General features: G+C 62.2%; 3 protein-coding genes across 6 annotated transcripts in view; 1 reads left to right on the top strand and 2 right to left on the bottom strand.

The window, feature by feature from the left end:
* Positions 1-5407: 5407 nt before the first annotated feature.
* Positions 5408-18863, bottom strand: FBL (fibrillarin). The gene is made up of 9 exons (XM_062598732.1): positions 18810-18863; positions 16602-16673; positions 15331-15492; positions 13748-13842; positions 11528-11698; positions 10699-10831; positions 9548-9660; positions 7304-7449; positions 5408-5584 (listed from the first exon to the last, which is right to left on the bottom strand). Exons 1-9 carry the CDS (start codon positions 18853-18855, stop codon positions 5563-5565), a joined length of 960 nt encoding a protein of 319 aa, XP_062454716.1. The 5' UTR covers positions 18856-18863; the 3' UTR covers positions 5408-5562.
* A 1205-nt stretch (positions 18864-20068) lies between these two features.
* On the top strand, positions 20069-26446 carry LOC134152971 (cytochrome c oxidase subunit 6B1). 2 transcript variants are annotated; one of them, XM_062598742.1, is made up of 4 exons: positions 20069-20179; positions 21396-21507; positions 22542-22642; positions 26230-26446. In XM_062598742.1, the coding sequence occupies exons 2-4, from the start codon at positions 21402-21404 to the stop codon at positions 26281-26283; spliced, it is 261 nt and encodes an 86-aa protein (XP_062454726.1). In that variant the 5' UTR covers positions 20069-20179; positions 21396-21401; the 3' UTR covers positions 26284-26446. The 2 variants fall into 2 exon arrangements, with proteins under 2 accessions (XP_062454726.1, XP_062454727.1); XM_062598743.1 differs by having other exon boundaries at positions 20092-20179; positions 21378-21507.
* A 39776-nt stretch (positions 26447-66222) lies between these two features.
* LOC134152978 (IgGFc-binding protein-like) overlaps positions 66223-69595 on the bottom strand; it is a 16209-nt gene continuing 12836 nt past the window's right edge. Inside the window, exons 11-13 of one of the 3 annotated variants that reach the window (XM_062598757.1) lie at positions 69254-69595; positions 68009-68295; positions 66223-66382 (exon numbers count right to left, since the gene is read on the bottom strand). The exon at positions 69254-69595 is cut by the window's right edge and continues 39 nt beyond it. In XM_062598757.1, coding sequence (XP_062454741.1) covers positions 66325-66382; positions 68009-68295; positions 69254-69595 — 687 coding nt within the window. In that variant the 3' untranslated portion in view covers positions 66223-66324. Of the gene's footprint in view, positions 66383-67766; positions 67924-68008; positions 68296-69253 lie in introns of those variants that run through there. The other 2 variants (XM_062598758.1, XM_062598759.1) reach the window with 2 other exon arrangements.

The following is a 69595-nucleotide window of genomic DNA, read 5'->3' on the forward strand; positions in this document are numbered from 1 at the left end:
TGGGAGCACTGGGATGGGAGCCTCAGAGGCACTGGGAACACTGGGATGGGGAAGCCCCATGGATACTGGGAGCACTGGGACCGGGGAGGTGGGGAGCCCAGCAGTACTGGGAGCACTGGGACTGGGGAGACCAAGTGGCACTGGGAACACTGGGACGGAGGGAGCCCCACGGATACTGGGAGCACTGGGACGGGGGGAGCCCCAGAGGCACTGGGACGGGGGGAGCCCCATGGTTACTGGGAGTGCTGGGACAGGGGGAGCCTCAGGGATACTGGGAGCACTGGGACGGGGGGAGATCCACAGATACTGGGAGCACTGGGAAAGGAAGCCCTCTGGATACTGGGAGCACTGGAATGGGGAAGGCCCCTGGATACTGGGAGTATGGGGATAGGGTAGGTCCCCGGATACTGGGATTGCTGGGATGGGGGGACCGCACAGGCACTGGGAGCACTGGGACAGGGGGAGGCCCAGGGATACTGGGAGCACTGGGAATGGCAGCCCCCCGGATACTGGGAGCACTGGGGCGGGGGGAGCCCCCCACATACTGGGAGCACTGGGACGGGAGCCTCACGGGCACTGGGAGCACTGGGATGGGGGGAGCCCCCTGTGTACTGGGAGCACTGGGACAGAAGCCTCATGGCCACTGGGAGCACTGGGATGGGGGGAGCCCAACAGGCACTGGGAGCACTGGGACAGGCCAGCCGCTCTGCGTACTGGGAGCACTGGGATGGAGGTAGCCTCAGTGATACTGGGAGCACTGGGACGGGGGCAGACCCCGTGTACTGGGAGCACTGGGAATGGGAGCCGCCAGATACTGGGAGCACGGGGACGCGGGGAGCCCCACAGGCACTGGGAGCACTGGGATGGGGGCAACCCCCCGCATACTGGGAGCACTGGGAATGGGAGCCTCATGGGCACTGGGAGCACTGGGACGGGGGCAGCCCCCCACATACTGGGAGCACTGGAAATGGGAGCCCCCCCAGATACTGGGAGCACGGGGACGAAAGCCCCATGGGCACTGGGGCAGGGGGAGCCCCCCGCGTACTGGGAGCACTGGGACGCAGACAGCCCCCCGCGTACTGGGAGCACTGGGAATGGGAGCGTCATGAGCACTGGGAGCGCGCGGACAGAGGCAGCCCCCCGCATACTGGGAGCACTGGGAATGGGAGTCCCCCGGATACTAGGAGCATGGGGACAGGGGCAGCCCCCCACATACTGGGTGCACTGGGAACAGGAGTCCCCTGGATACTGGGAGCACAGGGATGAGGGCAGCCCCCCGCGTACTGGGCGCACTGGAAATGGGATTCTCCCGGATACTGGGAACATGGGGACGGGGGCAACTCCCCGTGTACTGGGAGCACTGGGAATGGGAATCCCCTGGATACTGGGAGCACAGGGATGGTGGCACCCCCCCCCCCCCCCCCGGATACTGGGTGCACTGGGAATGGGAGTCCCTCGGATATTGGGAGCACTGGGAATGGGGCAGCCCCCCGTGTACTGGGCGCATTGGGAATAGGAGCTCCCCCGAATACTGGGAGCACTGGGATGGGGGCAGCCCCCCGTGTACCGGGAGCACTGGGAATGGGAATCCCCCGGATACTGGGCGCACTGGGACGGGGGCAGCCCCCCCGCATACTGGGAGCACTGGGAATGGGAGCCTCACGGGCACTGGGAGCACTGGGAATGGGAGTCCCCCGGATACTGGGTGCACTGGGAATGGGAATCCCCCAGATACTGGGAGCACTGGGACGGGGGCAGCCCCCCACGTACTGGGCGCAATGGGAATGGGAGTCCCCCCAATACTGGCAGCACTAGGAATGGGGCAGCCCCCCGCGTACTGGGAGCACTGGGAGTGGGAACCTCACAGGCACTGGGGCAGGGGCAGCCCCCTGGACACTGGGAGCACTGGGATGGGGGGAATCCCCTGCATACTGGGAGCACTGGGAATGGGAGTCCCCTGGATACTAGGCACACTGGGACAGGGGCAGCCTCCTGGATACTGGGCGCACTGGGAATGGGAGCCTCTCGGATACTGGGCGCACTGGGAATGGGAGTCCCCCGGATACTGGGTGCACTGGAAATGGGGGCAACCCCCCGTGTACTGGGAGCACTGGGAATGGGAGCCTCACAGATACTGGGCGCACTGGGAACGGGAGTCCCTTGGATACTGGGAGCATGGGGATGGTGGCAGCCCCCCCCATACTGGGCACACTACAAATGCGAGTCCCCCAGATACTGGGCGCACTGGAACGGCGGCAGCCCACCGCGTACTGGGCGCACTGGGAATGGGAGTCCCCTGGATACTGGGCGCACTGGGATGGCAACTGCCCCCACATACTGGGTGCACTGGGACGGCAGCAGCCCCCTGCGTACTGGGCGCACTGGGAATGGAAGTCCCTGGGATACTGGGCTAACTGGGATGGCGGCAGCGCCCCACGTACTGGTCGCACTGGGAACGGAACCCCCCTCCTGCATACTGGGCACACTGGGAATGGGACCCCCCCCCACGTACTGGGCACACCGGGAACGGGACACCCCCCCCCCGCCCCCGCATACTGGGCGCACTGGGAACGGGACACCCCCCCCCCCCCCCCCCCCCCCGCGTACTGGGCGCACTGGGAATGGGAGTCCCCGGGATACTAAGCGCACTGGGACGGCGGTAGCCCCCCCCCTCCCCAGTTACTGGGCGCACTGGGAACACGACCCCTCCCCGGTTACTGGGCGTACTGGGAACGGGACCTCCCCCCTCCCCGCATACTGGGCGCACTGGGAACACGACCCCTCCCTGGTTACTGGGCGCACTGGGAACGGAACCTCCCCCCTCCCCGCGTACTGGGCGCACTGGAAACGGGACCCCCCCCCTCCCCCCGCGTACTGGGCGCACTGGGAACGTGACCCCCTCCCCCCGGTTACTGGGCACACTGGGAACGTGACCCCCCCCCCCCCCAGTTACTGGGCGCACTTCGAACACGACCCCCCCCCGGTTACTGGGCGCACTGGGAACGGGACCTCCCCCTCCCCGGTTACTGGGAGCACTGGGAACACGACCCCTCCCCGGTTACTGGGCGCACTGGGAACGGAACCTCCCCCCTCCCCGCGTACTGGGCGCACTGGGAACGGGACCCCCCCCCCTCCCGCGTACTGGGTGCACTGGGAACACGACCCCTCCCCGCGTACTGGACGCACTGGGAACGGGACCCCTACCCCGCGTACTGGGCGCACTGGGAACGGGACCCCCCCCGGTTACTGAGCGCACTGGGAACGTGACCCCCTCCCCCCGGTTACTGGGCACACTGGGAACGTGACCCCCCCCCCTCCCCCAGTTACTGGGCGCACTGGGAACGTGACCCCCTCCCCCCGGTTACTGGGCACACTGGGAACGTGACCCCCTCCCCCAGTTACTGGGCGCACTGGGAACACGACCCCCCCCCCGGTTACTGGGCGCACTGGGAACGGGACCTCCCCCTCCCCGGTTACTGGGAGCACTGGGAACACGACCCCTCCCCGGTTACTGGGCGCACTGGGAACGGAACCTCCCCCCTCCCCGCGTACTGGGCGCACTGGGAACGGGACCCCCCCCCCCTCCCGCGTACTGGGTGCACTGGGAACACGACCCCTCCCCGCGTACTGGACGCACTGGGAACGGGACCCCTACCCCGCGTACTGGGCGCACTGGGAACGGGACCCCCCCCGGTTACTGAGCGCACTGGGAACGTGACCCCCTCCCCCCGGTTACTGGGCACACTGGGAACGTGACCCCCCCCCTCCCCCAGTTACTGGGCGCACTGGGAACGTGACCCCCTCCCCCCGGTTACTGGGCACACTGGGAACGTGACCCCCTCCCCCAGTTACTGGGCGCACTGGGAACACGACCCCCCCCCCGGTTACTGGGCGCACTGGGAACGGGACCTCCCCCTCCCCGGTTACTGGGCGCACTGGGAACACGACCCCCCCCCCCGCCCGGTTACTGGGCGCACTGGGGCGGCGCGACGCGGCCTCGGAGCCGCTGTGAGGGGAGCGGGGAAGGGGGGCGGGGGGGGGGGATGGGCAGAGGCCGCGGCCGGTGCCGGGGCCCGGGCAGGCCCCGCCCCGGGGAGGGTCTCACCTGCGGCGGCGGCGGCGGCGCTGCGCGGGGCGGCGGCGGCAGGAGGAAGAGGAAGAAGAAGGGAGGAAGGCGGCGGGCCGCGACCCGGGGCCGGGACCCGGGGCCGAAGCCGGGGCCGGCGGCGGCGGCGGCGGCGCCCCGGGGATTTCCCAGTAATGCCACGCAAAATGGCGGCCACAACAAACCGCCGCCGCCGCCGCGCCTGCGCCTGCGCCCGCCCCGCCCAATCGGCGCCCGCCGCTCGCCGCGCCCCGCCCAATCGGCGCCCGCCCCGCCCAATCGGCGCCCGGCCCGAAGCGCGGGGGGGGGGGGGGGGGGTGTGTGTGTGGGGGGGGGGTGGCGCGAGCCCCGCCCCCTTCCTCTAGCGCGCAGGCGCGCTCCGCTCCCCTCCACCGACTCCTCCCCCACAAGCACACGCCCCTCCCCTGCGCTGACGTCACCAGCGCGCGCCGCTGATGGGAAAGGAGGAAGAAAGGGCGGTGGTTGGGGGGGGGGGGGGGGAATGGGCACGTGACGCCCCGCCCGGCGGCAGCGCGCATGCGCGGGTGGACGCGCAGGCTCCGCCCCCCCCGCCGGGGTGGTGCTTAAGGAGGACACGCCCCCTCCCATTGATGCTGGTGGCGGAGGGGGCGTGGCCACGCGTAGCCCCCGCCCCCCTCCCTCCCGAGCGGAACGCCCCCCCCCCCCCCCCGCCGGAGGAGGAGGGGGGCAATTAACCCCCCCCAGGCCCCAAATCTGCCCCCCCGGGGGGCAATTAACCCCCCAGGCCCCAAATCTGCCCCCCCCGGGGGGGGGGGGGGAATTAACCCCCCCAGCCCTAAATTTGCCCCCTGGGGGGGGGGCAATAAACACGCCCAGGCCCCAAATCTGCCCCCTGGGAGGGGGGGGCAATAACCCCCTGCACCTACCCTGGGGGTAAATACTCCCCAAATCTGCCCCCTCCCCGGGGGTAATAACCCCTCCCCCAAAATTATACATGGGGTAACTAATCCACCCCCCCAGCCCCCAATTTCCCCCCCCCCCCCGTCAGAGGGCAATAACCCCCCCCAACCTACCCTGGAGGGCAAACAACTGCCCCCCCAACCTCCAAATCTGCCCCAGAGGGGGTAATAACCCCCCCCCAATTATACATGGGGGTAATTAACTCACCCCCCCAACCTCCAAATCTGCCCCCCAGGGGGTAATAACCCCCCCCCCAATTATACATGGGGGTAATTAACTCACCCCCCCCCCAACCTCCAAATCTGCCCCCCAGGGGGTAATAATCCCCCCCCTCCCCGAGCCACGAGCCCCCCCCCCAGGTGCTTTTTTCTCTCTGTTTTTAATAAAAACCCGGCGCGGCACAAAAAAAAAGAAAAAAACCACCCAAAACGGCGAGATTTCGCCCCAAACCGAAGGGTCCAAAGCGCCGTCAGGGAGGGGGGAGGAGGAGGAGGAGGAAGGGGACGAAGATGGTGTCACTTCTGCTTCGGCGCCGGCCTGGGGATGGGGGGGGGGGACACGTGTCACCTCCGGTGGCCTTGGGGTGTCCCCATCCCTCCGTCACCCCCCCCACGTGTCACCTCTGGTGACACCAGAGGTGTCACCACATGTCCCCACCCCTCCATCACCCCCCCCCGTGTCACCTCCGGTGGCCTTGGGGTGTCCCCACCCCTCCGTCACCCCCCCCACGTGTCACCTCTGGTGACACCAGAGGTGTCACCGCATGTCCCCACCCCTCCATCACCCCCCCCGTGTCACCTCCGGTGGCCTTGGGGTGTCCCCACCCCTCCATCACCCCCCCGTGTCACCTCCGGTGGCCTTGGGGTGTCCCCTCCCCTCCATGCTTGTCCCTGTTGTGTCCCCTCACCCAAACGTCATCCGTCTGTGTCCCCAAGACAGACCAAGGTGTCCCCAAGACAGACCAAGGTGTCCCCACATCCCCCACACCGTCCCCGTTGTGTCTCCTCACCCTCATCGTGTCCCCAAGACAGACCAAGGTGTCCCCATGTCCCCTACGTCCATCCCTGTTGTGTCTCCTCACCCTCATCGTGTCCCTGAGGTCCCTCTTGTGTCCCCAAGACCAAGGTGTCCCCACGTCCCCCACACCGTCCCCGTTGTATCTCCTCACCCTCATCGTGTCCCTGAGGTCCCTCTTGTGTCCCCAAGACCAAGGTGTCCCCATGTCCCTCCCTGTTGTGTCTCCTCACCCTGATCGTGTCCCTGAGGTCCCTCTTGTGTCCCCCAAGACCAAGGTGTCCCCGTGTCCCCCACACCGTCCCCGTTGCGTCTCCTCACCCTCATCGTGTCCCCACGTCCCCCACACCGTCCCCGTTGTGTCTCCTCACCCTCATCGTGTCCCCAAGACAGACCAAGGTGTCCCCACGTCCCCTACGTCCATCCCTGTTGTGTCTCCTCACCCTGACCGTGTTCCTGAGGTCCCTCTTGTGTCCCCAAGACCAAAGTGTCCCCACGTCCCCCACACCGTCCCCGTTGTGTCTCCTCACCCTGATCATGTCCCCAAGACAGACCAAGGTGTCCCCATGTCCCCTACGTCCATCCCTGTTGTGTCTCCTCACCCTGACCGTGTCCCTGAGGTCCCTCTTGTGTCCCCAAGACCAAGGTGTCCCCATGTCCCCTACGTCCATCCCTGTTGTGTCTCCTCACCCTCATCGTGTCCCTGAGGTCCCTCTTGTGTCCCCAAGAGGGACCAAGGTGTCCCCACGTCCCCCACACCGTCCCCGTTGTGTCTCCTCACCCTCATCGTGTCCCCAAGACCAAGGTGTCCCCACGTCCCCCACACCGTCCCCGTTGTGTCTCCTCACCCTGATCGTGTCCCTGAGGTCCCTCTTGTGTCCCCCAAGACCAAGGTGTCCCCACGTCCCCCACACTGTCCCCGTTGTGTCTCCTCACCCTGATCGTGTCCCTGAGGTCCCTCTTGTGTCCCCCAAGACCAAGGTGTCCCCGTGTCCCCCACACCGTCCCCGTTGTATCTCCTCACCCTCATCGTGTCCCCAAGACAGACCAAGGTGTCCCCACGTCCCCAAGACCGTCCCCGTCCCCTCTCCTCACCTCCGATGCTTCCCCAACGTCCCCCAGGCGCCCCGTGGCCACCAGCACCAACGCCCGTCCCCTCCCGGAGGTCTCCAGCGCCACTCCCAAGGCCCGCTCCAGCCCTCCCTCTAGCTCCCAGTAGCTCCCAGTAGCTCCCAGTGGCACCTGTAGACGCCCACCACCACGGCGTGGTCGCGCTCGTAGGGCTCCAGCGTGAGCTGCTCCTGGGGCTTCATGTTCTCCTGCTGCATCTTCTTCACCTCGGAGGCGAAAACGGCCTCGGGCGCCGCCGTCGAGTCGATGCAGTTGGCCTGGGGGGGCGGAAAAAAAGGGGGCAAAACGGGGTAAAATCCCCCAAAATGAGGCAAACGAGGATTGGGGTGGCAAAATTCCCCCCGAACTGGGGAGTCCTGGGGTGAAAATAACCAAAAATGGGGAGTTTTGGGGGTAGGAATGGGGATTGGGGGGGGGTGTAAAATCCCACCTCCCAAACTGGGGAGTTCTGGGGTGAAAATAACCAAAAATGGGGAGTTCTGGGGTAGGAATGGGGATTGGGGTGGCAAAATTCCCCCCAAACTGGGAAGTCCTGGGGTGAAAATAACCAAAAATGGGGAGTTTTGGGGGTAGGAATGGGGATTGGGGGGGGGGGGGGGGCAAAATCCCCCCAAACTGGGGAGTCCTGGGGTGAAAATAACCAAAAATGGGGAGTTTTGGGGGTAGGAATGGGGATGGGGGGGGTGTAAAATCCCCCCCAAACTGGGGAGTTCTGGGGTGAAAATAACCAAAAATGGGGAGTTTTGGGGTAGGAATGGGGATTGGGGGGGGGGGTGTAAAATCCCACCTCCCAAACTGGGGAGTCCTGGGGTGAAAATAACCAAAAATGGGGAGTTCTGGGGTAGGAATGGGGATTGGGGGGTGTAAAATCCCCCCCAAAATGGGGAGTTCTGGGGTGAAAATAACCAAAAATGGGGAGTTTTGGGGGTAGGAATGGGGATTGGGGGGTGTAAAATCCCCCCCAAACTGGGGAGTCCTGGGGTGAAAATAACCAAAAATGGGGAGTTTTGGGGGTAGGAATGGGGATTGGGGGGTGTAAAATCCCCCCAAAATGGGGAGTTCTGGGGTGAAAATAACCAAAAATGGGGAGTTTTGGGGGTAGGAATGGGGATTGGGGGGTGTAAAATCCCCCCCAAAATGGGGAGTTCTGGGGTGAAAATAACCAAAAATGGGGAGTTTTGGGGGTAGGAATGGGGATGAGGGGGTGTAAAATCCCCCCCCAAATGGGGAGTTCTGGGGTGAAAATAACCAAAAATGGGGAGTTTTGGGGTAGGAATGGGGATTGGGGAGGGAGGGGGTAAAATCCCCTGAAAATGGGGAGTCCTGGGGTGAAAATAACCAAAAATGGGGAGTTTTGGGGTAGGAATGGGGATGGGGGGGGTAAAATGCCCCCCAAAATGGGGAGTCCTGGGGTGAAAATAACCAAAAATGGGGATTTTTGGGGTGAAACCCCCCAAAACAAGGAGTCACAGGGCAGGAATAGGGGCTGGGGGGGGGGAATCCCCCCCCCGCCCCCAGGCTGTACTCTGGCACTACTGGTTCTTACTGGGCCTTTACTGGTTGCTACTGGGGAGCCCTGTGCTGTTATTCGTCACTACTGGGAGCCCCTACATTGTTACTGGTTGCTACTGGGCTGCCCTTAGGGTGTTACTGGTCATTACTGGGAGACTCTGGGAACCCCTGGGCTGTCACTGGTTGTCACTGGTCATTACTGGACTCTCTCCAGGCTGTTACTGGTTATTACTGGGGGCCCTGGGCTTTTCCTGTGAGCCCTTAGGCTCTTACTGGTCACTACTGGACTGTCTGTATGGTGTTACTGGTCATTACTGGGAGGCCCTGAGCTGTTACTGGTTGTTACCAGCTATTCCTGGCCTGTCACTGGCCATCACTGTCCTGTTACTGGTCCTTACTGGTTGCCACTTCCTTTTTGCTTGGGCTGTTACTGGTTGTCACCGGCACTTACTGGTCTCTAGTGGTTATCACTGCTGTCTTACTGGTTTGCTATTAGATGCCACTGGTCTGTTACTGGTGCTAACCAGTGCTGCCACCTCATCAGCAGTCGCTACCAGTTGTCATCGTCCTGTTACTGGTTGTTACTGTTCTGTTACTGGTTCTCACTGGTCCATTACTGCCTGATCAGTGGTTGTCCCTGACCCATTACTGGTCATTGCTGGTTGTCACCGGACCATTGCTGGTTGTCACTGGTCCATTGCTGGTTGTCACTGGTTGTCATTGGCCCATTTTTGGTTATTGTTGGTCAATAACTGGTCATTACTGGTGGTCGCCAGCCAATAACTGGTCATTACTGGTGGTCACCGGCCCATCAGTGGTCGGCGACCAGCCCTTGCTCGTTACCTTGATGGAGATAACGAAGTGGCCGCCGTTGCGCAGGAAGTTGTGGGCGTTGAGGGCCACGATGCGCGACTGGTCAGGCTGCGCCACGTCCGCGAAGATCACGTCCACCATGCCTGGGCACCACGGGACGGGTGACGGTGGTGGTGGCTGGAGGGGCACCTGGGACCTCCCCAAAACCCACCACCACCACACTCAAACCCCCCCGAGATGTCTCCAAACCCTTTCCTGGACCCTCCTCCCACCCCAAAAGAACCTCTCTGTGGTCTCCAAAACACCCTCTGATGCCCAAACCACCAGCAGAAACTTCTCAAGACACCGAGAAGCATCTAAGTCGCTCCTGGAACCTTCTCCAAAGCTGCCTTAAGACTCCAAATCTTCATCCTAAACCCTCCTGTAGCCCCTCAAAACCCCAAACACCCAACTGGACCTCCATAAACTTCTCCAACGTGCACTGAGACGCCTCCCAAACCCACCACCTGCATCTTCAAGATGTCCCCAGGACCTCCTAAATCCTCTCCTAGTGGCATTGGGACCCCAGGACACCTCTCCAGGACCCCCCAAACTTAACACTAAACCCACCTTAGGTCTTCCTCCGCTCCCTGAAACCCCACCAGAAACCTCTCCCAGATGCACCGAGAGACCCCCCCAGATCCACCACTTGCATCTCCACGGTGCCCTCAGAACCCCCAAAACCTCTCCTAGACCCCCAACCCCTTCCCTAAATCCCCCTCTAGATCCCCCCAAACTCCAGAACAACTCTTAGGATCCCCCCCCAGAACCTCTCCAGTTGCCACAAGATGCCCCCAGACCTCCCACCTGCACTTCCAGGATGCCCCCAGGACCTCCAAAATCCTCTCCTAGACAAACTGGGACCCCCAAGACACCTCTCTAGGAACTTCAAAACCACCCCAAACTCACCTCCGGTTCCCCCAGCCCCGAAGCCACCACCAGAAACCACTCCCAGGTGCACCGAGATGCCTCCAAACCCACCACCTGCACCTCTAAGATGCCCCCAGGACCTCCAAAATCCTCTCCTGGAGGCACTAAGACCCCCCCAAATATCTCTGTAGGACCTCCTCCCCTCCACCCCCAAACCCCTGAAGACCCCCCCGCCCCCCCCCCAAACGTGGACCCCCCACGGCCAGGCTCACCGATGAGCATGCGGTACTTGTGGGGGTGCCGGGCGTCCTCGATGACGGGGATGACGTTGGTGCGTTTCTTGGCCACGTTGATGAGGTCGCGGCCGGAGCGATGGGAGAACTCGACGGCGTAAACCAGTCCCTCCTTGGGGTGGGGTGGGGACAGGGGACGGGAAGGTCAGCCCCACCTTGCGGGGACATCCCTCAGGGGTCCCCGAGCTCGAGCGTCACCCCCTTGGGGACACGGTGGCCGTGCCCAGTGGGGACAGCGTGAAGAGGGGGAACGTGGATTTGCTCCCTGTGGGCGACAACGTTGGGGCAAAACCATCTCTGGGGACACCAACCTGCCACCCGCCAGGACAACCTCAGGATCTCCAAGTTCCTCCTGTCCCCAGATGCTACCGGGATGGCCCCAAGGTGGTCACGACCCTCTCGCCACGTCCTCTCACCCCAAAGCGACGTCCCCAAGGGACGCACAATCCCGCCCCGGCGTCCTCTCACCTCCAGCAGGCCACGGTGATGTCCTCCAAAGGCATCACGCCGTGCAGATGTCCCCAAGGGGATCATCACACCCCGTCCCCAAGTGTCCTCAACCTTGGGACACCACTAAGACGTCCCCACGGCAGGGGGATCACAACCCGTCCCCTCGCTCGGGTCTCCGCAGCGACGTCCCCCAAGGAGACCCCATGCTTGCGTCCCCTTGCCCCGGGATGTCACGAAGATGTCCCCAAGGAGATCGCAACTCCGTCCCCACGTTGCCTTGCCCCGGGGACACCACGCCGACGTCCCCAAGGAGATCGCAATCCTGTCCCCCCCCCCAAGTCCGGCGAGGGGTCCTTACCGGTCCCACGATGTCGGACACGTGGGACACGGTCGTCCCCGAGGCGGCACCCAGATAGAGGACCTTCGTCCCCGGGCGGATGTGGATCTGGTCGATGCCCCCCAAGATGGCGGCTGCCAGTTTGGAGCGGAAGGGGTTCCAGGCGCGGTACTCCACCTTGGTGTCACCGTCCTGGGGACAGGGGACAACCCCGAGACTCGTCACCCTCACCGGTGACGGCCCCGGGATCTGTCACCCCTAGCGGTGACGCTCCCGAGACCTTCCAGCGCCCCCAGTTTGGAGTCTGAGAAGGTCCACGTGTTGCTACTCCACCTTGGCGTCACCGCCCTGGGGACAAGTGACACCCAAGGACCTGTCATCCCCGGTGATGACACCTTCAGAAGGTGTCACTGCTGGTGGTGCCACCCCTAGGACCTTCGCACCACCCAGTGTCCCCAGTTTGGAGACACCAAGAAGTCCAGGTGTCAATCAACCTCGGTGTCACCAGCCTGGGGACACCTCAAGGACCCGTCACCCGTGGTGGTGGCACCTTCAGAAGTTGTCCCCCCCCCCCGCTGGTGACACCCCCAGGACCTTCACACCGCCCAGTGCCACCTCTCAGTGCCCCCAGTTTGGGGACCGAGAAGGTCCAGGTGTCAATCAACCTCGGTGTCACCAGCCTGGGGACACCCCAAGGACTCGTCGTCCCTGGTATCTCCCAGAGCTTCCAGTTTCCCCCAGTGCCACCTCCTTGTTTCTCCCAGTGTCCCCCCAGTCACGACCAGTTGCCCCCCAGTGTCCTCCAAGTTCTCCCCACTTTTTTCCAGATGCCTTCCAGTCCCTCTTGGCTCCTCCCAGTTGTCCCCAAGTCCCTCCCAGTTCCTCCCCAAGTCCTCCCCCAGTGCCTCCCAGTAGGCCCAGTTCCCCTCAGTGCCTCCTACACTTACACAAATACTTCCCAGTTGCCCCCAGTGCCCTCCCAGTTGCCTCCAATCCCTCCCAGCTGCCCCTACTGCCCTCCAGGTGCCTCTCAGCACCCTCCCAGTAACCCCCAGTCCCTCCCCAGTGCCTAACCAGTTGCCTCCACTCCTCTCCCGATGCCTTCCAGTAGCCTCCAGTGCCTTCCCAAGTCTCTCCTACACTTCCCAGGTGCCCCCCAATGGCCTCCCAGTGCCTCTCAGCACCCTCCCAGTAACCCCCAGTCCCTCCCCAGTGCCTAACCAGTTGCTTCCACTCCTCCACCAATGCCTTCCAGTAGCCTCCAGTGCCCTCCCAAGTCTCTCCTACGCTTCCCAGGTGCCCCCAACGGCCTCCCAGTGCCTCCCAGCACCCTCCCAGTAACCCCCAGTCCCTCCCCAGTGTCTAACCAGTTGCCTCCACTCCTCTCCCGATGCCTTCCAGTAGCCTCCAGTGCCCTCCCAAGTCTCTCCTACGCTTCCCAGGTGCCCCCAACGGCCTCCCAGTGCCTCCCAGCACCCTCCCAGTAACCCCCAGTCCCTCCCCAGTGCCTAACCAGTTGCCTCCACTCCTCCACCAATGTCTTCCAGTAGCCTCCAGTGCCCTCCCAAGTCTCTCCTACGCTTCCCAGGTGCCCCCAGTGGCCTCCCAGTGCCTCTCAGCACCCTCCCAGTAACCCCCAGTCCCTCCCCAGTGTCTAACCAGTTGCCTCCACTCCTCCACCAATGCCTTCCAGTAGCCTCCAGTGCCCTCCCAAGTCTCTCCTATGCTTCCCAGGTGCCCCCAGTGGCCTCCCAGTGCCTCCCAGCATCCTCCCAGTTGCCTCCAATCCCTCCCAGCTGCCCCTACTGCCCTCCAGGTGCCTCCCAGCACCCTCCCAGTAACCCCCAGTCCCTCACCAGTTGCCTCCACTCCTCCCCCGATGCCTTCCAGTAGCCTCCAGTGCCCTCCCAAGTCTCTCCTACGCTTCCCAGGTGCCCCCAGTGGCCTCCCAGTGCCTCCCAGCACCCTCCCAGTTGTCCCCAGTGCCTCCCAGTTGCCCCCAATCCCTCCCGACTGCCCCTACTGCCCTCCAGGTGCCTCCCAGAACCCTCCCAGTAACCCCCAGTCCCTCACCAGTTGCCTCCAGTCCTCCCCCGATGCCTTCCAGTAGCCTCCAGTGCCCTCCCAAGTCTCTCCTACGCTTCCCAGGTGCCCCCAACGGCCTCCCAGTGCCTCCCAGCACCCTCCCAGTTGTCCCCAGTGCCTCCCAGTTGCTCCCAGTGCCTCCCAGTTGCCCCCCACCTCCACGGAGATCCTCTTCTCGCCGTAGACGGACTCGCCGGGCACCATGTTGCGGGTGACCAGAGCGTCCTCCTTCCCCCGGCAGATGAAGACCCCTGGGAGGAGACGGGGTCGGGGGGACGCAGCTGCCCCACGGCGCCCCACAACTGCCCCACGGAGCCCCCCCAGCTGCCCCACGGAGCCCCACAACTGCCCCCAGACCTCTCTAACCGACCCACGGCGCCCCACAACTGCCCCCAGACCTCTCTAGCTGACCCACGGCGCCCCACAACTGCCCCCAGACCTCTCTAGCTGACCCACGGCGCCCCACAACTGCCCCCAGACCTCTCTAACTGACCCACGGCGCCCCACAACTGACCCCAGACCTCTCTAGCTGACCCACGGCGCTCCACAACTGACCCCAGACCTCTCTAGCTGCCCCACGGTGCCCCACAACTGACCCCAGACCTCTCTAATTGACCCACGGCGCTCCACAACTGACCCCAGACCTCTCCAACTGCCCCACGGCACCTCCCCAACTGACCCCAGACCTCTCTAACTGATCCACGGCGCCCCACAACTGACCCCAGACCTCTCTAGCTGACCCACGGTGCCCCACAACTGCCCCACGGCACCTCCCCAACTGCACCCAGACCTCTCTAACTGCCCCACGGTACCCCCCAACTGCATTCAGACCTCTCTAACTGTCCCACGGTGCCCCACAACTGCCCCACGGTACCCCACAACTGCACCCAGATCTCTCTAACTGCCCCATGGTGCCCCCCAACTGCCCCCAGACCTCTCTAACTGACCCACGGTGCCCCACAACTGCCCCCAGACCTCTCTAACTGACCCACGGCGCCCCCCAACTGCCCCCAGACCTTTCTAACTGACCCACGGAGCCCCACAACTGCCCCCAGACCTCTCTAACTGACCCACGGCGCCCCACAAATGACCCCAGACCTCTCTAACTGACCCACGGCACCCCACAACTGACCCCAGACCTCTCTAACTGACCCACGGAGCCCCACAACTGCCCCCAGTCCTCTCTAATTGACCCACGGCACCCCACAACTGACCCCAGATCTCTCTAACTGACCCACAGTGCCCCATAACTGACCCCAGACCTCTCCAACTGACCCACAGTGCCCCCCCAACTGTCCCCAGACCTCCCCAGCTGACCCACGGCACCCCACAACTGACCCCAGACCTCTCTAACTGACCCACAGTGCCCCATAACTGACCCCAGACCTCTCCAACTGACCCACAGTGCCCCCCCAACTGTCCCCAGACCTCCCCAGCTGACCCACGGTGCCCCACAACTGACCCCAGACCTCCCCAGCTAACGCATGGCGCCCCACAACTGACCCCAGACCTCTCCAACTGACCCACGGCGCCCCACAACTGACCCCAGACCTCTCCAACTGACCCACGGCGCCCCACAACTGACCCCAGACCTCTCTAACTGCCCCACGCCCCCCCCCAGCTGCTCCTGATCCCCCCAACTGCCTCCAGGCCACCCCAAAATGCCCCATTTACCCCCCACACGTGCTGCCAGCCCTTCCCACCCCCCACCCCGTCCCGGACGCCTGGGCCCCCGGTACCTTCATGCCGATGAGGCTCCACCGTCACCTTCTTGCCGCCCTTGAAGCCGCCGCGGCCGCCTCCGCCGCGACCCCCCCGGCCCCCCCGGCCGGGGCCTCCTCTTCCTCGGCCGCCACCGAAACCGCCACGGCCGCCCCCGCCGGGGGACTTGAAACCGCCACCTGCGGGGGCCGGGCAGCGGCGTTAACGAGGCCCCGCCTGGCGGTGGGGACTGGGAGGACTGGGAAGGAGCAGGGGAGCCACTGGGCGGACTGGGAAAGGGACTGGGCAGACTAGAAAGGGACCCAGAGCCCTACTGGGCAGATTGAGAGACATACTGGGCAGACTGGGAGGAGACTGGGTGGACATTGGGAGTGACTAGGCAGACTAGAAGGGCACCCAGAGCCTCACTGGGCAGACTGGGAGAGCTACTGGGCAGTCTGGGCGCAGACTGAGGGGAACCAGGCAGACTGGGAGGGGGAACCCAGACTCCCACTGTGCAGACTGGGAGAGCTACTGGGCAGACTGGGAGGGGATTGAGATGGAGTGGGCAGATTGGGAAGACATCCAGAGCCTCAATGGGTAGACTGGGTGGGGGGACTGGGAGAGACTGGGCAGACTGGCAGGGGATGGGAGAGCTACTGGGCAGAACGGGAACAGACAACGAAGCAATAGGAGCGCCCAGGGAAGCAACTGGGTAAACTGGGAGGGGACGGAAAGCAACTGGGAGGAGGCGGGGGAAGTACTGAGCAGACTGGGAAGGGATGGGAGAGCTACTGGCGCACTGGGAAGAGACTGGGGAGCCACTGGGCAGACCGGGAGGGGACTGGGACACAATGGGAATGCACAGGGAAGCAACTGGATGTGCTGGGAGGGGTTGGGAGAGCTACTGGGCAGACTGGGAAGGACTAAAGAACAAGCTGGACAGACTGGAAAGTGCCCACAGAGCAATGGGAGCGCACAGGGAAGCAACTGGACGGACTGGGAGGGGGCAGAGGAGCAGCTGGGTACACTGGGATGAATGCGGAGAGGAACTGGGTAGACTGGGGAGCTACTGCGTGCACTGAGACAGCACTGGGAAGCAATGGGAAGGGATGGGCGAGCTACTGGGCAGACTGGGAAGGGGCGCAGAGTCCCATTGGGTGGACTGGAACAGGCCCCAGCGCCCCACTGGGCATACTGGGCACACTGGGCCAGGGTGGGAGCTTCCTCCCTGGCCCTGGCATCCCCAGAGCTGCTAAGATTGGTCATACTGGGAGCACTGGTCATACTGGGAGGGGGCGGCACTCACCTCGGCCCCCTCGGAAGCCGCCGCGTCCCCTCCGGTCCCCGAAGCCTCCGCGGCCCCCCCGGGGGCTAAAACCTGCCAGAGGCGGGCGCTCAAACTGGGGCAACTGGGAGCACTGGGCTGGTGCCCCAGTCCTCTCCCAGTCCACCTAGTCCCCTCCCAGTTGCTCTAATTTCCCTCCCAGTCTCCTCCTGCCTCCCAGTATCCCCTCCCATCCCAAACCACCTCCAGTTCGCTCCCAGTCTGCCCAGTTCCCTCCCAGTTGCTCTAGTTCCTTTACTGCCTCCCAGTATTACTCCCAATATTCCCAATCGCTCCCAGTTTGTTCCCAGTATGCCTAGTAGTTCCCAGTCCTTCCCAGTATTTCAAGTGCCCCAGTGTCTCCCAGTTCCCCCTAGTCCATTCCTACCTCTCCCAGTTTCCCCCTTAGCCCTCTCCTGCAGCGCCCAGTGTCTCCAGTCCTCTCCCAGTGCCCCCCAGCCCCCTCCCAGTGTTCCCAGTTTCCTCCTAGTGTCTCCCAGCTCCCTCCCAGTGCCCCCAGTTCCCTCACAGTATCTCCCAGCTCCCTCCCAGTGCCCCCAGTTCCCTCACAGTATCTCCCAGCTCCCTCCCAGTGCCCCCAGTTCTCTCACAGTATCTCCCAGCTCCCTCCCAGTGCCCCCAGTTCCCTCACAGTATCTCCCAGCTCCCTCCCAGTGCCCCCAGTTCCCTCACAGTATCTCCCAGCTCTCTCCCAGTGCCCCCAGTTCCCTCACAGTATCTCCCAGCTCCCTCCCAGTGCCCCCAGTTCTCTCACAGTATCTCCCAGCTCCCTCCCAGTGCCCCCAGTTCTCTCACAGTACCTCCCAGCTCCCTCCCAGTGCCCCCAGTTCTCTCCCAGTATCTCCCAGCTCCCTCCCAGTGCCCCCAGTTCCCTCACAGTATCTCCCAGCTCCCTCCCAGTGCCCCCAGTTCTCTCACAGTACCTCCCAGCTCCCTCCCAGTGCCCCCAGTTCTCTCACAGTATCTCCCAGCTCCCTCCCAGCACCCCATAGCCCCTCACAGTGCACCCAGTTCCCTCCCAGCTCCCTCCAGTCCCTCCTAGCATCTCCCAATGCACCCTAGTTGCTTCCCAGTATTTCCCAGTTCCCTCCCACTGCTCCCTAATCCTGGTCTAGGTTCTCCAAATACCTCCGGTGCTTCCCAGTTCTCTCCCAGTACCCCCTCGTTCCCTCCCAGTACCTCCCATTTCCCTCCCAGTGCCCCCTCGTTCCCTCCTAGTGCCTCCCAGTTCCCTCCCAGTGCCCCTCCCGTTCCCTCCTAGTGCCTCCCAGTTCCCTCCCAGTGCCCCTCCCGTTCCCTCCCAGGGCTCCTCAGCATCTGCAAACACCTCCAGGTCCTTCCAGTCTCTCCCAGTTCCCCCCAGTAACCTCCCAGTCTCTCTCAGTCCCCCGAGCTCCCTCCTAGTCCCTGCTGGCTCCCTCCCAGTTGCCCCTATTTCCCCCTAATCGTCTCCCAGTCCCCCCCCCCGCTCCCTCCCAGTTGCCCCCAGGAGCCTCCCAGTTCCTCCCCAGAGCCCTCCAGTTCATTCCCAGTTGCCCCCAGCTCCCTCCCAGCTGCTTCCAGTCCCCCCAGCTCCCTCCCAAGTGCCCTCAGTCGCCTCCCAGTGCTCTCCAGTTCACTCCCAGTTGCCCCCAGCTCCCTCCCAGGTGCCTCCAGTCCCCCCAGCTCCCTCTCAGGTGCCCTCAGTAGCCTCCCAGTGCCCTCCAGTTCACTCCCAGTTGCCCCCAGCTCCCTCCCAGGTGCCTCCAGTCCCCCCAGCTCCCTCCCAGGTGCCCCCAGGAGCCTCCCAGTGCCCTCCAGTTCATTCTCGGTTGCCCCCAGCTCCCTCCCAGCTGCTTCCAGTCCCCCCAGCTCCCTCCCAGCTGCCTCCAGTAGCCTCCCACTGCTCTCCAGTTCACTCCCAGTTGCCCCAAGGTGCCTCCAGTCCCCCCAGCTCCCTCCCAGTTGCTCTCAGTAGCCTCCCAGTGCCCTCCAGTTCACTTCCAGTTGCCCCCAGATGCCTCCAGTGCCCTCCAGTTTAATCCCAGTTGTCCCCAGCTCCCTCCCAGTTGCCCTCAGTAGCCTCCCAGTTCCTTCCCAGTGCCCTCCAGTTCACTCCCAGCCCCATCCCTGCATTCCCAATTCCCCCAGTCGCTCCCAGTCCCTCCCAGTTGCCCCCACACCACCCACCGGGCCGCATCCCGCCGCCGCTGCTCCACGCGAGCGGTTCGCGCATGCGCCGGAACCGGAAAAGCCCGCGCGGCGCTGACGTCACCGCGCAGCTCCTCCGGGGAGGGATTCGCGCATGCGCCGAGACGCTCGCGACGCCGCGGCGGGGCCGGGCGGAAGTGCCCACACCGGGGGGGGGAGGGGAGGGGAAGGCCCCAAACCACCCCGAAAAGGCCCCAAATCGCCCCCAGCACCCCCCACACTGGGCGAATTGGAATCAGGGGGCGTTTGGGGGGCGGGAGTGGGGGTCCTGGGAGGGGGTGGGGCAGGAACGGGGGATTTGGGGGCGCTGGGGGGTGTTTTGGGGCAGGAATGGGGGATTTGGGGGTTTAGGAGGTGTTTTGGGGGCAGGAATGGGGGATTTGGGGTGCTGGGAGGTGTTTGGGGACAGGAATGGGGGATTTGGGGTCGCTGGGAGGTGTTTTGGGGCAGGAATGGGGGATTTGGGGTGCTGGGAGGTGTTTGGGGACAGGAATGGGGGATTTGGGGGCGCTGGGGGGTGTTTTAGGGCAGGATTGGGGGATTTGGGGGCGCTGGGAGGTATTTTGGGGCAGGAATGGGGGATTTGGGGTGCTGGGAGGTGTTTTGGGGGCAGGAATGGGGGATTTGGGGGCGCTGGGGGGTGTTTTGGGGGCAGGATTGGGGGATTTGGGGGCGCTGGGAGGTGTTTTGGGGTCAGGAATGGGGGATTTGGGGGTGCTGGGAGGTGTTTTGGGGGCAGGAACGGGGGATTTGGGGGCGCTGGGGGGTGTTTTAGGGCAGGATTGGGGGATTTGGGGGTGCTGGGAGGTGTTTTTGGGGCAGGAATAGGGGATTTGGGGGTGCTGGGAGGTGTTTTGGGTTCAGGAATGGGGGATTTGGGGGCGCTGGGAGGTGTTTTGGGGCAGGAATAGGGGATTTGGGGGCGCTGGGAGGTGTTTTGGGGCAGGATTGGGGGATTTTGGAATCTGAGTAAGTCCTTTGGGTAGTTTTGGGGTAGAGATGGGGGATCTGGCGGGTACTGGAAGGAATTTTGGGGGTAGAAATGCGGGATTTTTTGGGGGGTAGAAATGCGGGATTTGGGGGTTCTCCCGGTGGGACACGTGCAGCTTCTTCGCCGCCATTTTCTCCCTGGCGCCACTCCGTCCTCCCGCCTCCTCTCTATGGCCGCCGCAATCCTCCCCGCCGCTGAGGCCGCTCTAGCCGCCTCGTCTCAGTGGCTCCGCCCGCCCATTGCAGCTGCGTACCGCGTCACTTCCTGCGCCGCTCTGCGCTGTCTCTGCAGGCGTCTCGCTGGTTCCGGTGTGAGGGCGGCGGCGGTGAAAGTCACTTTGAGGAAGCGGCGCGACTCGGTGAGGGGGGAGGGGGGAACTGGGAGCACTGGGAGGGAACTGGGAGCACTGGGAGGGCTTTGGGGGGGACTGGGAGCACTGGAAGACGGGGTTACTGGGAGCACTGGGAAATGGCGGGACTGAGAGGCGGGGGGGTGCTGGGAAATGGGGGAACTGGGGTTACTGGGAGCACTGGGGGGCACTGGGAGAGGGGGATCCAGGGTTACTGGGAGCACTGGGATGGGGGTCGAGGAGCCAGGGTTACTGGGAACACTGGGAGAGGGGGATCCCGGATTACTGGGAGCACTGTAGTGGGGGGGAGGAGCCAGGGTTACTGGGAGACCTGGGAGGGGGGGAGGAGCCAGGGTTACTGGGAGCACTGGGAGAAGTGTGTGGGGGGAGCCGGGGTTACTGGGGGCACTGGGAGAAGGGGGGGGAGCCAGGGTTACTGGGAGCACTGGGAGAAGCGGGGGGGGGGAGCCGGGGTTACTGGGGGCACTGGGAGAAGGCGGGGCACCAGGGTTACTGGGAGCACTGGGAGAGGAGTAGCGAGCATTACTGGGAGGGGAGCCAGGCTTACTGGGAGCACTGGGGTAGGGGGAGGCAGGGTTACTGGGAGGATACTGGGAGCACTGGGAGAAACGAGGGGGGGTAGTCGGGGTTACTGGGAGGATACTGGGAGCACTGGGAGCTCCCCTCGGCCTGCTCCAGCCTTGCCAGGCACCTTCGTTAGCCCTGGCCATTAACGAGCCCCCATAAACGAGCCCCCATTAACGAGCCCCCACTAGTTACCGTCGTTAGTGAACCGTGTTAACGACGTCCCCCACTAATGAGCCGCTTGCTAATGAATCCTCTTAACGAGCCTCTAGGCTAATTAACCCTGCTAATGAGCCCTGCACTAATGAACTCTGTTAACGAGGCCTTGCTAACGTCCCCTACTAATGAACCTCATTAACGGTCCCTATTACTGAACCCCCTTAATTAACTTGCTTTAATGAACCCCACTCTAATGCCCCCTGCTAACAACCCCCATTAACGAGCTCTCTTGCTAACGAATACTGCTAATTACCTGCCATTGTTAACGAGCTGTGTGCTAACGAACCTCCTCATTAAGGAGCCCTACTAACCCCCAACCCCCCCCCCCCCCCCCATTAACGAACCCCTGGCTAATGAGCGCCCCCCCACCACCACCCCCTTCGGACTGCTAATTAACCCCAAGCGCTAACGAGCTCCGCAGCTAACGATGGCCGACGACATCGAGGCGAAGCTGCGGCGTTACCGCACGGCGCCGTTCGACAGCCGCTTCCCCAACCAGAACCAGACCAAGAACTGCTGGCAGAACTACCTGGGTAGGGACGCCTGGGCCCCTCGGACGCCTGGGCCCCTCGCCCGGACGCCTGGGCCCCTTCCCGTGGCCATGGGGCGGAGGGGTTTCGGGGGAGGTCCCGGACGCCTGGGCCCGCTGGGGGGGGGGTTGATCCTTGGGTGCCGCTTGCTCGGCCGGAGGGAGCGCGACAGCGGTAGGGACGCCTGGGCCCCCTCGCCCGGACGCCTGGGCCCCTCGGACGCCTGGGCCCCTCGCCCGGACGCCTGGGCCCCTTCCCGTGGCCATGGGGCGGAGGGGTTTGGGGGAGGTCCCGGACGCCTGGGCCCGCTGGGGGAGGGTTGATCCTTGGGTGCCGCTCGCTCGGCCGGAGGGAGCGCGACGGCGGTAGGGACGCCTGGGCCCCCTCGCCCGGATGCCTGGGCCCCTCGGACGCCTGGGCCCCTCGCCCGGACGCCTGGGCCCCTTCCCGTGGCCATGGGGCGGAGGGGTTTCGGGGGAGGTCCCGGACGCCTGGGCCCGCTGGGGGAGGGTTGATCCTTGGGTGCCGCTTGCTCGGCCGGAGGGAGCGCGACGGCGGTAGGGACGCCTGGGCCCCTCGGACGCCTGGGCCCCCTCGCCCGGACGCCTGGGCCCCTTCCCGTGCCATGGGGTGGAGGGGTTTGGGGGAGGTCCCGGACGCCTGGGCCCGCTGGGGGGGGGGTTGATCCTTGGGTGCCGCTCGCTCGGCCGGAGGGAGCGCGACGGCGGTAGGGACGCCTGGGCCCCCTCGCCCGGACGCCTGGGCCCCTCGGACGCCTGGGCCCCCTCGCCCGGACGCCTGGGCCCCTTCCCGTGGCCATGGGGCGGAGGGGTTTCGGGGGAGGTCCCGGACGCCTGGGCCCGCTGGGGGGGGGGTTGATCCTTGGGTGCCGCTCGCTCGGCCGGAGGGAGCGCGACGGTGGTAGGGACGCCTGGGCCCCCTCGCCCGGACGCCTGGGCCCCTCGGACGCCTGGGCCCCCTCGCCCGGACGCCTGGGCCCCTCAAGATGCCCCTCTGTCCCGTCCCGTCCCCCCCAGATTTCCACCGCTGCCAGAAGGCGATGGCGGCCAAGGGGGCGGACGCCGGCCCCTGCCAGTGGTACTACCGCGTCTACAAGTCCCTGTGTCCCACCTCCTGGGTGAGTGTCCGGCGCCGGCGTCCTCGGCGTCCCCTGGGGTGGCACCGGGGCGTCCTCGGGTCCCCTGTGGTGGTAGCTATGGGTCCCCTGTGGTGGCACCAGGGTGTCCTTGGTGCCTTCAGGTCCCATGTGGTGGCATCTATGGGTCCCCTGTGGTGGCAACGGGGTGTCCTCAGTGCCCTTGGGTCTCCTGTGGTGGCATCTATGGGTCCCGTGTGGTGGCACCGTGGTGTTCTCGGTGCCCTCGGTGTCCCCTGGGGTGGCACCGGGGCGTCCTCGGGTCTCCTGTGGTGGCAGCTATGGGTCCCCTGTGGTGGCACCGGGGTGTCCTCAGTGCCCTCGGGTGCCTTGTGGTGACATCTATGGGTCCCCTGTGGTGGCACCAGGGTGTCCTCAGTGCCTTCAGGCCCCCTGTGGTGGCATCTATGGGTCCCCTGTGGTGGCACCGTGGTGTCCTCAGCACCCTTGGGTCCCCTGGGGTGGCATCTATGGGTCCCCTGTGGTGGCACCAGGGTGTCCTCAGTGCCTTCAGGCCCCCTGTGGTGGCATCTATGGGTCCCCTGTGGTGGCACCGTGGTGTCCTCAGCACCCTTGGGTCCCCTGGGGTGGCAACTATGGGTCTCCTGTGGTGGCAACAGGGTGTCCTCGGTGCCCTTGTGTCCCCTGTGGTGGCACCGGGGTGTCCTCGGCACCCTTGGGTCCCCTGGGGTGGCAGCGGGGCGCCCTTGTGTCCCTTGTGGTGGCAACTATGGGTCTCCTGTGGTGGCACCAGGGTGTCCTCGGTGCCCTTGTGTCCCCTGTGGTGGCAACTATGGGTCCCCTGTGGTGGCACCAGGGTGTCCTCGGCACCCTTGGGTCCCCTGTGGTGGCAACTATGGGTCTCCTGTGGTGGCACCAGGGTGTCCTCAGTGCCTTCAGGCCCCCTGTGGTGGCATCTATGGGTCCCCTGTGGTGGCACCGGGGTGTCCTCGGCACCCTTGGGTCCCCTGTGGTGGCAACTATGGGTCTCCTGTGGGGGCACCAGGGTGTCCTCGGTGCCCTTGTGTCCCCTGTGGTGGCACCGGGGTGTCCTCGGTGCCCTCAGGTCCCTTGTGGTGACATCTATGGGTCCCCTGTGGTGGCACCGTGGTGTCCTCGGCGCCCTTGGGTCCCCTGGGGTGGCAGCGGGGCGCCCTTGTGTCCCCTGTGGTGGCAACTATGGGTCTCCTGTGGTGGCACCAGGGTGTCCTCGGTGCCCTTGTGTCCCCTGTGGTGGCATCTATGGGTCCCCTGTGGTGGCACCGGGGTGTCCTCGGCGTCCTCAGGTCCCCTGTGGTGGCACCAGGGTGTCCTCGGTGCCCTTGTGTCCCTTGTGGTGACATCTATGGGTCCCCTGTGGTGGCACCAGGGTGTCCTTGGTGCCTTCAGGTCCCTTGTGGTGGCATCTATGGTCCCCTGTGGTGGCAACGGGGTGTCCTCAGTGCCCTCGGGTCCCTTGTGGTGGCATCTATGGGTCCCGTGTGGTGGCACCGTGGTGTTCTCGGTGCCCTCGGTGTCCCCTGGGGTGGCACCGGGGCGTCCTTGGGTCTCCTGTGGTGGCAGCTATGGGTCCCCTGTGGTGGCACCGGGGTGTCCTCAGTGCCCTCGGGTGCCTTGTGGTGACATCTATGGGTCCCGTGTGGTTGCACCGTGGTGTCCTCGGCACCCTCGGGTCTCCTGTGGTGGCATCTATGGGTCCCCTGTGGTGGCACCAGGGTGTCCTCGGTGCCCTCGGGTCCCCTATGGTGGCATCTATGGGTCCCCTGTGGTGGCACCAGGGTGTCCTCGGTGCCTTCAGGCCCCCTATGGTGGCATCTATGGGTCCCCTGTGGTGGCACCGGGGTGTCCTCAGTGCCCTTGGGTCCCTTGTGGTGGCATCTATGGGTCCCCTGTGGTGGTACTAGGGTGTCCTCGGTGCCCTTGGGTCCCCTGTGGTGGCATCTATGGGTCCCCTGTGCTGGCACCGGGGTGTCCTCGGTGCCCTCGGGTCCCCTGTGGTGGCACCTATGGGTCCCTGCGGCGTCATTGGGGTCCTTCCCCATGGAAGGGTCGTCATAGCATCCCCAGTGCCCCCCGTGGTGTCACAGTGGTGTCCCCAGGGCCCTCAGGTCCCCCATGGTGTCACCATGGCGTCTCCACTGCCACCGCGGCGTGGCTGTAGTGTCCCCACTGTCCCCAAGTCCCCCGTGATGCCACCGCAGCCCTCAGCGTCCCCACAGAGTCCCCAGTGTCCTTGGGTCCCCCACAGCGTCCCCATGGTGCCCCTACGTCCCTCGTGGTGTCACCGTGGTGTCCCCACAGCATGTCCCCCGTGGCATCACTGTGGTCCCCGTGACCCACGTGACGTCACTGCGTCTCTCACGACGTCACCGCGTTCTCCGCGGTGTCACCACGAGACCCGTGAGCTCTTCGCAGTCTCCACATCCTCCGTGGTGTCACCGTGGCCCCCCCCCCATGACATCACCGTAGTCCTTGGGCCCCTCTTGGTGTCCCCCGTGGTGTCACCACGTCCCTCCTGATGTCACCGAGCTCTTTGTGCTCCCCATGATGTCACTGCGTCCCCTGGGGCATCGTGGTTGTCCTTGTCGTCACCATGTGCCCCACGATCTCACCACAATCCTTGTCTCCTCGTGGTGTCACCACAGTCCTTGTGACCCTCTTGGTGTCCACTGCGGAGTCATTGTGTCCCTCATGATGTCACCACGGTCCTTGTGACCCTCTTGGTGTCCCCCATGGTGTCATTGTGTCCCTCACGATGTCACTGTGGCCCTTGTGACCCTCTTGGTGTCCCCCATGGTGTCATTGTGTCCCTCATGATGTCACCACGGTACCTGTGACCCTCTTGGTGCCCCCCATGGTGTCATTGTGTCCCTCACGATGTCACTACGGTCCTTGTGACCCTCTTGGTGTCCCCGCTGATGTCACTGCATCCCTTATGATGTCACCATGGTACCTGTGACCCTCTTGGTGTCCCCCATGGTGTTATTGTGTCGCTCATGACATCACTGTGGCCCTTGTGACCCTCTTGGTGTCCCCCATGGTGTCATTGTGTCCCTCACGATGTCACTATGGTCCTTGTGACCCTCTTGGTGTCCCCCATGGTGTCATTGTGTCCCTCACGATGTCACTACGGTCCTTGTGACCCTCTTGGTGTCCCCGCTGATGTCACTGCATCCCTCATGATGTCACCACGGTGCCTGTGAGCCTCTTGGTGTCCCCCATGGTGTCATTGTGTCGCTCACGATGTCACTGTGGCCCTTGTGATCCTCTTGGTGTCCCCCATGGTGTCATTGTGTCACTCACGATGTCACCACGGTCCTTGTGACCCTCTTGGTGTCCCCCATGGTGTCATTGTGTCACTCATGACATCAGTGTGGCCCTTGTGACCCTCTTGGTGTCCCCCATGGTGTCATTGTGTCCCTCACGATGTCACCACGGTCCTTGTGACCCTCTTGGTGTCCCCCATAGTGTCACCATGCCCCCATGAGGTCACCGCGGTCCTCGTGACCCTCACGGTGCCGCCCGGGCCGTCGCCACGGCCCCCGTGACGTCACCGTGTCACCCCGCAGGTGACAACGTGGGACGAGTACCGCGAGGAGGGGACCTTCCCCGGCAAGATCTGAGCGGCCCCGGCCCCGGGGTGTCGCGGCGAGTGACAGAGGCGTCACCGGGAGGTGACGTGGGCGTCACCGGGCCCCAGAGCGGGGTGACACGGGTGTCACTGGGTGGGGAGGGGACGCAGCCGTCACCGGGGGTGGTGACGCCGCTAATAAAGGGTTAAACTGGTCCCGGTCTCCGTTTAGGACCTGCCCCCTGGATGCCTGGGTCTCCTTGTGGGGGGGGGGGGGCGGAGCCATGACAGACTCTTGTGGGTGGAGCCAGAAGCTTTATTAAAACAGTCCTTGGGGGAAAGCGGGGGCAGCTCCCTCTGCCCGGACGCCTGGGCCCTTGGGGTGCTCTGTGGGGCTGGTCCTGGACACTTGGCCCCTTGGGGTGCTCCATGGGACCTGTCCCACCACCCACATGGACACCTGGGTCCTTGGGGTGCTCCATGGGACCTGTCCCACCATCCATGTGGACACCTGGGCCCTTGGGGTGCTCTGTGGGTCTGGTCCTGGACACTTGGCCCCTTGGGGTGCTCCATGGGACCTGTCCCACCACCCACCTGGACACGTGGCCCCTTGGGGTGCTCCATGGGACCTGTTCCACCACCTGCATGGACACCTGGGTCCTTGGGGTGCTCCATGGGACCTGTCCCACCATCCATGTGGACACCTGGGTCCTTGGGGTGCTCCATGGGACCTGTCCCACCACCCACGCGGACATCTGTGCTCTTGGGGTGCTCTATGGGGCTGGTCCTGGACACTTGCCCCCTTGGGGTGCTCCATGGGACCTGTCCCACCACCCATGTGGACACCTGGGTCCTCGGGGTGCCCTATGGGGCTGGTCCTGGACACTTGCCCCCTTGGGGTGCTCCATGGGACCTGTCCCACCATCCATGTGGACACCTGGGTCCTCGGGGTGCTCTATGGGGCTGGTCCTGGACACTTGGCCCCTTGGGGTGCTCCATGGGACCTGTCCCACCATCCATGTGGACACCTGGGTCCTCGGGGTGCTCTATGGGGCTGGTCCTGGACACTTGGCCCCTTGGGGTGCTCCATGGGACCTGTCCCACCATCCATGTGGACACCTGGGTCCTCGGGGTGCTCTATGGGGCTGGTCCTGGACACTTGGCCCCTTGGGGTGCTCCATGGGACCTGTCCCACCATCCATGTGGACACCTGGGTCCTCGGGGTGCTCTATGGGGCTGGTCCTGGACACTTGGCCCCTTGGGGTGCTCCATGGGACCTGTCCCACCACCCATGTGGACACCTGGGTCCTCAGGGTGCTCTATGGGGCTGGTCCTGGACACTTGGCCCCTTGGGGTGCTCCATGGGACCTGTCCCACCACCCACGTGGACATCTGGGTCCCCCTGGAGCACCCTATGGGGCCCACGTTTCCCCTTCCCTCCCCACCACCCGGACACCTGGGTCCTCCCGCCCCAGAGCACCCTATGGGGCCCACGTTCCCCCTCGCTCCCCACCACCCGGACGCCTGGGTCCTCCTGCCCCACCCGGAGCACCCTATGGGGCCCACGTCCCCCCACCCTCCCCCCCGACCGGCTCCGTTTCCGCCCGCCCCGCGCTCCGTCTAGGTGGCCGAGGGGCAGCGCCGGGGGGCGACTTTGGCGAGGGGGGCGGCGACGCAGCGCCGGCGCCCGGCCCGCGCCCCACACGTCGTCCCCGGGGGGCAGGCGGCCGCCTCGCACCTCGGCCCGGCCGGCGGCTCGCAGCGGCAACGCTCCCGGCAGCCCGGCTCCAGCGCCCAGGTGCCCGGCTGTGGGGTCAAGGAGGGGGACACGGAGGGGGGGGGGGGGGAGGGGGGTCAGGGCGGCTTCCGTCTTTCCGTCCGTCCGTCCGTCCTCTTCTCCAGCCCTTCCCCTCCCCCACCCATCCATCTTTCACTCCGGGGGCTTTCGTCCGTCTGTCCCGAACGGTTTCTCCATCCGTCGCTCTGTCTGCCCAAACACGCGTCCGTCCAGCCCTGTCTCCATCCATCCATCCATCCATCCATCCATCTCCATCCAGCCAGCCCTGTCTCCATCCATCCATCCATCCATCCATCCATCCCTGTCTCCATCCATCCCTGTCTCCATCCATCCCTGTCTCCATCCATCCATCTCCATCCATCCATCCCTGTCTGCATCCATCCATGTCTCCGTCCATCCATCCCTCCCTGTTTCCATGTATCCATCTCCATCCATCCACGTCTCCATCTCCATTCATCCATCTGTCTCCATCCATCCATGTCTCCATCCATCTCTGTCTCCATCCATCTATCCATGTCTCCATCCATCCACCCCATCCATCCATGCCCATCCATCCATGTCTCCATCCATGTCTCTATCCATCCATCCCTGTCTCCATCTATCCCTGTCTCCATCCATCCACATCTCCATCCATCCACGTCTCCATCCATCCGTCCATCCATGTCTCCATCCGTCCATCTCCATCCATCCGTCCATCCATGTCTCCACCCATCTATCCATGTCACCAAACATCCATCCATGTCTCCATCCATCCGTCTGTCTCCATCCATCCATCCATGGCTCCTTCCATCCATCCCTGGCTCCGTCTGTCCATTCATCTCTCCATCCGTCTGTCCATCCATCTCTGCATCCACCCATCCATCTTTGCGTACGTTCATCCCTCCATCCATCTACCTCTCTCTCCATCCGTCCGCCTCTCCATCCATCCATCCTTCAATGATTTCTCCATCCATCTGTACATCCCTCCATCCATCCATCCGTCCTTCTTTCATGGTTTCTCCGCCCCTCTTGTGGTTTCTCCACCTGTCTGTCCATCCCTCCATCTAGCCAGCCTTCTTCTATGGTTTCTCCATCCATCTCTCCATCCCTCCTCCTCTTACGCTTTCTCCACCCGCCACGTTCCTGTCCCCGTTCCTCGTCCCCCTGGGGTCTCCTCACCTGGAGGTACCTCCCGTGGTGGAAGCAGCCGCAGTTCTCCACGGGGACGCAGGCGTCGCCGGCGTGGAAGAAGCCCGGGCGGCAGCGGCAGCCCTCGCGGCACCCGGCGGGGCAGGCGCCGGGGCCGCCCGTCCTGGCGCAGCCCGAGGGACAGGACTCGACGCACAGCGCGTAGCGGCTGTGGGGGGGACACCGCAACGCTGCGGGTGGGGAGAAGGGACACGGAGAGGGGGGTCAGCGACGGGCGGCGGATGTCGCGGAGGGGACGCGTGGGCGGGGTAGCGGTGGGATGAGGAGGTGGCAGTGGGACACGGAGGTGGAAGACGTGGAGGGACGCGTAGGTCCCTCCTTGGGCGGACACGTAGGATGGACACACAGGGACATCAAGGATGAAGAGACGTGTAGAAGACATCACAGAGGGACACGTGGGGATGCCACAGGTGTCCGGTTGTTGCAGGGGACGGATGCGTAGGGGACCTCAGGGATGGACGTGTAGAGTTGTCACGGGTGGACAGACGTGTAGGAGACACCGCGGATGGACATGTGGGGTTCTCATGGATGGACAGACACATAGGAGACAGCATGGATGGACAGACATGTAAGGGACACCATGGATGGACAGACGTGTAGGAGACACCACAGATAGACAGACATGTATAGAACACCATGGACAGACAGACATGTAGGGGACACCATGGATGGACACGTAGGGTTGTCATGGATGGACAGACAGGAGACACCATGAAAGGACAGACATGTAGGGGACACCATGGATGGACAGATGTGTAGGAGACACCATGGATGGACATGTAGGGGACACCACAGATGGACAGACATGTATAGAACACCATGGATGGACAGATGTGTAGGAGACATCATGGATGGACACGTAGGGTTGTCATGGAAGGACAGACATGTAGGGGACACCATGGGTGGACAGATGTGTAGGAGACACCATGGATGGACATGTAGGGGACACCACGGATGGACATGTAGAGGACACCACAGATGGACAGACATGTATAGAACACCATGGATGGACAGACGTGTAGGAGACACCATGGATGGACACGTAGGGTTGTCATGGAAGGACAGACATGTAGGGGACACCATGGGTGGACAGATGTGTAGGAGACACCATGGATGGACATGTAGGGGACACCACGGATGGACATGTAGGGGACACCACAGATGGACAGACATGTATAGAACACCATGGATGGACAGACGTGTAGGAGACACCATGGATGGACACGTAGGGTTGTCATGGAAGGACAGACATGTAGGGGACACCATGGGTGGACAGATGTGTAGGAGACACCATGGATGGACATGTAGGGGACACCACGGATGGACAGACATGTACAGAACACCATGGATGGACAGACATGTAGGAGACACCATGGATGGACACGTAGGGTTATCATGGATGGACAGACGTGTAGGAGACACCACGGACGGACATGGTGTCCACGGCGCCCGCCACCCCCACCCCACCCCGGACTCACGGCAGAAGCTCTCGCTGCGCCAGGGTCGGAGGCGGGCGCCGGCGTCCTGGCAGGCGGCCGCGTAGGCGCCCAAGGTCTCGCAGAGGATCTCGCCGTCGCCGGGCACCTCGCAGAGCTCGCGGAGGCAGCTGTCGAAGAAGGCGCCGGGGTCCACCACGCCGTGACAGTCCTTGAAGGGACCTTCGGGCGCCCGCAGGAGGCCGCAGAGCTCGGCGTGGACGAAGGCCCTCTTGGGCGGCTGGCGGCAAGGGGGACAAGCGGGACCGGGACAGTCGCGACGGCAAGAGGTGGCCGAGGAGCTCTGGGAGGTCTCCAGGAGGTGCCGGACTGGGTGGCCGCGCCCGTCGAAGTTGCCGCAAAGGCCGCAGGTGAGGTTGCGGTAGGCCGGGGACACGGAGACGGCCAGGCGGGTGCCCGGGCCGGTGGCCACGCGGAGACCGAAGTCGGCCAGGAGCACGGTCTCGACGCCGTGTTGGACCAGGCACACGGCGCCGCCCGGCAGGCAGAAGGGCAGCGTCACCTCCGCGCCGTCCACCTGCGGCAGAGGGCGGCTCAGGCGGTGGCACCGTGGGGTGAGGTGACCACGTACCGGGTGCCCGGTCGTCTGCCCACCTGGTCCTCCATCCATCCAACCTCCTCCATCCATCCATCCAACCTTCTCCATCCATCCAACCTTCTCCATCCATCCATCCAACCTTCTCCATCCATCCATCCATCCAACTTCTCCATCCATCCATTTATCCATCCAATCTTCTCCATCCATCCATCCATCCAACCTTCTTCATCCATCCATCCATCCATCCAACCTTCTCTATCCATTCATTCATCCATCCAACCTTCTCCATCCATTCATTCTCCATCCAACCTTCTCCATCCATCCATCCAACCTTCTCCATCCATTCATTCATCCATCCAATCTTCTCCATCCATCCGTCCATCCCTTCTCCTCCATCCATTCCCACTTCCCCACCTATCCATCTGTCCAACCATCCCTTCTCCAAGCATTTGCCCACCTCCCTGTCCATCCATCCGCCCACTCACCCATCCAACCATCCTTTCTCCTCCATTCGTTCATCAAGTTGTCCACCATCTATGATCTTCTCTACCCATCTGTCCTTCCAACCTTGCTCTTCTCCATCCATCCACCCCTCTGGGCTCTTTTCCATCCCTCCACCCTTGCTCTTCTTGATCCCTCCACCTATGCTCTTCATCCATCCACCCCTCCAACCTTGGTCTTGCTGATGCCTCCATCTATACTCTCCATCCATCCATCCATCCATTTCTTGATCCCTCCATGTTCTCCATCCATCCATCCCTCCACCCTTCCTCTTCTCCATCCTTCCATCCACATTCTTCTGCACCCATCCCTCCACCCTTCCTCTTCTCCATCCTTCCATCCACGTTCTTCTGCACCCATCCCTCCACCCTTCCTCTTCTCCATCCTTCCATCCACATTCTTCTGCACCCATCCCTCCACCCTTCCTCTTCTCCATCCTTCCATCCACGTTCTTCTGCACCCATCCCTCCACCCTTCCTCTTCTCCATCCTTCCAGCCATGTTCTTCTGCACCCATCCCTCCACCCTTCCTCTTCTCCATCCCTCTATCCATGTTCTTCTGCACCCATCCCTCCACCCTTCCTCTTCTCCATCCTTCCATCCACGTTCTTCTGCACCCATCCCTCCACCCTTCCTCTTCTCCATCCTTCCATCCACGTTCTTCTGCACCCATCCCTCCACCCTTCCTCTTCTCCATCCCTCCATCACGTTCTTCTGCACCCATCCCTCCACCCTTCCTCTTCTCCATCCCTCCATCCACGTTCTTCTGCACCCATCCCTCCAACCTTCCTCTTCTCCATCCCTCCATCCACGTTCTTCTGCACCCATCCTTCCACCCTTCCTCTTCTCCATCCCTCCACCCTTCCTCTTCTCCATCCCTCCACCACCCCATGCTCGCTGCTGTCCACTCATGCCACTGTCACCCCCCCAGATTCCCCCGCCCCACCGCCCGCTGCACCTCCATGACGCCGGGCCGCCCGCTCTGCAGGACGAAGCGGTGCTTGTAGGCAGTGACGGTGACCGTCCGGCTGCCGGCCCGGGTGCCGGAGCTGTCCTGGGGTCGATCTTCTACGGCGACGGCGAAGGCGGCGAGCGGGGTGCCGGGAGGCCCGCAGCTCCGCGCCGCCACGTAGGAGCAGTTCTCCCGCACGGCGAAGGCGACGCCGTCGAAGCTGCTGTAGTGCCAGGTCCCCGTGGACCGGCACGTCCCCGCGGCGCCCGGCGTGACCTTCGGCGCCCGCGCCGGCGGCGGGACGCAACGCGGGGCGACGCCGGGCGACGCGCAGCCTTCGCGGCAGCCCGGCGCGCAGCTTGGCGCGCAGACGGAGTAGCGGGCGTCCGGGGGACAACGGGGCGCTGCGGGCGAACGGGACGCGACGTTATCTTGGGTGCTCCGATCCCTCCCGGACGTCCGGATCCCCGGGGTGCTCACGCCGGATGGGTGGGATGATACTTACGGCAGAAGGCCTTGGAGCGCCACTCCAAGACCTTCCTCCCGGCCTCCTGGCAGGCGGCGACGTAGGCGGCGAGGACCCGGCAGACGGCGCCCGTCTCGCCCTTGCGCCGGCAACGATCGGTGACGCAGTCCCGGAAGTAGGTTTCAGGGTGAACGGCGCCGTGGCACGGTCGGAAAGGCCCGTCCTTTTTGAGCAACAACCCGCACTCCCCGCCGTGCTCCAGCTCCTTCCGTCCCGGCCGTCCCACGTCCCCGCAACCCGCCGGTTCGGTTTCGCCGCACCCGGGCACCTCGCGCGCCCGCCAGCCCCGCGCCGGAGCCGGAGCGTCGTTGCGGGGGTCGCCGTCGAAGTCTCCGCAGAGCCCGCAGAGGAGGTCGCGGTAGGCGGCCGGCACCCGGACGCTCACCCGGCCGTGACGCCCGTCGAAGGTCACCAGCAGGCCCCGGGGCGTCCGCACCTCCACGGTCCAGCCCCGCGGCTCCAGGGTCACCTCCGAGCTCCCCGCCACGTGGGGCAGGTGGATCGTCTTGCCGTTCACCTGGAGGGAAAGGGAAGGGGGGGTGGGATTCATCTCCGGACCTCCTGGAGCCCACTCGCTCGCTGCTCAGCGTTTACTCGCTCACCACTCACCACTGGGCCTCCTTGACCTCTTGAGGTGAGGACCAGACACAACCAAACCTGATGGACCAAGGTTTGCTCACTCCTCATGCTTTACTCACTGCTGGACCTCTTGAGGTGAGGACCAGACACAACCAAGACTGATGGACCAAGATTTATTCACTCCTCATGCTTTACTCACTGCTGGGCCTCTTGAGGTGAGGACCAGACACGACCAAGACTGATGGACCAATGTTTACTCCTCATGCTTTACTCACCACTGGACCTCCTGAGGTGAGAACCAGACATCACCAAGCCTGACTGACCAAGGTTTACTCCCTGCTCATGCTTTACTCTCTGCTGGGCCTCCTGGACCTCTTGAGGTGAGGACCAGACACAACAAAGACTGATGGACCAAGGTTTACTCACTCCTCGTGCTTTACTCACCATTGGACCTCTTGAGGTGAGAACCAGACATGACCAAGACTGATGGACCAACGTTTACTCCTCATGCTTTACTCACTGCTGGACCTCTTGAGGTGAGGACCAGACATGACCAAGACTGATAGACCGAGGTTTACTCACTGCTCATGCTTTACTCTCTGCTGGGCCTCCTGGACCTCTTGAGGTGAGGACCAGACACGACCAAGACTGATGGACCAAGGTTTACTCACTCCTCATGCTTTACTCACCACTGGACCTCTTGAGGTGAGGACCAGACATGACCAAGACTGATGGACCAACGTTTACTCCTCATGCTTTACTCACCACTGGACCTCTTGAGGTGAGGACCAGACATGACCAAGACTGATGGACCGAGGTTTACTCACTGCTCATGCTTTACTCACCATGGGACCTCTTGAGGTGAGGACCAGACAGGACCAAGCTTGACTACTCACGCTTAACTGACCAAGACTGACTCGTTCCTCATGCTTTACTCCCTCGCTCCTCGGAGGAGTAACCCGGCTACGGGTCCCTCTCGGTGCTCACCGTGACGTGTCCGGCCTCCAGGGCCACGTGGACGCGCCGCACCAGGACCTCGGCGGCGACGATGCCTTCGGGTCCGCCCCGCACGAGGACGCGGAAGGGCTCCGGGCCCTTGGTGCCGGGGCAGAGCCCGGCCATGAGGTAGACGCAGGTACCGGGGAAGTCGTGATGGAGCCTGTCGAAAGTGCGGAAGTGACCGGCGCCGAGGACCGAACAGGTACCGGGGACGGCGACGGGGACCACGGTGGTGCCACAGGGCTCGTGGGGGCCCTTGTGCGAGCAGAACGGAGCTGGTGGGGGGGGGGAGGGGAGAGGGGACACAGGCGGTGAGGTGGTCAGGGTGGGCTTCTCTGCTGGTTGGGCTGGTGACCATCCGTCAGCCCAGCTGTCCTTCTTGAGGGGTTCTTCATCCATCCCTCCATCCCTCCATTCCTCCACCGCTCCATCCATCCATCCCTCCATCCATCCCTCCACCCCTCCATCCACCCGTCTCTCCATCCACCCATCCCTTCATCCATCCCTCCCTCCACCCCTCCATCCATCCACCTATCCCTCCATCCATCCATCCACCCTTCCATCCCTCCACCCCTCCACCCCTCCATCCATCCATCCACCCCTCCATCCATCCACCCACCACTCCATCCATCCACCCACCCCTCCATCCATCCATCCCTCCACCCCTCTACCCCTCCATCCATCCCTCCATCCACCCATCCATCCCTCCATCCACCCCTCCATCCATCCACTGCTCAATCCATCCACTCCTCCATCCATCCCTCCTTTTCACCTGTTTCTCCATCTGCCCCTCCACCCTTCTTCACCCATTTCTCCAGCCACCCACCCACCCCCAACCGTCTTTTCATCTGTTTCCCTGTCTATCCATCCTTTCCACCGGTTCATCTGCGTGTCCATCCATCCTTCTTCACCTGCTTCTCCATCCATCCTTCTTCACCTTCTTCTCCATCCATCAACCCATCCTTTCTCTACCCATCTTCATACGTTCCTCCATCCATCTTTTTCACTGGCTCAGCTGACCACCTACCCACCCTTCACCTGTTTCTCCATCCATCCATCCATCCTTTCTACTGGTTTCTCCATCCCTCCACCCACCCATCTGTCCTCTTTCACCTGTTTCTCCATCCCTCCATCCTTTCCACTAGTTTCTCCATCCGTCCATCCAGTCACTCATCCATCCTTCTTCACCCGTTTCACCATCCATCCATCTGTCCGTCCATCCACCCACCTATCCGTCCTTCACCTTTCTCCATCCATCCTTTTCAGCTGTCCATCCATCCTTCTTCACCTGTTTCTCCTTCCATCCATCTCCTGATGTTCCTCTCCCACCCAACCACCTCTACATCCTTTTCACCGCTTCCACCTCGCCACCCACCACCCTCCTCCCTGCCCCCCAACTCACGGCATTGCCCCGTGCTGTCCTCGTCTCCTCCACCGGGGTGGGCGCAGAGCCCGCAGAGCCGTCCCTGCAGGTTCCCCGGTGCCATCACCGTCACGGCGCCGTCCCTGCCGTAGGCCACCCGCACGCCCAGAGCCGTGGTCACCAGCCGCTGGCCGCCCCGACGCACCACCTGCACCTTGCCCCCGGCCAGTGAGAGGGGCAGCAGCACGCGGCGCCCGTCCACCTGCGAGAAGAAGGCACCAAAAGCTGCCAAACGGAGGCCCGGGCCACCCAACCTCCGTTTCCACCGGTTCATCTGCGTGTCCATCCATCCTTCTTCACTTGCTTCTCCATCCATCCTTCTTCACCTTCTTCTCCATCCATCAACCCATCCTTCGGCTATTTCTCTACCCATCTTCATACGTTCCTCCATCCATCTTTTTCACTGGTTCTGCTGCCCGCCTCTCCACCCTTCACCTGTTTCTCCATCCATCCGTCCTTTCTACCAGTTTCTCCATCCATCCACCCCCTCATCTGTCCTCCTTCACCTGTTTCTCTGTCCTTTCCCAACCAGCCTGGGCTTTGGGAGGACCTTGATGCCTGAGTCTGGTCTGGGAGGTTGGACGCCTGGCTCCCCTCCCCATCCCTGGGAAAGCGAGGTGCCTGTTCCTACCGTGGCCCTCCAGCCGCCTCCCCACCACGTTCGTCCCGGCTGCCACCAGCCCCCGTGTCCCACCCTCGCCGGAGGCCTCACCCTCGCCATCGCTTCCTCTCCTCGGAGCAGGACGACCTCGTAGCCGTCACCGTAGCGGAGCGCGACGTGGCTGGAGGAGCCCGTTGGCACCTTCTCGCTCCCCACGGCCACGCGCAGGACGGGCAGCTGGCGGTGGCCGCCGCAGGTGGTCACCAGCGTGCGGATGCACGGCCCGGGGAAGCCGTGGCTCTTCCCGTCGAAGGCGCGGAAGCGCGACTGGCCCGAGACGTGGCAGACGAGCGGCAGCTGCGAGGCGGGCAGGCACCTGGGGGAGTTTTCCACCATCCGGCACGTGGTCCCCTCGGGACAACGCGCATCGTTGCAAGACGGCTTGTTGGGCAGGCACGCGGGAGAGTCCTTCACCATCTGGCACGTTGTTCCTTTTGGGCAAGGCAAGTTGCAAGAGAGATTGTTGGGCAGGCACTTCGGTGTGGTTTCCACCATCTGGCACGTGGTCCCCGCCGGGCAATGAGTGTCTTTGCAAGAGGGCTTGTGGGGCAGGCATTTGGGCCAGTTCTCCACCATCTGGCACGTCGTCCCTGCTGGGCAAGGAACGTCGTTGCATGACGGCTTGTTGGGCAGGCACTTGGGTGAGGTTTCCACCATCTGGCACGTGGTCCCCGGCGGGCAATGCACGTCGTTGCAAGAGGGCTTGTGGGGCAGGCACTTGGGGGAGTTTTTCACCATCTGGCACACGGTCCCCTTCGGGCAATGCACGTCGTTGCAAGAGGGCTTGTGGGACACGCATCTGGGCCAGCCATCTATGACGCTGCACGTGGTCCCCGCCGGGCAATGCATGTCGTTGCAGGATGGCTTGTTTGGGACGCACTTGGGCCAGTTCTCCACCATCCGGCACGTGGTCCCAGCCGGACAGTGCATGTCATTGCAAGATGGCTTGTTGGGGACGCATTTGGGCCAGTCTTCCACCATCTGGCATGTGGTCCCAGCCGGACAGTGCATGTCATTGCAAGATGGCTTGTTGGGGACGCATTTGGGCCAGTCTTCCACCATCTGGCACATGGTCCCAGCCGGGCAATGCATGTCTTTGCAGGACGGCTTGTTGGGGACACACTTGGGCCAGTCCTCCACCATCTGGCACGTGGTCCCCGCCGGGCAATGCATGTCTTTGCAGGATGGCTTGTTGGGGACACATTTGGGCCAGTTCTCCACTATTTGGCACGTGGTCCCAGCCGGACACCGGACAGACTCACAGGAGAGCTTGTTGGGGACGCATTTGGGCCAATTCTCCACCATCTGGCACGTGGTGCCCACGGGGCACCGGACAGTGCTGCACGTGGGCTTGTTGGGCACGCACTTGGGCCAACCCTCCACCATCTGGCACGTGGTGCCTTCCAAGCAGTGCACCGTGGAGCACGTGGGCTTGCTGGGCAAGCACTGAGGCCAGCCCTTGGCCACCTGGCACGTCATCCCCAGCGGGCAGCGGACGCCGTCGCAGGAAAGCTTGGGGAGGACGCAACGAGGGACGCCCTCCACGCCGCGGCAGACGGTCCCGGCCTTGCAGACGACGCCGGCGCAAAGCGATGGCTTCGATGGGAGGCTCCTCACCATGCGCACGCACTTGGGCCACCCTCGCACCACTCGGCACGCCGCGTCACCTTGGCACCGCAGCTCCTGGCACGAAGGGATGCGGATACACCGGGGCCACCCGTTGAGGACCTTGCAGCCCATCCCAGCCGGGCAGTGGAGGTTCTTGCACGAGGGCCGAGAGACGCAGGAGGGGTGGCCGTGCACCATCACGCAGGAGGTGCCGGGCTTGCAGGACACGTGCTGACAGGACGGAGGGAGGACCACGCAGCGCGGAGAGCCGACCACCACGGCGCACGTCATCCCGGCCGGGCAGAGGAGCGTCAGGCAGGAAGGCGGAGGCAGGGGGATGCAAACGGGGCCGCCGGAAATGACTTTGCACCCCGTGCCATGGGGGCAGCGGATGTCTTTGCAAGACGAGGGGGCAAAGGAGGCCTGTGGGGCAGCTGGGGGGACGGAGGCAGGTCGCACTAAGGAGACAGCTCTGAAGAGGGGACTTTTGGACAGACATCGGGGTGAACCCTCTGTGATGCTGCAGACGGTGCCCTTGGGACACTGGATGTCCTGGCAGGAGAGCCGGCTGTGGACACATTGGGGCCAACCATCTACTACATTGCACATGGTTCCTTTGGGGCACTGGACGTCCCTGCAAGAAGGTGGCCTTGGAGAGGTCTTGGTTTGGACACAGCGGGGCCAACCATCAACCATCTGACACGTGGTTCCCTTCTGGCATTGGATGTCCTGGCAGGAGGGTCTGTTGTGGACACACTGAGGCCAGCCATGAAGCATCTGGCATGAGGTTCCTTTTGGACATTGGACATCATGGCAAGAAGGTCTCCTAATGGCAGTCTTGGTTTGCACACAGCGGGGCCAACCATCAACCATCTGACATGCGGTTCCCTTCTGACAGTTGATATCATGGCAGGAGGGTTGGCTGTGGACACATTGTGGCCAGCCATCTGTCATCTTGCATGTTGTCCCTTTGGGACACTGGACATCGTGGCAAGAAGGTCTCTTAATGGCTTTCTTGGTTTGCACGCAGCGGGGCCAACCATCAACCATCTGGCACGTGGTTCCCTTCTGGCATTGGATGTCCTGGCAGGAGGGTTGGCTGTGGACACATTGGGGCCAGCCATCTGTCATCTTGCATGTTGTCCCTTTGGGACACTGGACATCATGGCAAGAAGGTTTCCTAATGGTCGTCTTGGTTTGCACGCAACGGGGCCAACCATCAACCATCTGGCACGTGGTTCCCTTCTTACAGTTGATATCATGGCAGGAAGGTATGCTCTGGACACACTGAGGCCAACCATCTACAACACTACACGTGGTTCCTTTTGGACACTGGACATCATGGCATGTTGGTCTCCTAACTGCAGTCTTGGTTTGCATGCAGCGGGGCCAACCATCGACCATCTGGCATGCAGTTCCCTTCTGGCATTGGATGTCCCTGCAAGAGGGTCTGTTGTGGACACATTGGGGCCAACCATCTACCACACTACATGAGGTTCCCTTGGGACACTGGACATCGTGGCAAGAAGGTCTCCTAATGGTCGTCTTGGTTTGCACGCAGTGGGGCCAACCATCAACCATCTGGCATGCAGTTCCCTTCTGGCATTGGATGTCCTGGCAGGAGGGTTGGCTGTGGACACACTGGGGCCAGCCATCTGTTATCTTGCATGTCGTCCCTTTCGGACACTGGACATCGTGGCAAGAAGGTCTCTTAATGGCTGTCTTGGTTTGCATGCAGCGGGGCCAACCATCGACCATCTGGCAAGTGGTTCCCTTCTGGCACTGGATGTCCTGGCAGGAGGGTCTGTTGTGGACACATTGGGGCCAACCATCTGTCATCTTGCATGTCGTCCCTTTGGGACACTGGACGTCTTGGCAAGAAGGTCTCCTAATGGCAGTCTTGGTTTGCACGCAGCGGGGCCAACCATTAACCATCTGACACGTGGTTCCCTTCTTACAGTTGATATCATGGCAGGAAGGTCTGCTCTGGACACACTGAGGCCAACCATCTACCACACTACACGTGGTTCCTTTTGGACACTGGACATCATGGCATGTTGGTCTCCTAACTGCAGTCTTGGTTTGCATGCAGCGGGGCCAACCATCGGCCATCTGGCACGTGGTTCCCTTCTGGCACTGGATGTCCTGGCAGGAGGGTCTGTTGTGGACACACTGAGGCCATCCATCTAGCACACTACACGAGGTTCCCTTGGGACACTGGACATCATGGCAAGAAGGTCTCCTAATGGCAGTCTTGGTTTGCACACATTGGGGCCAACTGTCGACCATCTGGCACGTGGTTCCCTTCTGGCATTGGATGTCTTGGCAGGAGGGTTGGCTGTGGACACACTGTGGCAAGCCATCTTTCATCCTGCATGAGGTGCCTTTAGGACATTTGAAGTCTCTGCAAGTAGGTTGCCTTGGGGACGTTTTGGTTTGCACGCAGTGGGGCCAGCCATCAACCATCTGGCACGTGGTTCCCTTCTGACATCGGATGTCCTGGCAGGAGGGTCTGTTGTAGACACATTGGGGCCAACCATCTGTCATCTTGCATGTCGTCCCTTTGGGACATTGGACATCATGGCAAGAAGGTCTCCTAATGGCTGTCTTGGTTTGCACGCAATGAGGCCAACCATCAACCATCTGACATGTGGTCCCCTTCTGGCACTGGATGTCCTCGCAGGAGGGTCTGCTGTGGACACACTGTGGCGAACCATGGTTCATCCTGCATGAGGTTCCTTTGGGACATTTGAAGTCTCTGCAAGTAGGTTGCCTTGAGGAGGTCTTGGTTTGCACGCAGCGGGGCTGATCATCAACCATCTGACACGTGGTTCCCTTCTGGCATTGGATGTCCTGGCAGGAGGGTTGGCTGTGGACACATTGGGGCCAACCATCTGTCATCTTGCATGTCGTCTCTTTGGGACATTGGACATCATGGCAAGAAGGTCTCTTAATGGCTGTCTTGGTTTGCACGCAACGAGGCCAACCATCAACCATCTGGCACGTGGTTCCTTTCTGGCATTGGATGTCCTGGCAGGAGGGTCTGTTGTGGACACATTGGGGCCAACCATCTGTCATCTTGCATGTCGTCTCTTTGGGACATTGGACATCATGGCAAGAAGGTCTCTTAATGGCTGTCTTGGTTTGCACGCAACGAGGCCAACCATCAACCATCTGGCACGTGGTTCCTTTCTGACAGTTGATGTCCCTGCAAGAGGGTCTGTTGTGGACACACTGAGGCCAGCCATCTGTCATCTTGCATGTGGTCCCTTTTGGACACTGGACATCATGGCAAGAAGGTCTCTTAATGGCAGTCTTTGTTTGCACGCAGCGGGGCCAGCCATCAACCATCTGGCACGTGGTTCCCTTCTGGCACTGGATGTCATGGCAGGAGGGTCGAATCGGAACACACTGTGGCAAACTATGTTTGATCCTGCACGAGGTCCCTTTGGGACACTGGATGTCCCTGCAAGTAGGTTGCGTTGGGGTGGTCTTGGTTTGCATACAGTGAGGCCAGCCATCAACCATCTGGCACATGGTCCCCTTCTGGCATTGAATGTCACTGCAGGACGGTGGGTTGTGGACACACTCAGGCCTTCCATGCAGCATCTGGCACGAGGTCCCTTTGGGACATTGGACATCCCTGCAAGAAGGTTTTTTTAGGGTGGTCTTTGTCTGCACGCAGCGAGGCCAACCATCAACCATCTGACATGTGGTGCCCTTCTGGCATTGGATGTCCTGGCAGGAGGGTCTGCTGTGGACACACTGGGGCCAACCATCCACCACACTACATGAGGTTCCCTTGGGACATTGGACATCGTGGCAAGAAGGTCTCCTAACGGTCGTCTTGGTTTGCACACAGTGAGGCCAACCATCAACCATCTGACATGCAGTTCCCTTCTGGCACTGGATGTCCTGGCAGGACAGTTGGCTGTGGACACATTGGGGCCAGCCATCTGTCATCTTGCATGTCGTCCCCTTGGGACACTGGACATCGTGGCAAGAAGGTCTTCTAATGGCTTTCTTGGTTTGCACGCAGCGGGGCCAACCATCAGCTATCTGGCACGTGGTTCCCTTCTGGCACTGGATGTCCTGGCAGGAGGGTCTGCTGTGGACACATTGGGGCCAAGCATCTACCACACTACACGAGGTTCCTTTGGGACATTGGACATCACGGCAAGAAGGTCTCCTAATGGCAGTCTTGGTTTGCACGCAGTGGGGCCAGCCATCAACCATCTGACATGTGGTTCCCTTCTGACAGTTGATATCATGGCAGGAAGGTGTGCTGTGGACACATTGGGGCCAACCATCTGTCATCTTGCATGTTGTCCCTTTTGGACACTGGACCTCGTGGCAAGAAGGTCTCTTAATGGCAGTCTTGGTTTGCATGCAGCGGGGCCAACCATCAACCATCTGGCAAGTGGTTCCCTTCTGGCACTGGATGTCCTGGCAGGAGGGTCTGCTGTGGACACACTGAGGCCAACCATCTACCACACTACACGTGGTTCCCTTGGGACACTGGACATCACGGCAAGAAGGTCTCCTAATGGCTGTCTTGGTTTGCACACAGTGGGGCCAACCGTCGACCATCTGGCAGAGTGTTCCCTTCTGGCATTGGATGTCCTGACAGGAGGGTCTGTTGTGGATACACTGTGGCGAACCATGGTTCATCCTGCATGAGGTGCCTTTGGGACATTGGATGTCCCTGCAAGAAGGTCTCTTAATGGCTGTCTTGGTTTGAACGCAACGGGGCCAACCATCAACCATCTGGCACGTGGTTCCCTTCTGGCACTGGATGTCCTGGCAGGAAGGTCGAACTGGGACACACTGGGGTCCACCATGCAGCATCTGGCAAGTGGTCCCTTTGGGACACTGGATGTCCACGCAGGACCGTTGTCTTGGGGTGATCTTGGTTTGAACACAATGGGGCCAACCATCGACAATCTGGCACGTGGTTCCCTTCTGGCACTGCATGTCCTGACAAGAGGGCTGCATCTTGGCACACTCCGGCCAGCCATCTGTCATCCTGCACGAGGTCCCTTTGGGACACTGGATGTCTTGGCAAGAAGGTCTCCTAATGGCAGTCTTGGTTGGCACACACTGTGGCCAACCATCAACCATCTGGCACGTGGTCCCTTTCTGGCACTGGATGTCGTGGCAGGAGGGTTGAACTGGGACACACTGGGGAGAACCATGCAGCATCTGGCACGCGGTCCCTTTGGGACACTGGATGTCCATGCAGGACCGTTGTTTTGGGGTGATCTTGGTGTGGACACATCGGGGCCAACCATCTACGATCTGGCACGTGGTGCCCTTCTGGCACTGGATGTCCCTGCAAGAGGGTTGGCTGTGGACACATTGGGGCCAACCATCTACCACATTACACGAGGTTCCCTTGGGACACTGGACGTTTTGGCAAGAAGGTCTCCTAATGGCAGTCTTGGTTGGCACACACATGGGCCAACTATTGACCATCTGGCACGTGGTCCCCTTCTGGCACTGGATGTCCTCGCAGGAGGGTTCCATCTGGACACACTGTGGCGAACCATGGTTCATCCTGCATGAGGTCCCTTTGGGACACTGGATGTCCCTGCAAGTAGGTTGCCTTGGGGACGTTTTGGTTTGAACACACCGGGGCCAACCATCGACCATCTGACACGTGGTTCCCTTCTGGCATTGGATGTCATGGCAGGAAGGTCTCTTGTGGACACATTCGGGCCAGCCATCTGTCATCTTGCATGTGGTCCCTTTGGGACATTGGACGTCTTGGCAAGAAGGTCTCCTAATGGCAGTCTTGGTTTGCACACAGCGGGGCCAACCATCAACCATCTGGCACATGGTCCCCTTCTGGCACTGGATGTCCTGGCAGGACGGTTGGTCGTGGACACACTGGGGTTGGCCATCAATCATCCTGCATGAGGTGCCTTTGGGACACTGGAAGTCTCTGCAAGTAGGTTGTCTTGGCGTGGTCTTGCTTTGCATGCAGTGGGGCCAACCATTGATGATCTGGCACGTGGTTCCCTTCTGGCACTGGATGTCCTGACAGGAGGGTCGAATTGGGACACACTGTGGCTGGCCATCAATCATCCTGCACGAGGTGCCTTTGGGACACTGGATGTCCCTGCAGGACCGTTGTCTTGGAGTGATCTTGGTTTGCACACAGCGGGGCCAACCATCGACGATCTGGCACGTGGTTCCCTTCTGGCACTGGATGTCCTGGCAGGAGGGTTGGCTGTGGACACATTGGGGCCAGCCATCTGTCATCTTGCATGTGGTACCTTTGGGACAGTGGACGTCTTGGCAAGAAGGTCTCTTAATGGCAGTCTTGGTTTGCACGCAGCGGGGCCAACCATCAACCATCTGGCACGTGGCTCCCTTCTGGCACTGGATGTCCTGACAGGAGGGTCGAACTGGGACACACTGGGGCCCACCATGCAGCATCTGGCACGTGGTCCCTTTGGGACACTGGATGTCCCTGCAAGAAGGTTGTGTTGGGGACGTCTTGGTTTGCACACATCGGGGCCAACCATTGATGATCTGACACGTGGTGCCCTTCTGGCACTGGATGTCCTGGCAGGAGGGTCGGCTGTGGACACATTGGGGCCAGCCATCTGTCATCTTGCATGTCGTCCCTTTGGGACACTGGACGTCTTGGCAAGAAGGTCTCCTAATGGTTGTCTTGGTTTGAACACACTGGGGCCAACCATCGACGATCTGGCACGTGGTTCCCTTCTGGCACTGGATGTCCTGGCACGAGGGTTGGCTGTGGACACATTGGGGCCAACCATCAATCATTCTGCACGAGGTCCCTTTGGGACACTGGACATCATGGCAAGAAGGTCTCCTAATGGCTTTCTTGGTTTGCACGCAGCGGGGCCAACCATCAACCATCTGGCACGTGGTTCCCTTCTGGCACTGGATGTCCTGGCAGGAGGGTTGAACTGGGACACACTGTGGAGAACCATGCAGCATCTGGCACGTGGTCCCTTTGGGACACTGGATGTCCATGCAGGACCGTTGTTTTAGGGTGATCTTGGTGTGAACACATCGGGGCCAACCATCTACGATCTTGCACGTGGTGCCCTTCTGGCACTGGATGTCCGCGCAGGAGGGTTCTTTGTGGACACACTCTGGCCGGCCATCAATGATCTTGCAGGTGGTCTCTTTGGGACAGTGGGTGTCACTGCAAGAAGGTTGCCTCAAGGACGTCTTGGTTTGAATGCACTGTGGCCAACCATCGACCATCTGGCACGTGGTCCCCTTCTGGCACTGGATGTCCTCGCAGGAAGGTGGGTTGTGGACACACTGGGGCCAGCCGTCAATCATGTTGCATGTCATCTCCTTTGGACACTGGATGTCCCCGCAGGAAGTTGGCCTTGGGGAGGTCTTGGTGTGCACGCAACGGGGCCAACCATCGACAACTTGGCACGTGGTCCCCTTCTGGCATTGGATGTCCCTGCAAGAGGGTTGGCTGTGGACACATTGGGGCCAACCATCTGTCATCTGACATGTGCTTCCTTTGGGACACTGGACATCTTGGCAAGAAGGTCTCTTAATGGCAGTCTTGGTTGGCACACACTGGGGCCATCCATCAACCATCTGGCACGTGGTTCCCTTCTGGCACTGGATGTCCTGGCAGGACGGTTGGATCTGGACACACTGTGGTGAACCATGGTTCATCCTGCATGAGGTCCCTTTGGGACACTGGATGTCCCTGCAGGAAGGTGGCCTTGGGGAGGTCTTGGTTTGCACACAGCGGGGCCAACCATCGATGATCTGACATGTGGTTCCCTTCTGGCACTGGATGTCCTGGCAGGACGGTTGGCTGTGGACACACTGTGGCTGGTCATCAATCATCCTGCACGAGGTCTCTTTGGGACACTGGATGTCCCTGCAAGAAGGTTGCCTTGTGGAGGTCTTGGTTTGAACACATCGTGGCCAACTATCAACCATCTGACACGTGGTCCCCTTCTGGCACTGGATGTCCCTGCAAGAGGGTTGGCTGTGGACACATTGGGGCCAACCATCTGTCATCTGACATGTGCTTCCTTTGGGACACTGGACATCTTGGCAAGAAGGTCTCTTAATGGCAGTCTTGGTTGGCACACACTGGGGCCAACCATCAACCATCTGGCACGTGGTTCCCTTCTGGCACTGGATGTCCTGGCAGGACGGTTGGATCTGGACACACTGTGGTGAACCATGGTTCATCCTGCATGAGGTCCCTTTGGGACACTGGATGTCCCTGCAGGAAGGTTGCGTTGGGGAGGTCTTGGTTTGAACACAACGTGGCCAACCATCAACCATCTGACACGTGGTTCCCTTCTGGCACTGGATGTCCTGGCAGGACGGTCGGCTGTGGACACACTGGGGCTGGCCATCAATCATCCTGCACGAGGTCTCTTTGGGACACTGGATGTCCCTGCAAGAAGGTTGCCTTGTGGAGGTCTTGGTTTGAACACATCGTGGCCAACCATCAACCATCTGACACGTGGTCCCCTTCTGGCACTGGATGTCCCTGCAAGAGGGTTGGCTGTGGACACATTGGGGCCAACCATCTGTTATCTGACATGTGCTTCCTTTGGGACACTGGACGTCTTGGCAAGAAGGTCTCTTAATGGCAGTCTTGGCTGGCACACACTGGGGCCAACCATCAACCATCTGGCACGTGGTTCCCTTCTGGCACTGGATGTCCTGGCAGGACGGTTGGATCTGGACACACTGTGGTGAACCATGGTTCATCCTGCATGAGGTCCCTTTGGGACACTGGATGTCCCTGCAGGAAGGTGGCCTTGGGGAGATCTTGGTTTGCACACAGCGGGGCCAACCATCGATGATCTGACACGTGGTTCCCTTCTGGCACTGGATGTCCTGACAGGACGGTTGGCTGTGGACACACTGGGGCTGGTCATCAATCATCCTGCACGAGGTCCCTTTGGGACACTGGATGTCCCTGCAAGAACGTCGCCTTGGGGACGTCTTGGGTTGGACGCAGTGGGGCCAACCATTGACCATCTGACACGTGGTTCCCTTCGGGCACTGGACGTCGCCGCACGAGGGCGGGTTGTGGACGCACTTTGGCCGGGCGCGGACCATCTTGCATACGGTGCCTTTGGGACATCGGATGTCACCGCAGGATGGCATGGGGCCAACGCATTTTGGCCAACCGTCCACCATGTTGCACACGGTTCCCTTCTGGCACTGGACGTCCTCGCAGGTGTGTCTTTTGTGGAGGAGGTGCAAGGGGGACGTCTTGGTTTGCACGCAACGGGGCCAACCGTCCACCATCTGACACACGGTTCCCTTCCGGCACTGGATGTCACTGCAGGACGGTTGGTTTTGGAGACACTGGGGCCAACCGTCGATCATCTGACACGTGGTCCCTTTGGGACATTGAACGTCCTCGCACGACGGTTGTCTTGGAGACATCTTGGTCTGGATACAGCGTGGCCAACCGTCAATCAGCTGGCACGTTGTCCCCTTCTGGCACTGGACATCGTTGCAGGAGGGTTGGTTGTAGACACACTGCGGCCCACCGTCTACCATCTTGCACGTAGTCCCATCAGGACACCTGGTCTCGTGGCACGAGGGTGGCAGGTGGACCTTTCCGGGCAGCGGAGCTTCTCTCTGGAAGATCTGCTTGCGTACGCATTTCGGCCACCCGTCCACCATCTTGCAGTGGGTCCCTTTGGGGCAGAGGATCTGCCTGCAGGATGGAGGGACGGGGACACACTTGGGCCACCCGCCCACCATCTTGCACTGGGTGCCCTGGCCGCAGCGGGTGGTACGGCACGAGGGCAAGGGGATGCACTTGGGGCGACCGGCCACCATCTGGCACCGGGTGCCTCCTTTGCAGGGGACGTTTCTGCACGAAGGCGAGGGGACGCATCTGGGCCACCCGTCCACCATCTTGCACCTCATTCCCACCTTACAGCGGAAGTTCTTGCAGGAAGGTAACGGGACACACCTGGGCCACCCGTCCACCAACTTGCATTCGGTTCCTGCCCCACATTGGATGTTCTTGCATGACGGCAATGGGACGCACTTGGGCCACCCGTCCACCATCTTACACTCCGTTCCTTCTCCACATTGGAAGTTCTTACATGACGGCAGTGGGACGCACTTGGGCCACCCGTCCACCATCTTACACTCCGTTCCTGCTCCACACTGGAAGTTCTTGCATGATGGCAATGGGACGCACTTGGGCCACCCGTCCACCATCTTACACTCTGTTCCTGCTCCACACTGGAAGTTCTTGCATGATGGCAATGGGACGCACTTGGGCCACCCGTCCACCATCTTACACTCTGTTCCTGCTCCACATTGGAAGTTCTTACATGATGGCAGTGGGACGCACTTGGGCCACCCGTCCACCATCTTACACTCCGTTCCTTCTCCACACTGGAAGTTCTTGCATGACGGCAGTGGGACGCACTTGGGCCACCCGTCCACCATCTTACACTCCGTTCCTGCTCCACATTGGAAGTTCTTACATGATGGCAGTGGGACGCACTTGGGCCACCCGTCCACCATCTTACACTCCGTTCCTGCTCCACACTGGAAGTTCTTGCATGACGGCAGTGGGACGCACTTGGGCCACCCGTCCACCATCTTACACTCCGTTCCTGCTCCACACTGGAAGTTCTTGCATGACGGCAGTGGGACGCACTTGGGCCACCCGTCCACCATCTTACACTCCGTTCCTGCTCCACACTGGAAGTTCTTGCATGACGGCAGTGGGACACACTTGGGCCACCCGTCCACCATCTTACACTCCGTTCCTTCTCCACACTGGAAGTTCTTGCATGATGGCAGTGGGACGCACTTGGGCCACCCGTCCACCATCTTACACTCCGTTCCTGCTCCACACTGGAAGTTCTTGCATGACGGCAGTGGGACGCACTTGGGCCACCCGTCCACCATCTTACACTCCGTTCCTGCTCCACACTGGAAGTTCTTGCATGACGGCAGTGGGACGCACTTGGGCCACCCGTCCACCATCTTACACTCCGTTCCTGCTCCACACTGGAAGTTCTTGCATGACGGCAATGGGACGCACTTGGGCCACCCGTCCACCATCTTACACTCCGTTCCTGCTCCACACTGGAAGTTCTTGCATGACGGCAATGGGACGCACTTGGGCCACCCGTCCACCATCTTACACTCCGTTCCTGCTCCACATTGGAAGTTCTTACATGACGGCAGTGGGACGCACTTGGGCCACCCGTCCACCATCTTACACTCCGTTCCTGCTCCACATTGGAAGTTCTTACATGATGGCAGTGGGACGCACTTGGGCCACCCGTCCACCATCTTACACTCCGTTCCTGCTCCACACTGGAAGTTCTTGCATGACGGCAGTGGGACGCACTTGGGCCACCCGTCCACCATCTTACACTCCGTTCCTGCTCCACACTGGAAGTTCTTGCATGACGGCAATGGGACGCACTTGGGCCACCCGTCCACCATCTTACACTCCGTTCCTGCTCCACACTGGAAGTTCTTGCATGACGGCAATGGGACGCACTTGGGCCACCCGTCCACCATCTTACACTCCGTTCCTGCTCCACATTGGAAGTTCTTACATGACGGCAGTGGGACGCACTTGGGCCACCCGTCCACCATCTTACACTCCGTTCCTGCTCCACATTGGAAGTTCTTACATGATGGCAGTGGGACGCACTTGGGCCACCCGTCCACCATCTTACACTCCGTTCCTGCTCCACACTGGAAGTTCTTGCATGACGGCAGTGGGACGCACTTGGGCCACCCGTCCACCATCTTACACTCCGTTCCTGCTCCACACTGGAAGTTCTTGCATGACGGCAGTGGGACACACTTGGGCCACCCGTCCACCATCTTACACTCCGTTCCTGCTCCACACTGGAAGTTCTTGCATGACGGCAGTGGGACGCACTTGGGCCACCCGTCCACCATCTTACACTCCGTTCCTGCTCCACACTGGAAGTTCTTGCATGACGGCAATGGGACGCACTTGGGCCACCCGTTCACCATCTTGCACTCCATTCCGTCCTCACACTTGAACCCTTTGCAGGAGGGCAACGGGACGCACCTGGGCCACCCGTCCACGACGTCGCAGGCTGTCCCCGGCTTGCATCGTACCCCGTGGCAGGCCTGCGTCTTGGTCACGCAGTCAGGCCACCCTTTGATGGCCACGCACACCCGGCTCGGCCCGCAGCGCAGCCTGCCGCAGAGCTTGGCTGCCGCTTGGGGTGACGGGTCGGCAGCTAGGGGGTAAAACCAGACCCTCGATGAGCAACCGGACCAGCTTATTGCAGGTCACTGGTGGCTTTTTCAGTGTTACGGGCTCCATCTGCAGCACAGCTCAACCTTTTATTAGACAACGGAGAACCCACTCTCCACGGAGTAGACATTTTGGTGCCAAATGGGGCAGAGTTTCCCACCCGGTTCGTTCTCCTCCCGCTAAAACCAGCCCTTTCCGCCCCTTTATGCAGGCACCCGGGAGGATTTTGGTGTCTTCTCTAGCGTCTCGTATTGGGGTTGGGCAGTCGCTGCTGCCCCTTCCCGGGACGGGGACAGTGCAGTTAAAGGGGTGCATGGGTTTGGGGCTGGAAATGGGAAATCCTGGGGGTGGGGATGCAAAGCGAGGGCTGGGATGGAGCGAGAAGGAGGAATTTGGGGAGAAGGGTGAGGAGAAGGGCCGGGAGGGCGGGTCGTGGGTGGGGTTTCGGGCGGAGAAACGGGGGATTTGGCCAAACTGGACTCACCGCACTGGAACGTGAAGCAGGCCAGGAGGAGCAGCATCTGTCGAGGCCCCATCTGGGTGACACGGGGGAGGGGGGTGGTGAGGAGGGGGGCCCAGGCATCCGGGTCCCACCCTGCCCTGCTCCATCCCATTACACCCGTGACCCCCAGAATGGGACAAGGGACCCAGGCATGTGGGTCCCACCCTGCCCCGCTCCATCCCATCGCACCTATGACTCCCACTGCTAGACAGGGGGGCCCAGGTGTCCAGGTCCCACCCTACCCTGCTCCATCTCGTGACCTCCAGAGTAGGACAGGGGGCCCAGGTGTCCGGGTCCCACCCTACCCTGCTCCATCTCGTGACCTCCAGAGTAGGACAGGGGGCCCAGGTGTCCGGGTCCCACCCTACCCTGCTCCATCTTGTGACCTCCAGAGTAGGACAAGGGGCCCAGGTGTCCGGGTCCCACCCTACCCTGCTCCATCTTGTGACCTCCAGAATGGGACAGGGGGCCCAGGTGTCCGGGTCCCACCCTACCCTGCTCCATCCTGTGACCTCCAGAGTAGGACAGGGGGCCCAGGTGTCCGGGTCCCACCCTACCCAGCTCCATCTTGTGACCTCCAGAATGGGACAGGGGGCCCAGGTGTCCGGGTCCCACCCTGCCCTGCTCCATCTTGTGACCTCCAGAGTAGGACAGGGGGCCCAGGTGTCCGGGTCCCACCCTACCCTGCTCCATCCCGTGACCTCCAGAATGGGACAGGGGGCCCAGGTGTCCGGGTCCCACCCTACCCTGCTCCATCTTGTGACCTCCAGAATGGGACAGGGGGCCCAGGTGTCCGGGTCCCACCCTACCCTGCTCCATCCCGTGACCTCCAGAGTAGGACAGGGGGCCCAGGTGTCCGGGTCCCACCCTACCCTGCTCCATCCAGTGACCTCCAGAGTAGGACAGGGGGCCCAGGTGTCCGGATCCCACCTGGCCCTGCTCCATCCCATCATGCCCGTGACCCCCCAGAATGGGACAGGGGGCCCAGGTGTCCGAGATCTCACCCTGCTTCGCTCCATCCCGTCACCCACCCCGTGACCTCCAGAGCCAACCGAGGGGCCCAGGCATCCGGGTCCCACCCTTCCCCCGTCACCTCGACCCCGACCAGGGACCCAGGTGTCCGGGACTCACCGTTCCGGGGCCACCACACCGCGACTCTTCTGAGGGCTCTGGGTTTTTGTAGAGGCTGATGTGGTGGAGCCAACCAATGGGGTGCTGGCCCCGCCCCCCCCTCCGGCCCCACCCCCATTGGTCCCTATGGCGGGGGTGGGGCTCGCAGGGCGCCATGGCCTCGGGACAGAGATAAGATCTGGGGCCGGATGGATCCGGATGGCGCCGGTGGGGCGGCAGTGGGGGGAGCAGCCCTGCCGCCTCTTTGGGCCTCCGTCCGTCTGTCCAGGTGTCTGTCCATCCATCCAGCCAACCGTATATCCATGCATCCACCTGTCCGTCCGTGCATCCAGCCATCTGTCCATCCTACCTTCCATCTACCCATCCCTCTGTTCCTCCATCCACCCCTCCATCCATCCATCCATACCTCCATCCATCCATCCATACCTTCATCCATCCCTCCTTACCTCCATCCATCCATCCATCCCTCCATCCATCCATCCATACCTCCATCCATCCATTCATACCTTCATCCATCCCTGCGTACCTTCATCCCTCCATCCCTCCATCTCTCCATCCCTCCATCCTTCCATCCCTTCATACATTCATCCATCTATACTTCCATCCATCCCTCCATCCATCCCTCCATCCATCCCTCCGTACCTTCATCCATCCATCTATACCTTCATCCATCCCTCCATACCTCCATCCATCCCTCCGTACCTTCATCCATCCCTGCATACCTTCATCCCTCCATCCATCCATCCCTCCATCCCTCCATCCTTCCATCCCTTCATACATTCATCCATCTATACCTCCATCCATCCCTCCATCCATCCCTCCCTCCCTCCATACCTTCATCCCTCCATCCCTCCATCCATCCATCCCTGCATCCCTGCATACCTTCATCCATCCATCCCTCCATCCATCCCTCCATCCATCCATCCCTCCCTCCATCCATCCCTCCATACCTTCATCCATCCATCCCTCCATCCCTCCCTCCCTCACTCCATCCATCCATCCATCCATCCATCACCACAGTCTGACTATCCATCCCGCCAGCTCTCCTGACCTTCATTCCTCTACGTATCGTCCACACATCCATCCCTCATTCCTGCCATCCAGCCTTCCATCCATCCATCCCGTGTTGCTTCTATCCATCCTTCCTTCCATCCCTCCATCTGTCCATCCATCCATCCATCTGGTTGTCCTTCCACCCATCCTATTGCTTCCACCCTTCCTTCTCTCCCTCCCTCCCTCCCTCCATCCACCCCCCACTTCCCTTCCATCCATCAGTCCATCTTTCCATCTGTCCATCCTTCCTAACATCCATCCTTCCATCTGTCTGTCCATCCATCCCCTGTTCCTTCCACTCATTCTTCCACCCCACCTGCTCCAACCCCCAGGCCACCACTGCCCTCCCTGAGGGCCCAGGCATCCGGGCCGGGCCTTGGCCAGGGCCCTGTTTGGGGACGCCTGGGTTCCTCTGCTCTCCTGCTCCCGATAATTGGAGCTGGAGCCTTTTGTTCTCCAGAACAATAGAGGCTCCCGCCCCTTAGCACCCATGGGTGCTGGGCTGGTAGGGATGGGGGTGGGGGAGGGCAAAGGCGCAGGGAGCACCGTTGGGCTCAGGCATCCGGGTGGCTGGAGGACACGGCCCCACGGAGCACCCAGGAGCTTAGGTGGGCTCCTGGGTGCTCCGTGGGGTCGTGTTCTCCACCGATGGGGGCACCTGAGATCCTGGGTGCTCCATGGGGCCGTGTTCTCCACCCATGGGGACACCTGAGCTCCTGGGTGCTCCATGGGGCCGTGTCCTCCACCCATGGGGACACCGAGGCTCCTGGGTGCTCTATGGGGCCATGTCGTTCACCCATGGGGACACCTGGGTGCTCCATGGGGTCGTGTCCTCCACCCATGGGGGCACCTGAGCTCGTGGGTGCTCTGTGGGGCCATGTCCTCCACCCATGGGGACATCTGGGCTCCTGGGTGCTCTATGGGGCCGTGTCATCCACCCACGTGGGCTCCTGGGTGCTCCATGGGGCCGTGTCCTCCACCCATGGGGACACCTGGGCTCCTGGGTGCCCTATGGGGCCGTGTCCTCCACCCATGGGGACACCCAAGCTCCTGGGTGCTCCATGGGGTCGTGTCCTCCACCCATGGGGACACCTGGGCTCCTGGGTGCCCTATGGGGCCGTGTCCTCCACCCATGGGGACACCCAAGCTCCTGGGTGCTCCATGGGGCCGTGTCCTCCACCCATGGGGACATCTGGGTGCTCCTGGGTGCCCTATGGGGCCGTGTCCTCCACCCATGGGGACACCCAAGCTCCTGGGTGCTCCATGGGGTCGTGTCCTCCACCCATGGGGGCACCTGAGCTTGTGGGTGCTCTATGGGGCCGTGTCCTCCACCCATGGGGACACCTAGGCTCCTGGGAGCTCTATGGGGCCATGTCGTCCACCCATGGGGACACCTGGGTGCTCCATGGGGCCGTGTCCTCCACCCATGGGTACACCTGAGCTCCTGGGTGCCCTATGGGGCCGTGTCCTCCACCCATGGGGGCACCTGAGCTTGTGGGTGCTCTATGGGGCCGTGTCCTCCACCCATGGGGACATCTGGGCTCCTGGGAGCTCTATGGGGCCGTGTCCTCCACCCATGGGGACACCTGAGCTCCTGGGTACTCTGTGGGGCTGTGTCCTCCATCCATGGGGACACCTGAGCTCCTGGGTGCTCCGTGGGGCCGTGTCCTCCACCCATGGGGACACCTGAGCTCCTGGGTGCCCTATGGGGCCGTGTCCTCCACCCATGGGGACACCTGAGCTCCTGGGTGCTCCGTGGGGCCGTGTCCTCCACCCATGGGTACACCTGAGCTCCTGGGTGCCCTATGGGGCCGTGTCCTCCACCCATGGGGACACCTGAGCTCCTGGGTACTCTGTGGGGCTGTGTCCTCCACCCATGGGTACACCTGGGCTCCTGGGTGCTCCGTGGGGCCGTGTCCTCCACCCATGGGGACACCTGGGCTCCTGGGTGCTCTATGGGGCCGTGTCCTCCACCCATGGGGACACCTGGGCTCCTGGGTGCTCCATGGGGCCGTGTCCTCCACCCATGGGGACACCTGAGCTCCTGGGTGCCCTATGGGGCCGTGTTCTCCACCCATGGGTACATCTGGGCTCCTGGGTGCCCTATGGGGCCGTGTCCTCCACCCATGGGGACACCTGGGCCCTTGGGTGCCCTATGGGGCAGTGTTCCCCCCCCCTCCACCTCCCCAGTCCCCAGCCCGGACTCCTGGGCCCCTTAGGTGGGTCCCAGCCCCATAGATCCCTGGAGAACTCGGCCATCCCAGGTCGGGAGGGGGGGAACCGGCCCCACGGAGCGGCCCAGGGGGGCCCCCCGGGGCCTCCTCGGCCTCGTCACCGTCATTAGCGGCCCCCTCGTTAGCGGCTCCCCCGGGCCGTGGTGCCCCGGAGCCGCCTGTTCCTTTGCTCAGCAATTAGCAGGGACCGAGGCCGGGCCCGACCCGGAGCCACCCCGGACGCCTGGGCCCCTTGCGTGTCGGTGTGTGGGGGGGGGAGGGGGGTGGCCCGGACGCCTGGGGGCTGCAGGGGTGGTGGTGGGGGAGGGGATGGGTGCCGAAATGTGCGCGCACCCCCGTGCATGTGTGCGCCCGTGCGTGCACCCGCTCGTGCGTGCATCCGTGCGTGCGTGCGTGCACCCTGTGCATGCGCCCCTGCATGCATGCACCCACCTGTGCATGCACCCATGCAGGCGTGCACCCATGCAACCACCTGTGCATGCGCCGCCCTGCATGTATGCACCCTGTGCATGCACCCCTGCATGCATGCACCCACCTGTGCATGCACCCATGCAGGCGTGCACCCATGCACCCACCTGTGCATGCACTCCTCCGTGCGTGTGTGCACGCTGTGCATGCGCCCCTGCATGCATGCACCCACCTGTGCATGCACCCATGCAGGCGTGCACCCATGCAACCACCTGTGCATGCACCGCCCTGCATGTATGCACCCTGTGCATGCACCCCTGCATGCACGCACCCCTGCAACCACTTGTGCATGCACCGCCCTGCATGCATGCACCCTGTGCATGCACCCATGCATGCATGTGCCCATGCACCCACCTATGCATGCACCCCAGCAAGCACCCACGCACCCACCTGTGCATGCACTCCCCTGCATGCATGCACCCCGTGCATGCACGGATGCACGCGCCCGTCCGTGCACACACCCCCGTGCAGGCCCGCACCCAATCGTGCGTGCACCCGTGCGTGTGCGCAGCCGACCGTGCATGCACCTATCCATGCATGCATGCGCCGTGTGCACGCACCCTTGCACGCACCCAGCCGTGCATGCACCCGTGCACCCACCCACGCGTGCACGCACCCACGCACACCCCGTCCAGCTGTCCGTGTGCGTGTGCGCACGTCCGCATCCCCTGACTGCCCCCCCGACACGCGTGCACGTGTGTGTGTGTGTGTGTGTGTGCACGCCCGCCTGCGTTCACCCATTGGCGCAGGCTGCCCGGGCACGTGCGTGTGCAGGCGGCCGTGCACACGCGCGTGAACCGGCAGACGGGACGGAGTCACCATCCACCGCCGGCGATTGCACCTGCACCTCGAGTTTGCAATTGCGTCCGCGAGCAAAGGCGTGAGAGCACGTGCACGAGCGTGCAAGAGCCTGCACGAGTGCGCATGAGCGTGCAAGGGTCTTCAAGAGCACGCATGAGCGTTCATGAGCGTGCATGAGTGTGCAAGAGTCTGCATGAGCGTGCTTGAGCTTGCACAAGCGTGCAAAGCTTGTCAAGAGTGCGCATGAGCGTTCATGATCATGCATGAGCGTGCACGGGTGTGCACGAGTGCGCATGAGTGTGCATGAGATTGCACGAGCATACAAGGGTTTTCAAGAGCATGCATGAGTGTGCAAGAGCATTCATGAGTGTGCACGAGCATGCAAGAGCTTGCACGAGTGTGCACGAGTAAGAGCTTGCACGAGTGAGCATGAGCGTGCACGAGTGTGCACACGCACGTGTGCACGTGCTCCCCCTTGCACACACCCACCCCGAGGTCGGGCAGCAGATGGCAGCAGCGCTGCGGGCGGGTGCACAGGGACCCACACGGGTGCACAGGGACCCACGGGGACCCACATGGGTGCACAGGGACCCACACGGGTGCACAGGGACCCACGGGGACCCACACAGGTGCACATGGGTGCACAGGGACCCACACAGGTGCACATGGACCCACCTGGACCCACATGGTCCCACCTGGACCCACATGGGTACACGCAGACCCACAGGGACCCACACAGGTGCACATGGACCCACCTGGACCCACATGGTCCCACCTGGACCCACATGGGTACACACGGACCCACAGGGACCCACATGGGTGCACATGGACCCACACAGACCCACCCGGACCCACATGGGTGCACATGGACCCACCTGGACCCACATGGGTGCACAGGGACCCACACGGACCCGCACGGTCCCACCTGGACCCACATGGGCCCACACGGACCCACAGGGACCCACATGGGTGCACATGGACCCACACAGACCCACCCGGACCCACATGGGTGCACATGGAGCCACCTGGACCCAATGGACCCACATGGATCCCCATGGGTACACATGGATCCCCATTGGTCCACACAAACCCCAGACCCACAGGGACCCACACAGGTGCACATGGACCCACCTGGACCCACATGGGTGCACAGGGACCCACACGGACCCACACGGTCCCACCTGGACCCACATGGGCCCACACGGACCCGCATGGTCCCACCTGGACCCATATGGGTGCACAGGGACCCACACAGGTGCACAGGGACCCACATGGACCTGCATGGTCCCACCTGGACCCACATGGGCCCACACGGACCCACAGGGACCCACATGGGTGCACATGGAGCCACCTGGACCCAATGGACCCACATGGATCCCTCTGGGTACACATGGATCCCCATTGGTCCACAAAAACCCCAGACCCACAGGGACCCACACAGGTGCACATGGACCCACCTGGACCCACATGGGTGCACAGGGACCCACATGGGTGCACAGGGACCCACACGGACCCGCATGGTCCCACCTGGACCCACATGGGTGCACATGGACCCAACGGACCCACATGGACCCAATGGACCCACATGGATCCCCATGGATCCACACAGACCCCAGACCCACACAGACGCACATGGACCCAGACAGACCCACCTGGACCCACATGGGTGCACATGGACCCACATGGGTGCACAGGGACCCACACGGACCCGCATGGTCCCACCTGGACCCACATGGGTGCACATGGACCCACCTGGACCCACATGGGTGCACATGGACCCAACGGACCCACATGGACCCAATGGACCCACATGGATCCCCATGGATCCACACAGACCCCAGACCCACACGGACGCACATGGACCCAGACAGACCCACACGGACCCCCGTGGGTGCACATGGACCCACATGGACCCACCCAGACCCACATGGGTGCACATGGACCCAACAGACCCACATGGGCCCACACAGACCTTACAGGACACCCCCACCCCCACCCTGAGGACCCAGGCATCCGGGAGGGGCCCAGGCGTCCAGGAAGGGCCCAGGTGTCCGGGGCAGGACCCAGACATCCAGGATGAACCCAGGTGTCTGAGGGGGCCCAGGCATCCGGGAGGGGCCCAGGCATCCTGGGACTGGGGGAGGGGAAAGGGGGGGGGGGAGACGCCGAGGGGGCCCAGGCGTCCGTCCGGAGAGGGGCCCAGGCGTCCGGGAGCGAATCAGGAGTCCGGGAGGGTCCCAGGCATCCGGGGCAAACTTCAGCTTCCGGGTTGAGGGGCCCAGGCGTCCGGGCAGGCTGACGCTGCCCCTCCACATCATCACCACCCCCCCCCCACTCCCCCCAACCCCCCCCTGGACACGAAGGGGCCCAGGTGTCCGGGTATGTTGAGCCCCCCCCCAACCCCTCCCCCCAAGTCTGCCCCACCCTGAGAGACAAGAAAGGGGCCCAGGCATCCGGGAGGGACTCAGGAGTCCGGAGGGGCCCAGGAGTCCGAGAGGGGCCCAGGCGTCCGGAGGGGTGGGCAGGAGTCCGGAGGGGCCCAGGAGTCCGGAGGGGCCCAGGAGTTCGGGGTGGGGGCAGGAGTCCGGAGGGGCCCAGGAGTCTGGGAGGGGCCCAGGAGTTCGGGGTGGGGGGGGCAGGAGTCCGGGAAGGGCCCAGGCATCCGGGAGGGGCCCAGGCGTCCGAGAGGGGACCAGGCATCCGGGGTGGGGGGGCAGGAGTCCGGAGGGGCCCAGGAGTCCGGGAGGGGCCCAGGAGTCTGAGAGGGGACCAGGCATCTGATGGGGGGGGGGGCAGGAGTCCGGGAGGGACCCAGGAGTTCGGGGTGGGGGGGGCAGGAGTCCGGAGGGGCCCAGGCGTCCGGAGGGGTGGGCAGGAGTCTGAGAGGGGCCCAGGCATCCGGGGTGGGGGGCAGGAGTCCGGAGGGGCCCAGGAGTCTGGGAGGGGCCCAGGAGTCCGGGGTGGGGGGGGCAGGAGTCCGGGAAGGGCCCAGGCATCCGGGAGGGGCCCAGGCGTCTGAGAGGGGCCCAGGCATCCGGGGTGGGGGGGCAGGAGTCCGGAGGGGCCCAGGAGTCCGGAGGGACCCAGGAGTCCAGGAGGGGCCCAGGAGTCCGAGAGGGGCCCAGGCGTCCGGAGTGGGGGGGCAGGAGTCCGGAGGGGCCCAGGCATTTGGGAGGGGCCCAGGCGTCCGGGAGGGGGCCCAGGCGTCTGGGGAGGGACCCAGGAGTCCGGGGTGGGACCCAGGAGTCCGGAGGGGCCCAGGAGTCCGGGGTGGGGGGGCAGGAGTCTGGGAAGGGCCCAGGCATCCGGGAGGGGCCCAGGCGTCCGAGAGGGGCCCAGGAGTTCGGGGTGGGGAGGCAGGAGTCTGAGAGGGGCCCAGGCATCCGGAGTGGGGGGGCAGGTGTCCGGAGGGGCCCAGGAGTCCGGGAGGGGCCCAGGAGTCCGGGAGGGACCCAGGAGTCCGGGAGGGGACCAGGCGTCCGGGGTGGCGGGGCAGGAGTCCGGAGGGGCCCAGGAGTCCGGGAGGGGCCCAGGAGTCCGGGAGGGACCCAGGAGTCCGAGAGGGGCCCAGGCGTCCGGAGTGGGGGGGCAGGAGTCCGGAGGGGCCCAGGCATTTGGGAGGGGCCCAGGTGTCCGGGAGGGGGCCCAGGCGTCTGGGGAGGGACCCAGGAGTCCGGGGTGGGGGGCAGGAGTCCGGAGGGGCCCAGGAGTCCGGGAGGGGCCCAGGAGTCCGAGAGGGGCCCAGGCATCTGATGGGGGGGGGGGCAGGAGTCCGGGAGGGACCCAGGAGTTCGGGGTGGGGGGGGCAGGAGTCCGGAGGGGCCCAGGCGTCCGGAGGGGTGGGCAGGAGTCTGAGAGGGGCCCAGGCATCCGGGGTGGGGGGCAGGAGTCCGGAGGGGCCCAGGAGTCTGGGAGGGGCCCAGGAGTCCGGGGTGGGGGGGGCAGGAGTCCGGGAAGGGCCCAGGCATCCGGGAGGGGCCCAGGCGTCTGAGAGGGGCCCAGGCATCCGGGGTGGGGGGGCAGGAGTCCGGAGGGGCCCAGGAGTCCGGAGGGACCCAGGAGTCCAGGAGGGGCCCAGGAGTCCGAGAGGGGCCCAGGCGTCCGGAGTGGGGGGGCAGGAGTCCGGAGGGGCCCAGGCATTTGGGAGGGGCCCAGGCGTCCGGGAGGGGGCCCAGGCATCTGGGGAGGGACCCAGGAGTCCGGGGTGGGGGGCAGGAGTCCGGAGGGGCCCAGGAGTCCGGGGTGGGGGGGCAGGAGTCTGGGAAGGGCCCAGGCATCCAGGAGGGGCCCAGGCGTCCGAGAGGGGCCCAGGAGTTCAGGGCGGGGGGGCAGGAGTCCGGGAGGGGCCCAGGCATCTTGGGGGGGGGGCAGGAGTCTGAGAGGGGCCCAGGCGTCCGGGGTGGGGGGGGCAGGCGTCCGAGGAGGGGGCCCAGGTGTCCGGGGAGGGACACTTTACATTACGCAAATGCACCAAAAAAAAATAAATTTTTTTTTTCGCATTTTCCCCCCTCTTCCAGGAAAAAAAATAAATAAATACCCCCCCCCCAAAAAAAAACCCAAATCCCACAGTTTTGGCCACCAAAATCAGCAACTTCCGTGTGAAATTCGGGGGCATTTTGGGGCATCTCGGAAACAGGTAGGAGGGGGCAAAAACACCTTTTAAAATTATTATTATTATTATTATTATTATTATTATTATTATTATTATTTATTGGAGGGGGCTGTTTTGACCCAAAAAGGAGCTTTTTTTTTTTTTTTTTTTTTTTTTTTCCCAGCCTTAAATTTCACCTTTTACCCTCGTTCTTACCGGTTTCATTAATGTTTGGCTTAACATTATACTCAAATTTAGCCTTAAATTCGCCCTCAACCCCGCGCTCGCCCTCGAGCTCAGTTTTTCCTTCTCCCCTTCTTTCTTGCCCCCGATTTTTTCCTCTTCCCTTATTTTCCTCCCCCAAATTTCCTTATTTTTTCCCCTCCGTCTTCTTCCTTTTTAGCCTTTTTTATGCTTTTTCTGCAAAAAAAAAAAATAAATAAAAAAATAAAATAAAATAAAAGCCACCAGTGTGGTTTTTTTTGCGTGCAACGTTGATTTATTTTTACCGTTTCTGGGTGTTTTGGGTGTTTTTTTTCCTCTCTTTCCTGCCTCGCCGTTTGCCCCGTTTTCCCGTTTTTTCGCCGCTCCGGCTTCGTCCCGCTTTTTGCTCCCACCCTGGCGGCTTTCAGGCGCCTTCGAAGTCGGGGCAGAAAGGCCGGAAAACGACCCCGGGTTGCATCGCCCCCCCCCTCCTCCCCCGACCCCGGGTTGCATTTTGGGGTGCGTCACCCCAGTTTGCATTGCTCCTGGTTGCATTTTGGGGTGCATTGCCCCAATTTGCATCGTCCCAGTTTGCATTGCCCCAGGTTGCATTTCCCCAGTTTGCATTGCCCCAGGTTGCATTTTGGGGTGCATGACCCCATTTTGCATTGCCCCCATTTGCATTTTGGGGTGCATTGCCCCAGTTTGCATCGCCCCACTTTGCATTTCCCCAGTTTGCATTGCCCCACGTTGCATTTTGGGGTGCATCACCCCGTTTTGCATTGCTCCTGGTTGCATTGCTCCAGTTTGCATTTCGGGGTGCATTTCCCCAGTTTGCATTGCCCCAGGTTGCATTTTAGGGTGCATTGCCCCAGTTTGCATTGCCCCCGTTTGCATTTTGGGTTGCATTGCCCCAGTTTGCATTGCCCCAGTTTGCATTTCCCCAGTTTGCATTGCTCCACGTTGCATTTTGGGGTGCATCACCCCGTTTTGCATTGCTCCTGGTTGCATTGCTCCAGTTTGCATTTCGGGGTGCATTTCCCCAGTTTGCATTGCCCCAGGTTGCATTTTAGGGTGCATTGCCCCAGTTTGCATTGCCCCCGTTTGCATTTTGGGTTGCATTGCCCCAGTTTGCATTGCCCCAGTTTGCATTTCCCCAGTTTGCATTGCTCCACGTTGCATTTTGGGGTGCATCACCCCGTTTTGCATTGCTCCTGGTTGCATTACCCCAGTTTGCATTGCTCCAGTTTGCATTTCAGGGTGCATTTCCCCAGTTTGCATTGCCCCGGGTTGCATTTTGGGGTGCATTGTCCCAGTTTGCATTGCTCCAGGTTGCATTTCGGGTTGCATTGCCCCGGTTTGCATTGCCTCAGGTTGCATTTTAGGGTGCATTTCCCCTGTTTGCATTGCTCCAGTTTGCATTTTGGGGTGCATCACCCCAGTTTGCATTGCTCCAAGTTGCATTTTGGGTTGCATTGCCCCCGTTTGCATTTCCCCAGTTTGCATTGCCCCAGGTTGCATTTCGGGTTGCATTGCCCCATTTTGCATTGCTCCAGGTTGCATTTCGGGGTGCATGACCTCATTTTGCATCGCCCCACTTTGCATTTTGGGGTGCATCACCTCTGTTTGCATTGCTCCAGGTTGCATTTTGGGGTGCATTTCCCCAGTTTGCATTGCCCCGGGTTGCATTTCCCCTTTCTGCATTGCCCCACTTTGCATTTCGGGGTGCATTTCCCCGTTTTGCATCGCCCCCGCCTGCATTTCGGGGTGCGCCGCCCCCCCCCCGTGTTGCGTCACCCCCGTTTGCTTTTCCCCCCACTCCCGCACCAGCGCTGCCTTCCAAAAGCAATAAATTCAATGAAAGAATAAATAAATTAAATTAAAAAAATAAATTCAATTAAAAAAATAAATTCAATACAAACAAATAAATAAATTCGATAAAAACAAATAAATCCTATAAAAATAAATAAATAAATTTAATAAAAATAAATAAATTCAGCAAAAAAATAAATTCAATAAAAACAAATCAATTCAATAAAAACAAATCAATTCAATAAAAATAAATAAATAAATTCAATAAAAATAAATAAATTCAGTAAAAACAAATAAATTCAATAGAAACAAATAAATACGTTCAATATAAGTAAATAAATTCAATAAAAATCATTAAATTCAATAAAAATCAATAAATTCAATAAATAAATTAAATAATAAGGAAAAAAAAAAAAAACCCAACAACCACAGGAATTTCCCCGAACCAGGTTTCCGCGGGGGAATCCCGGCTCCCGGGCCGCTCGCCAGCGGCTCTCGGATTTCTGGGAAAAGCCGAAATCCGGCTCCGGACGGGGGTGGGGGTGGGTGGGGGGGAAGGTGCCAACTCCTCCGCCCTCCCCGCCGGCGGCTCCGCGGCAAACGGGCCCGGAACGAGAGGGAGGGAGGGAGGAGGAGGGGGGGTGGGGGGGGCTGGGGGGCTGGGGGGGTCAAGATGGGGCTGGTGGGTCAAGACGGGGCTGGTGGGTCAAGACGGGGCTGGTGGGTCCCGTGGGCTAGTGAGTCCCACGGTCTGGTGTAGCTGGTGGGTGTGGTGGGTCTCCTGGGTTTGGTGGGTCCCGTGGGGCTGGTGGGTCCTGTGGGGGTGGGGGGGGTCAAGATGGGGCTGGTGGGTCAAGATGAGTCTGGTGGGTCAAGATGAGGCTGGGGGGTCAAGATGGGGCTGGTGGGTCAAGATGGGGCTGGTGGGTCCCGTGGTCTACTGAGTCCCATGGTCTGATGTAGCTGGTGGGTGTGGTGGGTCTCCTGGGTTTGGTGGGTTCCGTGGGGCTGGTGGGTCCTGTGGGGGTTGGGGGGTCAAGATGGGGCTGGTGGGTCAAGATGGGGCTGGTGGGTCCCGTGGGCTAGTGAGTCCCATGGTCTGGTGTAGCTGGTGGGTGTGGTGGGTCTCCTGGGTTTGGTGGGTCCCGTGGGGCTGGTGGGTCCTGTGGGGGTGGGGGGGGTCAAGATGGGGCTGGTGGGTCAAGATGAGTCTGGTGGGTCAAGATGAGGCTGGGGGGTCAAGATGGGGCTGGTGGGTCAAGACGGGGCTGGTGGGTCCCGTGGTCTACTGAGTCCCATGGTCTGATGTAGCTGGTGGGTGTGGTGGGTCTCCTGGGTTTGGTGGGTTCCGTGGGGCTGGTGGGTCCTGTGGGGGTTGGGGGGGCAAGATGGGGCTGGTGGGTCAAGATGGGGCTGGTGGGTCCCGTGGGCTAGTGAGTCCCATGGTCTGGTGTAGCTGGTGGGTGTGGTGGGTCTCCTGGGTTTGGTGGGTCCTGTGGGGCTGGTGGGTCCTGGTGGGCTGGTGGGTCTGGGGGGTCAAGATGGGGCTGGTGAGTCCTGGTGGGCTGGTGGGTCTGGTGGGTCACATGGGGCTGGTGGGTCACATGGGGCTTGGTGGGTCTGGGGGGTCCTGTGGGTCTGGTGGGTCTGGTGGGTCCCGTGGGGCTGGTAGGTCCTGTGGGCTGGTGAGTCCTGGTGGACTGGTGAGTCTGGTGGGTCCTGGTGGGTCTGGTGGGTCCTGGTGGGCTGGTGAGTCTGGTGGGTCCTGGTGGGTCCTCGTGGGTCTGGTGGGTCCCGTGGGGCTGGTAGGTCCTGTGGGCTGGTGAGTCCTGGTGGGCTGGTGGGTCTGGTGGGTCCTGTGGGTCTGGTGGGTCCTGGTGGGTCTGGTGGGTCCTAGTGGGCTGGTGAGTCTGGTGGGTCCTGGTGGGTCCCGTGGCTTTTTGTCCGCATAATTCACCCCCCCCCCAAAAAAAAGGTCTTTTGGGGTCTTTTTAAGCTCAGTTTCGTTGTCACCTCTCACTGACCCTTCTGGACCGGACCCAACCTGAACGTCTCCAAGGTGGACGTTCGGAAAACTCCACGCTTCTTGGTAGACCACGATTAAACATCTTCCCACCCCCCGGATGGAGACACCGGTGGGCGCCAGGAGATGACTCCCATCGCTCCCCCCGCCCCGCCAAGCTGGTGAGAAAAGGTTCTTTGAAAAGGTTTATTGCTCCGTCTGGAATTACACGGAAAACAAAAAAAAAAAAACGGGGAATAACACGCTCGTTTCCGGGGAATGTCCGTGGGGTTTGAGGAGGCCCTTGGTGGACCTCTTGCCGGGCTCGTGGGTGGGGCTTTCTTCTCGCTTTCCTGCCGGTTCCTCCAGCGTGGAGGCATCATCCCGGCTTCGGGTTTGACGGAACGTGAGCCCGGGTGGCCCCTCGAAACGCGTCGTGGTTGGAGCCCAGGTGGCCCCTCGAAACGCGTCGTGGTTGGAGCCCAGGTGGCCCCTCGAAACACGTCGTGGTTGGAGCCCTGGTGGCCCCTCGAAACACGTCGTGGCTGGCGAGAAGAGCAGATCGAGCGGGTTGCTGGAGCCGGGCCACCTCCGGTTGTCCGTGCCGGTCTTCAGCGCTGGTGGAAACTCATCCTAGGTGGCTGAGCCACCTCTACGCTAAGCCGTTTTGGGGTGTTTTGGGTTTTTTTTGGGGGTGGTGGTGGGTGGTGGTGGTGCTACGTCCGCCTGTAGACGCCTCTGGCTGCAACGAGAGGGTTGCACCTACTGCGCCGGGTAGACGGGGGCTTCGACTTCGGTCCGCCTGCGGTCCGAGACGCGGCTGGAAGGGACGAAAGGCAAGGTAGGATGAGGTCTTCACGCCGTGCCCGGGCCACCATCACCTTCCCGGAGCCAAATCCTTCACCGTCAGCATCATGTCCCTGGAGAAATATCACCTCGGGCTTCTCCCTAAAGGTACTTTTGGCCCGACGCCCTCCGACACGCTTCTTGCCCCCCCCCCCTCCACCAACCTTGTCCCACCTCCACCTTGCGTGAGGATTTGGCTCCGGTTGAAGCTTAGCTCGACTCCTGGCCACCTTTGCTGCCCGTGGGCTTCATCCTTCGTCTTCTGCACACGGGGGTTGTCCCGCAAGAATCGCGATTTCCCACCCAACCTGCCTCCAAAACGCTGCGGTCGCGGCCCGGTTTTATCTCCTCCCGTCCCTTCCACCCCACGGGAGCATCCTTCCACCCCATGGGAACATCCTTCCACCCCACGGGAGCATCCTTCCGCCTCACGGGAACATCCTTCCACCCCATGGGAACATCCTTCCACCCCACGGGAGCCACGGAGGGAGAAGAGTAATTAAATCGTGGCGTCGGGGGGACCTAACGTTGCAGCTCCGGCCACGCGTGGATGTCCGAGGTGGACTCAAGGGAGCAAGTCAAGGTGGAAAACATCTGGTCAGAGGTGTGAAATCCCTCCCAGCTTGGATTAAACGGGCTGAAGCTCATCTGATACACCCACGCGCCGTACTTGCTACCTAAGGGAGGTCCTCTGAGATCACCCTGCTCCCAGCAGAAGACTTCAGGCGTCTCCACATCTCCTTATCCACGTCCTCCTCCCAAAACACCTACTGATCTCCACGAGCTACCCGGGCTACCAGAGCTTAGCTCCGACTTCGAGGTCTGAATGAAGATAGCTCCGCGGGCAACGCGACCCCACCACCACCACCACCATCACCACCACCCTCGGGCTGAGATGTCCCACTGGTGACCGCCTAGTCGTGGTGGACCGGCCCCGATTTCACTAGTTCTTTGGCTGTTGAGGTCGAGAAGACCCGAACCCGCCCGGTTTAACCCCGTTATTTTGCCTCCTCGATGCTTCTCGCGGGGATCGGAGGGGCCGAGCAGGAGAGCGAAGCGGAAAACGTCCCCAAGCTACTTAGTTCCGGGTCGTTTTCCCATTTTTTTCTTTTCTTCCGGCGAAGCAAATTTTTGGATCGGGATCCAAACGCGACTTTTTTTTTTTTTTTTTTTTTTTTTTAAGGGTATTTTAGGGCAAAACCGACAGACTGGACATCCGCCGTCCATACGCACGTCTCTAACGGTCGTCCCGTCGCTGGTCCGCGCCCCGGCCCGGGAGGGACCGCCCCGCCCCGGCCCCCCAACTCTTGAGAAGGGGGGCGAGGGAGAGGAAGGAGGATTTACTAGGGTGGGTTTCATCCTGCCGAAGAGCCACTTACGGGCGAAATTTCCTCGTTTTGTTTGTTTGTTTGTTTGTTTGTTTTGAGGTGTTTTTGGGGGGCACCTCAGTCGCTGTGGATGAAACCAGAGAAGATGGAGACGCCCTCGCTGGACCCGGAGGTCCCTCGTTGCCCTCTGGTTCGCAGGACAGCGGCACGGTTGGGGTTTTTTTTTGGGGGGGGGGATGGAAAATGGGGGTTGAGGGTAGGAGGACGCTCACCATCCGGCGAAGTCCTTGGCTCTCCAGGCGTCCACCACGTCGGCGAGGTCGCGGGCGGCCCGGCCGTCGGGCAGCGTCACGTCGTTGCCGGCGTCGCCGTCGAAGTCGCCGCAGGGAGCGCAGAGCCGGCCGGCCAACGCGGCGCCCGCGGTCACCGTCACCTCGCCCTCGGGGCTGAAGACCACCCGGAGGCCCGAGGAGTGGGAGACGGTGACGTTGTCGCCCTCGACGCTCAGCGAGGCGGCGTCGGACACGGCGGCCGGCGGGCGCGTGAAAATGCCGTTCACCTGGAGGGACAGACGGACGCGGGCGATGCGAGGCGCCGCCGGGCGGGGGTTTTTTTGGGGTGGGGTGGGGGGCCAATCGCCTTGGGCAAGGGTCCCTAAAGCAAGGTGAGATAGATCCCACCACGCTCTAGGCTTCGGTTCCCGGTAGACGTCTCCACAGGTGTCCGGGAGAGACCCAGGAGTCCTAGGGGAAGGTCCCGGACACCTGGGAGGGACCCAGGAGTCCGAGAAGGTCCTTGGAAGATGGAGAGATCTCAAGAGTCCAGTAAGGTCCCAGGAATCTGGGAGGGACCCAGGAGTCCTGGGGTGGGCCCAGGAGTCTTGAGGTGGGCCCAGGACTCCATGGAGGTGCCAAGAACCTGGGAGAGACCCAAGAGTTTGGGAGGGACCCAGGAGTCTTGAGGTGGGCCCAGGACTCTATGGAGGTGCCAAGAACCTGGGAGGGTTCCAGGAGTCTGGGAGGGACCCAGGAGCCCTGGGGTGGGCCCAGGAGTCTTGAGGTGGGCCCCAGGACTCCATGGAGGTGCCAAGAACCTGGGAGGGACCCAAGAGTCTGGGAGGGACCCAGGAGTCAGGGAGGGACCCAGGAGTCCTGGGGTGGGCCCCAGGACTCCATGGAGGTGCCAAGAACCTGGGAGAGACCCAAGAGTCTGGGAGGGACCCAGGAGTCCTGAGGTGGGCCCAGGACTCCATGGAGGTGCCAAGAACCTGAGAGGGACCCAAGAGTTTGGGAGGGACCCAGGTCTTCCAGAGTGACCAAGGCACCTAGGAAGGTCCCAGGAGCGTGGGAGGGTCCCAGGCATCCGGGGACGACCCAAGGAGCCCAAGAGGAACCCAGAAGTCCAGGTGGACCCGAACACGTGGGAGGGACCCAGGACTCCAGGCGGGTCCCAAGAGCGCGGAGGTGGGTGGATGGTGGTGGAGAGGAGGTCCCCAAGGTGTCCCGTCGCCCGCTCACCCAGGCCTCCATGTCCGCGTTGAGGGCGACGAGGGCGTCGCGGAAGAAGACGAAGAGGGCGGCGCCGGCGAGGACGCCGTCCCCCCGGCAGCTCCCCACCTCCAGCACCACCTTGAACCAGGCGGGCGAGCTCTCGTCGCACAGCGCCGTCACCTTGTAGGCGCCGCCGCCCGGCAGCCGCCCCACGGCGCCGTCGAAGGTGGTCATGGCGGCCCCGGGCGACACGCGGCAGGTGCCCCGTCGCCCGACGCACCGCCGCCTCCCGCCCGTCGCGGCGCACTCCTCGTCCGGCCCGCAACGGGTCTCCTCGCACCTCAGGCCCCGGGACGGGTGGCAGGCGCA

This window comes from Rhea pennata, chromosome 36 (genome assembly GCF_028389875.1).
Source record: "Rhea pennata isolate bPtePen1 chromosome 36, bPtePen1.pri, whole genome shotgun sequence".
Taxonomy (NCBI): domain Eukaryota; kingdom Metazoa; phylum Chordata; class Aves; order Rheiformes; family Rheidae; genus Rhea; species Rhea pennata.

What these genes read in the sequence shown, in the direction of transcription:
- FBL (XM_062598732.1), bottom strand. Translation starts at nt 18,855, where the DNA reads ATGCGCGAACCGCTCGCGTGGAGCAGCGGCGGCGGGATGCGGCCCG. An exon ending in CGGCGGCGGGATGCGGCCCG is followed by an intron (nt 16,674 to 18,809) that starts GTGGGTGGTGTG and finishes CGCCTCTGGCAG; the next exon opens with GTTTTAGCCCCCGGGGGGGC. An exon ending in ACTTCGTTATCTCCATCAAG is followed by an intron (nt 7,450 to 9,547) that starts GTAACGAGCAAG and finishes CCGCCCCCCCAG; the next exon opens with GCCAACTGCATCGACTCGAC.
- LOC134152971 (XM_062598742.1), top strand. Translation starts at nt 21,402, where the DNA reads ATGGCCGACGACATCGAGGCGAAGCTGCGGCGTTACCGCACGGCGCCG. An exon ending in CTGCTGGCAGAACTACCTGG is followed by an intron (nt 21,508 to 22,541) that starts GTAGGGACGCCT and finishes CGTCCCCCCCAG; the next exon opens with ATTTCCACCGCTGCCAGAAG. An exon ending in CCCTGTGTCCCACCTCCTGG is followed by an intron (nt 22,643 to 26,229) that starts GTGAGTGTCCGG and finishes GTCACCCCGCAG; the next exon opens with GTGACAACGTGGGACGAGTA.